Below are 72,089 nucleotides of genomic sequence, written 5' to 3' on the forward strand. Positions count from 1 at the left end.
TCATGCTCATGCGTTAATAGATGGGGCATACAAACTTTTGGGAGCAGTATATGCTTTGGACAGCTTAGTTATATAAAGCATAAGATAAATTGAAAGATCACAAAAAGATACAAATAATACATCTATTTGTTAGTTGTACAGCATTTTTCCTTCCAGAGTATCTCTGATCTTTTCAATACTATCAGACTTGACTTTTGGGCGAAAGAAGAACCTAGTAACCAAAGACACCAGAGAATTCTTACTTTCTGGGTACGCAGAGCCTCTATTTAAAGTCTCATACAAAAGGTTTCTATAGAAACCTGAAGGGCTCAGCCAACCAGTGCTAAAAAGCTGAACCCTGAGGCCTATACAAAACCCACAACAACATTTATCTGTCCTAATGGTTCCTGAAGTCACTGATCCCTATCATGCTTCAGCATACCTTCTTAATATACGATGTTATACCTTACATTAGCATACTCTATCTTTGAAAATAAAACATTCTGATAACTGTTAAAAATATGGCTTTAACTCAGGTCCTTAACTGATCCCAAAGCTAGTAAATTGAAAATTAACTCTGATCTCCTTTTTGGCATATACTATCTCCTAGGACACGTAATATGAGTTTTGCTTTTTTTTAAGGAGCCGTTTGTCCTATATATAGTTATGTTTCAAATTGCTACTCACTAAAAGAGCAAGTATTTTTGGTTCCTTCTGAAAGTCATATTTCCATAGTGATGCCGAGCTGACAAAAATATGCAATACATCATGATAACTGAAAATTTAACTCTCTATCACAGATACTGCTCCCAGATACTATTTTAAACTCAGTCTGGAATACTATATTGGTGCAAAATTCAGTTTTTCCTGAACCTTATTTTAATAGATATTCAGCATAAAGCATTCACTCTTCTTAAATTTTCAGCTTGTTCCCTGTTTCTGTTTGGGTTTGTTTCAATTTGTTATTCAAGGCTGAAATAGAGGTAATGTCTCATTTCAGGGTCCACTCCTAAACAGCAGATTGGATGAGGCTGCACTAGGTTCGGCTTCCTCTTCCCTGTGCAGGGACACACTCTCCTAACAGTGCTGCAGCACTGCACAGTCCTCCAGCAGTCCTCGCAGGAGACTTCCATCCCTAATCTCCACAGCATGTCTTGCTATCATGCTCATTTTCATACTATACAACCACCAGGGTCATCATTCCTGAGACACTATTTTTCCATGTTTGTCTCCCAGAATGTTCACAAATGTTCATGTTCTGTTGGTTGTCAGGGCTATGCAGAAATCCAGAGAGAAATACACATGTGTTGGGTCACCAAAGATGAAAACTTTCACTTAGCAGAGGGTGTATAGCACAAGAAAGATGGAAGGCAACTTAACTCTATTGCTTACTTCGGGCAGTGCTTTCGATGTGCCAGAAAGGACAGACCACGTATTTCTCATATCTGTTAGTGGGAGGCTTTTCTTGTACAGAATCTTTTTGTTTTCTTGACAATAGTCTTAGAAATGCAGATTCCTTCATTTTACTACTTCTGATATTTCTTTATGGCTCAATTTCTGTTTAAAATACCATTTCAAATAGAATTTCAGTCCATAAATACAGTAGTATTTCCTTTCTGCTACACCAAGAAGAACCTGCAAGAATGACAGAACTCCAAAGCTCAACAGCATGCCAGTGCTTAATAAAGAAATGGCTCTCCAAGAGAAATGGAGCATTCATCTTTCTCTGAGTTTGCAGAGCTATGATAATAGAACATACCACAGATACTAATTCCAAAGATAATTATTCATACCACCTATAAACAACTCTCACAAATGTTACGGAGTTTGGGGCAAGTTTATCTTTATAAAGAATTCATGACATACCTCCTTTCAATCATCTCACATCCACCCACACTGACATTTCACAAACCAAACTTATCCGTAATACCTCTCAGCGCAAGGCATTTTCTACACATTTGTTCAGGTCAGCACGCAAATGTTCTCGCTTTCCAGCCTTAAAAAAAAAAAAAAAAAGAAAAAAAAGAAAAGAAAAGAAAAAAGCAAAGAAAAGGAAAAAAACCACATACTCCCACATCCTTGTACAAAAGACTACTCAAGGTCAAGATCATGAAAAGAGACTTTTGTCCTCCCCTTAGTTTGTGCAGTACCTTCTTTCACACAGTACATAATAAATTTCCAATCAGAACTTTGCAACTCTTGCAACTTCTTTCTCCTAGAGATAACAAGATCAGACAGAATCAAAATGACAAATATTAAACATCTTGTCTACTTTCCATTGCAAAAACAAGGAGCTACTGTCATAAAAATTAACTCTAAAAAATTAAGTTACAGAAAACAAAACACAGTTGTCTATTTCTCAGTAAAATCCTCACTGCACCTTATTTATGCCAAGAACTATATCATGATTTCTTCTTCTATCGTTATTGGAAATATTTGTTGAGGTACTTTACAACAGATTTTCTTCCTATATCTTAATCACCTACTAAGTTGTCTAGACCAGGTTGTGTTTCTTTCAAAGATGTAAAAACTGCTGAACAGTCCTTTTTCTAATTCTGACACAACAGTTGTGTTTTTCTCTTGGATGGACCTCAATGACATACTTCACTTACCAAAAAAATTACAAGAAAACCAATCAGAGAGTTCTTTCTAGGTAAGGCAAGATATGTCTCAGCTGAAGACAAACTTCTGTGTATTATAGTTATTATATTTGATGAAGCGCATTAAAAGTTGGAAAACCACTCATAGAAAGTAGTGTGACATTTGTGCAAAGGAATAATGCAAAATCATTACACATACAAAAATAGATCTATACTCTGTATGACTTAACATGATATAAAGGCAGAAAATGCCAACTCACATTTACTGGTTCACCAAGACAATTATTATATGAAATTCTTTAAATACTACATGTTGTTATTCTCTGGTTTACAGATTTTTGTTGTGGAAGTAAAGTCACTTGCTGACAGCTTGCTAGCCTGTCATGGCACCGACTGTATTAAAATGTATCCATTTCTGACCTCAAATAGCAAAAATGAACTATTACATCTGAATGAAGTAAGGATCCATTACTGCAGTTTCAGAGAAAAGTCCTCATCAGCTTCTGAATTTTATTACTGTAACACTTCAGTGCCATGCAGACTCATTCATGAAAATAGTTTTCAAAACCCCATGTCAAAGGATGCTGAACAGAGTTTTCAGAGGCTTTTAATTCATTTTTAAACTTTGTTCCTAAGTATGGAGCTGATGCCAATAAAATGGCCAGAAGAACTCTATTTTATTTTAAGAAAAAATAGTAGGTTTTATGCCAGTATTTCTCTCAGGTATGGCTGAAATGTTTAATCTTAAAATCCCCAAAACCGTCAGCTTCAGGCAACTCATCTCAAGTTAAAAATACCAGCTTTAGGACTGAACTACAATAAAGCAAATGAAAAGGGCCTGGCAACTGCAACAGCTTTGCTGTCAGTAAAGCTTAACTATAGGTGCCACTGTCAGTTCCCTGTGCAGTACAGGGTATTATAATCCATGTAGACTAAATGGTGGGGTTTGTGATCTGGATCTACTTCTTAATGATTTCCACCACTTTGTAAATGTCAGACATGTGATGTGAATTTCTATTCTCTTTACCACTTTAGTGTATGATCTGAATAATCACTATCCTCTGTTCCTAGCGACTGTGGTCATGATAGGAGATGTACATCTACTTCCTTAACTTTCCCATCAGAAATTGTTGCCAGTTCTCCCAGTAAACTTCAGGGGACAAGAAAAAGAGACTGAAACAAAAGAAAAACCTTCATTCAAGATTCTACAATGCCAGTACGATTTGTGACCTATTCTCGCAAAGCCCTTGAACACATGTATAATTAAGAACTTAATTAATTCCACCGAAGGAAATAAAACTGCTTTATATGCATCACTGTTTTGAAGGAGTACAGTATTGTTCTCACAGCAGTAAGATTCCATGGAATACTCCTGAAAACGATGAATTATAAGTTTTTAATTACATGGAATAAGAACTACCACCCCCCAAAAAAAAACCCACCAAAAATTAAAATTAGCTAAACAGACACGAACAAAATGTATTCTTTTACAATTTAAAATACATTTGAGATCTAAATAAATGGACCCCGTTTAGATCTCAGTCAGAGAAACTACTCAGATTTAGTTAGAGATTCTAGTCAGATTGTTTTTAAAGTATCAGTATATACTTTGAGGGAAGGCACTTTGATGCATTCAGAGGAGATACTGCTCACATTTCTTTGCTAAATATCAGCACAAGTACTACAGACTGCAGAATGACTGCTGCTGCTGAAAAAAGATCTCAGAAAGGGGTCATATAAAGGGAACAGGCAACAGATTTGATTTCAGGACAAAATGGCCTAAAAATAACATGACTGCATACAATATAGCTGCAACACAGAAGAAGCAGAGTAGTATAATCAATGCAAACTGAGGTCCCCAAAAAGGAATATTAGTAAGCCAAATTTGATAAACTAGAAAAAAGAAAGAATAACAAACTCAGAAGTAACACATACCACCAATATATTAGACTTTTCTTCTGACTATTCCACTAGGGATAGTAGTATTTATTACTTTGCCTTATAAAGGAATGAATGAATGAATGGATTAATGACATTATTTGCAGAATTAATACATTTTAAATTTTAGAATTAATTTATTTGCTGAGCACAGGTTAGACTGAAGTTTAAAGCCTGTTAATTGTTCATAACAATCATAGTAATTGAATTAAATTGAAACTGGATCAATTTATTTAATATAAATCTTGATATTCTGTGGTCAAAATACTCTATCATAAAAACTAATATGGTCTTTAAAGTTCCATAAAATTGAATACTCTGGCAATGTTCTGATCTTTCTAATATTCAAAAGAAGGCTTCTCCTGAAGTCTGAAGTAGACTAGAACCAGTATTTCCATCTTGACTATCTTGGTAAAGGAGCTTAGCAGAACAGGATTCTCAAGAAGGAATAACAAACTCCAGCAAAGCAGGATTTCTACGGAGTCTTGCTGGGAAAAAAGTTATCATTCCTGACAGAGGAGCAGCAGATAGAAAGCTGTTACTAAGGACAACAAATTTTAGATGTGAAAAATTAATCTTGTAATTTTCTAATAGTCCTCTAGCAAGAGATCAAGTAACATTTGAAAGCATTACTAATAAGACTGTCTTAAGAGAGATTTTTAGGGAGGTAGGACTATAGACAAGAATTAATGAAGGTATAGGCTACAGAAGAAAACAAAATAAAACCCTTCATAGCACATCTGACTTTTGATACAAGAATGTAGGTGCAATTGAAAAAAATACCCATTTACGTATGAATGTATTCTAATGAGCAAAGACAAAACAAATCATAAAAAGAAGGAGGAAGCTGAGCTTTTTTGTTCTAAGTTGACAAAGAAAACATCACACAAACACCCAGAGTAAGGAAGGCCCAGGTGTTTGTTTTAATTTCTACGACTCAGCAGGCTATAAAAGTCAAGAATCTCATCTTAGGCTATGTCCAAAAAAAACCCTCTCACCTGAAGACAGGTACAGCTTCAGCAGTAATAAAATTACTTTCTTCGGGTGGTCTGATCCAGCCCAATAAGCTGTTCTCCTATGTCTTGCTGCAACGTGCAACAACCAAATCCCATTTTATGGGTTACAGACAGGACAGTGAGCAGATTACTGCCTGTGAACATCACTGACACAGAAGCCTTTCCTAAACTCTTTGCTGAACCTTCAATTTACTAGAAGTCAAACTAATCCTTTACCCAGTACGCATCCTGCAAAGCATCTACATTTTCACAAAGTTAATTTTTGCAAAATTAACATCTTCAAAACAATGTAATATCACACATACACCAGAATAACCATTTCCAAACAGAATATCAATATTCTAGATGTGGACTTCTGGATATCAGAGAAAAATCAGTATTCAAATAAATGAAATAAGCAAAGTCTGTGTTATTTTGTTGTTCTGTTCCCCAAGAAAGGAACCTCATGCTTTTCTGTCACGGAGCTTTTGTTTCTCTTTGTTTAAAGAACCGAAGTGTCAGACTATGCTCCTTTGAGCTAATATGTCCTTTTCACTGACCAGCTAATTTACTCCTTTCCTTTTTTTTTTTCTGTGGTTAGTATTTTAGACATGAAAAATTAATCTTATAATTTGTTAACTATCCTCTAACAAGAGATCAAATAATAGTTGAAAACAGTGCTAATAAGACTGCCTCAGGACACAGATTTCAGGAGGGTAGGACCCAACTCTTCCCACTGAGCACGGTGCACACTACGTATAGCAGGGTGCCTGCCTGTAGAAAGCTGTAACAATAAAACCTTCAGCGCCGGACTCAGAAGGACGTATCCTCAGAGTGTCTCCCCTCTCTTTTCCTTTCTGACCAACAGTTGCATAATCTCTTTTGCCAGCCAGCTGACACGTTTCAGTCACACTGCTATACCTTTCATAACAAAGACACTAAGGTAGTTGACCAGGTGAATTTACTTCCCGTTATGACAGAATGAAGTAGTTGTGTTACACCTATTCTTTGGGTGCCAATACATCTTTCATAGGTCTAATTGATATTCTTCTATTGAACAAGGACGGAGTAGGAGACCAAAATTATTCCAATATAGTTCTAAAAGTGTGTAATGAACTCCATGTCTTAATACTAACCAGGGAAAGTAGAAAGCAGAAACAGAACGCACAGGCAGGAAATACAGTGCAGCCTTCCAGTTTTCTCATGTGACTTCAGCCCATTACACGGGTAAAAACCTGTAAGTGATGTCTAACAGATAAAATTCATATTATAATAAAAAAATATTGACTTTTTCAATGGGACAGCATCACTAATGAAGGCACTATGATAAGAAGTTTGAAGGTGAACAGGATGGTACATTAAGCCACCAATATGGAATTTTATGATGGAAAATAACATGGTCCCCAGCTAACTCCTTTCAAGTATCGATGGCAACATCTTCTAAAAGCAATTGAGTATTGCAAATTAATTAGAAGAAAATTATTAATTTATTAAACTTACATTGCAAGAAAGACTAAATACTTTGTCAGTGAATGATACATACTGCATACAGACCTACACAAATGAAACAAAAGTGTATCAAATGAATAACTTTTGATTTGATGCTATACTAGCAATTAATTTTCTGCTTAATCCTTCAAAATTTACTTACATAAATAATCCATTCTCTTGACATTTGCTAAACAGAACTGCTCACAAGTGAAAACTGTTGTCCTTATGCTCCTCTGAGAAGCTGCATTCACTGTATGTCTGCACCAGTCTGTTCTTCATGTTTTTCTGCAGTTGACAGATCATATCCTCCAATGGTATCATAAAAGAGGGCTGAGCCAGCAGAGGTTTGCTAAGCCTATACAACTGAGGTGCTAGTCTTTTCCTTCGCTAGAATACATTATAACTAGATAGACATGAAAATATTACTACTTAGGCATATGACTTAAACCTGTATTTGTGGAAAGTCAGTTACTAAACTAAACTGTATTTGACTAGGTTTTAAGGAAGCTGTTGAAAGAACTGTTGATCCCAGAAACATCAAAGGCTTAACAATGCCCTCTCAGTCAGCAATGCTCTTCAAGGAAATTATAAAAACATTCTCCCTTAGCTAGTACATCTCAATAGATGACATAGGTGCATGAAATTCAGTCAGAATTTTTTCTATTTTTGATGAGCATCAGCTATAATGCAACTACAGTCTACTTTAGGAGTTCTCCTGGCATTGGTATCTAGAAAGGAGGAAGAACAATAATTAGAGCCAGGAATCAAAACCTTTTTAAACATCTTGAATTGCCCACTGTCAAACCATCAAATTTTGTCCTTTTTTATGTCATGAGTTAACTCCTTCTACACTTTTTGTAGATCAGACTCACCGTCCTCTTTCAGGCCATCCTGCTTTAACAATTACATAAGGTTCTGGTTACAGAATTTTATATACATACAGATATTATATTGAGAAACTCCATCATCCAACTTACTAGTATAAGATTCTTTCTTCCTTTATAAAATTCTTGTTGAGATGGACACTAACCAACAGACAATATCTGTGAGGCAAGCAAAACAATAGGGACATGACCTATGAAGATATTTTGAAGTTATGCTGTTAGGTCCGTAAAATAATTAGGGGGAAAATACAACTCACTAGAGTGAAACCTTCGGGAAGAGGGAGAAGCAAAGGAAGGAGATAAATTTTGTTCCCTAGAAACACACCAGAGAACAGAATACAGTCAGGAAAAAGGCTATGTGAAAGGTCAATGTGTCAACAGAACAAGTCCGTGTGAGCTGTCTATAAATAAGTTTGAAAGAAGGCTCCTATGCATCTAAAGAGTAAGGGTATGGAAAAGATCCTCAGTGGGAGCAAAAATACTTATTTTAAGATGGGTTTTCATTAACTTAGTGGAGCCAGATGATGTAAGCATCTACAGTAAGAAGGATTTGGATTTGATGGCCCAGGTCTTTCATAATACTATGTTCCAGTTCTGGCGTTGGCTTCACAGTTCCTTCCCTTTGTCCATCTCATGCAGGTTACCTTTGTTTAGGTGAGAAGCTGGTGTCTGACACAAAGATATTTCACTACAACACAGATATGGCATCAAAGCTTGGATTTAAATAAACGAAAGTCAAGTTGCAACAGATGTGATTCAGGAAAGAATTCACTTCCCCAGTTTCAGACTGACAATAGGTTGTAGAGTTTCATAATTTCCACTCATTTAGGAGGTGAAAGTGGGAAGAATTAATAGACCATAAAGCTTCCTTTATGTCTGCTTCCTTTTAGCTATATTTTCACCTCCCATCAGGAAAGAACAGAACAGTGAAGATCCCCAGGCATCAGTTCCCTGAGTTATGGAAACTGAGTTCTATTTCTTTTGGGATCCTCTGTGTCCAAGGATAGGATGGAGATTACTTCTATCTCTGGGAATGTCAAATATGAGATCACAATGACAAAAATTTCTTACATAAGGTACACCATACTGCTGTCTGCACAGGATGAATTCAAGCAATTTATTCTCTACAATTTCATCTAAGTTTATTTTGAAAACATTAACATGATAGGGAAGTAAGCAAACCACGTGAAGCACATCCAAACCTACCAAAATAAAATGTTTCCAGAGACAGCCAAATAAAGAATCTTTTGATATATGATAGTAATAGAAGGCCGAGAAAGAAACATTTACGATGCTTTATGCATAAAAGAATAAATTGTTTTGGCTGTACTTTCCCAACATTTCCTCTTCAGTTCCATTCAGCTTTCTGCCTGATCAACAAGTACAAGTCTTCTGGCTATAATGAAATCTATTAGGGCAAAAGACTGAAGCTGAGGTAGACCCAATGCACTTCATGTAGAACTCTTTCAGCTTACCCAATTCACCAAAATTGCTCATCGTAGAGCATACATCCCTGCTTACCCAACACCAGTGATCCTTTGTTTGTAAAAGCTCATGATTCAGACGTTGAAAAGAACAACTGCCTTTTTCATACAGCTAGATGAGAAACATTCTCAATGCAAAGAGCAATCAGTATGGTGAAGTATTGACAGAATAAGAGGAAAAATAAAATGTGTGTTGTTCTGCAACTTTGATGTTGTGAACTCAATTTCTTCAGGGTTTTTTTTTGATTATACTGGAAGATGGATAGGGGAAAACTGTCTCCCGTCTGTAAAATCCAGTTTATGCCCTTACAGTGGAATTACTGGGACAAAATAACTAAAGTTAGTGCAAAACTGAGTAAGACATCTATAATACTAACTGATAAACATAATTGGACTTAAAAGATAGAAGTAAATGGAAGGAGAAAAAAAAAAGAGAAATAGTTTCTTTTAGAATTGATAAAATATTCAAAACCCAAATAAACAGTTCAATATATTTGAATAGAATATTTAACCCCCAACCCCTCCCACCCCTCCCCAGGTAAATATTTTGCTCCACACCAAAATACGGGAAATTGCTATGGACTTAAAACGGAAGGAAGCCTTTCTGCATTATTTCTAGGCCTTTAGATTCGGAGAATTTTAATAACTTGGCTAAATCTTACTTCTCTTAATACAAGACAACAATTCTCCCGCCTATCACCAAATGGAAAGGATATTTCCCAGATGATACAGAGCCACAAAAGATAAGAATCAAATCTGCATTTCCATAACAAATACCTACATAATTATATTTTCTCTGTTTTTAATGTTGTGTAGTGCAATACAAACACGTACAACTGTAGGTGGCTTACTTTGGTTTTGGGATACAGAACTGAACTTTGCAATATAAACAAAATTTAATGAGTTCAATTTCACCTTTATTACAAGTGCTTCTATACATGACCAGAAGAGGTGGTTAACCATTTAATAACATTTTTCATACATTTATGTTTGAAATGCACTGGTTTATGCTTTTAAATTTTCTTTTATTACAATGAAAATGACTTAAGAGTGTGGGAGGCATAAAAAAAATCTACCCTAGCCAGTATCAAAAAGAATATCAAATTATTGATCTGTAGACAGGAGGAAATTAAATATGGGATCCCCTTCTCATTTAAAAGAAAATAACTGCAACAGCTCTGCAAAAGTTCACAGAAGAAACAGATTAAAAATGTAGGCAAAAAATCAACTACTGTCTTGAATGTATCTTCTGCGGGAGTTTTATTTACAGAACACCGCAGATATAAGGATTTATCAGAAAAGCATAGACTTAACTTTCTTTGCTGACCTTAAGTCTTGTGTGTACATAGCCACAGAAACATTTCATGGTTATGACAGCCAAAATTAGTACTTTATCTCTGAAAACAGAATTGTTTTCAGTGACATGTCATCTTAATATATTTTGCTTCTGGAATTTTTTTCTTCTTCTTGGATTTCTTGAAAACAGCTCTGTATTTTATCAGAAGTCAGTATAATAGATGGACAAAAATCAATCAATGCTTTTTCCATGGAGAGTTACAGAAATAATTTTTGCAACTCTGAGACCTGAGTTGTATTAATCCAGCACATTTTATCCCCATTAAATATTCATGAAGGGTCAGTCCAAACTTGTCACTTAACTGTAAACTATATATATCTGTGTAACTGTATCTTTACCTGCATTTAGTGTCATTCCACATACAGCTTGGTCTATAAAGAAAACAAAGAATGACCTAAAAGAGACAAGTGCCTTACAGGTGTCCAAGTATCAAGAAATTCAGAGATAGAGACTTGAGACCTAATCATAAAAACTAACTTTAGCTTAACACATCTAACTTCAGTACTCTCCACATACCAGTCTCTGCCAGAAAGCAGGATTCTTTCCTTTCATTGACAGTAGGTGGAACCAGAGATGACCATCCTTTAGCTGAAGTTTTCCTTTCTAAATATTTACTGTCCCTGTATGATTTAGGCAAGTAGCAACAGTACCGTGCACACGGATCACCATGCTCCCAGAACATAGGTTCAGGTATTCCATTCATTACTAAAACACACTACAGCGTGTGTTCTAAGACCTATATAAAACTCTGTTTCTTAGATAGCAGTCATTTCCATTCAGTTCTCCATTCTTGTGCATACACACTGTAAGTGGTGTATTTCTTGATAATTTGAGAGGGGGAAAAAAAAAAAAGAGTCTTAAAAGGATTGTGGATATTGAGGCAACAAAAGCTTGAGCACAGGATCTTAAAGACATGGAATAACCCTGTTTGGAAGGGATAATGGCAGTTCATCTAGTCCAAACTTTTGCTCAGAGCAGGGTCAGCCATAAGATTAGACACAGTTCCTCCAGACTTGAACCAGTCAGGTCTTGAAAAATTCCTAAAGACAGAGAACATAGAATTCTTCTGGACAACCTGTTCCACTATTCCAAAGCCCTAAGGTGAAAAAGGCTTTCCTTGAATCAAAGTTGGAACCTCTTATGTTTCAATTTATCTCTGTTGTCTTTTGCCCTCTCAGGGCATACATGGCTTCCTTCATACTCGACTATAGAAAAATATGAGGATACTGTTTTCCAGCTCTGACACAATAGTTGTACTGAAGTGAAATACTTCAAGTGAAAGTACAGAAAATATGGTTTTATTTTAAGTTGCAGATTCTTACAAGTAGTTTTATTAGCAGTTCATTTGATAAAAATAATAGAAAAATTAAACAACCCATTGTTCTCTGGTCACTGTTTCCATTCCCACCTCTCATATATGCTTTTCCAGCCTTATAACCCTCTCACTGAAAGAAAAGAAAACAATGGGCAGAGAAGAAAAATTAGAAATAAAAATTAAAAAACCCTCAAAAGTTTAGAATTTCCATTTGAAAAACTAAAATACAACTTCAAAACATTTTTCATATCTTCAACATTTTTCAATTCCAGTGTAGCTCAAACTTTTCACTACTACTAAATTTATTGAGAAGAAAAAGTTATAAGTTCCACTTTAACGTATTTACAAAGCCTGTGTCTTATCCAAGAAATTTCTTGCATGTGCAGAATTGCTTGGAACTCTTAGAACCCTTGCTGATTCGTTCGATCAGAAGTACTGGGAAAAAAGCTCTCGTACAGTTCTCCTACCCACCTTAATTACTGGCAAAGAAAATCAAAGCACAAAGAAATTCACAAAATATAAGAAATAATTTGAATATAAGACACTGCATCGATGTTGGTTCTGTTAACTATGACAGATATTTGGACAGAATATTTTTTTACTTGAACAGATTTATCATGGAATAATTTCTAGGCAAAGGCTAACATTTTCAAATGTCAGTACCCAAAAATCAATTTCCAGGCACTCAATTAAACCAGGCATAATTTTCAACTGTACATCTGTGTAATTTTAACTTTCCACTGAAAATCTCATGAGTCCCAAACAAGATTATCTTTATATTGTGTGTATATGTAGTGCCAAGGTCTGAGAGGCTTCAGGTTTTGAGGGAAAGATTTCCAAAAGAACCCTCCTTCTCCAAATAAATTCCCTGCTTGACCACAGACAGTAAATAACTCTCGACTAGCTTTGTACCAGTTTACATCCTTCTGTGCTTCACAAGGGAGGAGACAATAAATGGTTAAGAATTGCTGAGAAATAAATATATTAAAGAGATCATCAGAAAGTTAGGTTTTACGGATGGTGGCTAACATATTAGGGAAAGCAGGCTTAGCATATATAAACATATATATATAAAAAAAATTGTTTCAAACCATCTTTTCTTGCACAAAGTGCTAAGGGTATAAGAAAGTTTGTTCTTCCCTACTCCTACAGAAAGTAGACATTGCTGTTTTTCTATTTTGTTTCCATCCATGTGGAACCAGGTAGTATTAGAAATATCACCTAGACACTTGCAAGCAATGGTCTTGATTTTTTTTATATTAAGCTGTTTGACTTATATACAATGATGTTTTGGACAACAACATTAGAACACGTTTTAGTAGACATGCGCAAGTCCCCACTTTTACGAAAGTGAAAGAGAGATACTAAATGTACATCACAAATTTAGAAGTAAGCAGCTGGCTGACAAATCTTTCCTCTGCTGATGCTTGTCTTGTTAGCTTTTTTGTAAGTCTCCCAAGAGTTTCTTTAGCTGCACCATGTGATATTTCACCACTGCTATTTTCTACTCTTGCAGCAAAACCTAGTATTTCATCGTAAACAAATAGTGTTAACACTTGTGATGCTTAATGTTTTGTCAGTTTGCTCAGCAAGTGTGAAGAACATGCAAACACTTCCAAGCCTTTTTTCATGCTGTCAGACTTCACTAACTCGAGAAGATCTCCCAAATGGATGGTCTTGTATGCTGCATTTAGATCATTTGCTGAAAATTTAAGAGTTGAAACTCACGCGATTCTTAAAATGGGCAATACCTGGTTAGTAAAACCTTTTTTTTCCACCTGAAACTAGTAAACATTTTTCTTCACAAGAAGCTTATAGGTGTGCTGGTTTTGGCTGGGATAGAGTTAATTTTCTTCATAGTAGCTAGTATAGGGCTGTGTTTTGGATTTGTACTAAAAACAGTATTGATACACAGGGATGTTTTAGTTACTGCTGAGCAGTGCTTACCCAGAGTCAAGGCCTTTTCGGCTTCTCACACCGCCCCGCCAGCAAGTAGGCTGGGGGTGCACAAGAAGTTGGGAGGGGACACAGCCGGGACAGCTGAGCCCAACTGACCAAAGGGATATTCCATACCATATGATGTCATGCTCAGTATATAAACTAGGGGGAAAGCTGGCCGGGGGACTGCTGCTTGGGCTGGGCATCGGTCGGAGGGTGGTGAGCAATTGTTTTCATTTGCATCACTTGCCTTCCTTGTTTGTTGTTGTTTTCATTACAATTTTTATCATCATTATTATTATTATTATTTTACTTCATTTCACTTATTAAACTGTTTTTATCTCAACCCATGAGCTTTCTGGCTTTTACTTTTCCTATTCTCTCCCCCATCCCACTGGGGCAGGGCTGTGTGGTGCTTAGTTGCCAGCTGGGCTTAAACCATGACAATAGGCTATGGACATATTTCTTAGCTACAACAGGCTTGCCTCCCAGAATGGCTTGCCTTCCTTGCGTTTCTGTGAATGGCTCCCTAGATATTCCTATGCATAATTTCCTATACACATGCTTTATTTTATATTTTGATATAAAAATCTGCACATTATCTACCCAAGTAGATACACTTTTCAAAACCTAAATTTTTCATCAGTATTTATATCTTTCACCACTTCATATAATTAGTCCTTTTTCAGGAGGGGAATGAAAAACTACATCAGAATGAAATGTTTTACAAAATACGGATTTTTTTTTTTCTTTCTTTCTTCCATTGGTTCTATTCATACATCACTCTTAAAACAAGAAAGAGCTAGCCGTGTCAGATAAATCATTAATAACAGATACATTATCCAATTGCAATACCTTATATTAACTTTAACAAATGTGGGTGTCCTTAGGAAAAGTCCATATGCACAATTCCCACTATGCAGACTGACACAATGTATTTAACAGGCATCTAGTGCTTATTGACAAGGCCTATGATATTCACACTGGCTTCTAGCTGCTAATCCAGAAAGTCACAGGTTTCCATAGATCATAATCTGCAAGCCCCGTGCAGCTGCCTCAGATACTCCATTGCATCTTAAATGGCAAGAGATGGTTATTTTTAAGCAACTGAATCAGGCCAGTAATAACAATCTGATACATCTCTTGTCTTCTAATTAATTTAAAGCTGTAAATGAGATGCAAGATACCATGTTGCTCTATTTAGTATGATAGACAAAAGGAATGCTCATTCTTGGGGTTGTCCACCTGTGAATGGCTGAGAGTAGTGTTTGGGCCTTGGGGGGGTGTTACTGTCATTTGTTCTTTATTTTTAAAGTCTGTTTGTTTGGGTTTTTTGAACAATTCTTCACATATTGCACTGGTGTAGTCCAGTCAAAAGTACTGCAGATGTGGCCGGAATTGTACTTAAAAAAGGCACATATACAAACCTCTTCTCTGAACCGATCTGAAAATTTTCACCAGACGTCTACAACATCCTTCAGAACGCTATGCTAATATTCAAGGCAGCATAATCAGGACAATGGACTAATTGTAACAGCATGTTTATGTCAGAAGCAGGAGATGGGGCTTAAAGTCCTATATAATTCATTCTTTTTTAACTAGCTATTGATTTTCTTCTTACAAATACCTTAAATAAAAAAAAAAATTTAAGCTGTCTTCTATTTTAGCTATAGATCAACACTGTTTACATTCCACTTTATGAAATGAATTCACAACACATCACAAATGTTCTATTTTATCCTGTAACAGATAAAAGTGGGCTCGGAGGTGATGAGCAGCAGAGTGCTGGAGGGGACAGCACTCAATGCTCCATTATTGAGCTGCCAGCAAGAAGAGAGAGGGTGGAGAGGCAAGTAAGTTGTTGTTGGTATCAGTTAGCAACTAAACATTATTCTGTCCATGCAGAACAGGCAAAAGGTATGAAAAAAGTGAGGCAAAGAAAAGTTGTCTCCAGAAGCCACTTAATCTTATTTAGGATGTAAAAGGGACATGACTAGAAAATTAAGAAAGGGCCTCTTCTTAGGGACCACCTAATCCTGCATGCAGGTTTTATTACCTATGTTACTAAATTACATGTACAATACAGATTATTTTGACAAAAAATTTCCATATCTCCTTTGCTGTTTTGAACCATGGAGTAACACAGATTTTATCCCATGTGCCTATTAATCTAAAAACCAGAAATGAAGAGCATCTGGAACTTTAACTCACACTTTAGTGCATCACCCAGAAATCCCTTCCTGAGAAACAAGAACAGCTCTAGTGGATACACTCTGTTTAGCTCAGATTTGACACTTTTTGAATGCAGCAAAACAAACTTAAGAAAGGACTGACCTGTGAGGTTTAAAGAAAATCTCTCATCCTAGATACTTCATTTTTAAAACATTTCTACCATCGCCATGAATGTTTTATATGTGACTGTGGTTTATACATCAATTAATTTCTGGTTAAACTTTAATATTATTTGCATCACAAGAAATTAGTTTCACCAGACTAAAGACAACAAACATGATCTCTGCATGACAGAGAGAAAAACGAAGAAAACATATCCGAGAAAAGCAACAAATCAATGTTAGCTAAAACATTGGACGAAAACAGGCAATTGCAACATGTTCTAAAAAAAAAAAAATCAACTCTGATTAAAAAGTCTCAATTACTTAGGGACACACAGAATTTTGTTACTTGAACTATGGAATAAACGGCTCCTCATAACCTCCTTGACTTAACAGAGACTAACCCAACAGTATAAAAAACAGAAAATAAGGACGTGAATTAAAATCAAGCCTCCAAATTGCAAAGTATCTGAGGTAAGCACTAATTCAATCTTGGCTGAGGTCTCAGAACACTACTGTGACTTAGCGATAAATTTCTTTTCCTAAAGGAACTAATTCCGATGCCAAGAACCCACTACCATTCCTACAACTCATACGAAACCCTTCAAGCACATACTAGAATAACCTGGTGGGGAGAGAGAAATAAAAAAATATCTGTAGCAACCATTTACCAAGGTTGACGCAACTAAACTGGAAGCAGACTAGTAACTCCTGCAGGGTTTAGTACAGAGAGAGCATTCAGCAGCCTTTGATGCTACCAGAAGTTTCCAAACATCTATTTAAACTTATTAATGGACAGAATACATTGTAGGGAAAAAAAAGCAATTGTACTCTGTTTCTTCTAATTAAAAAACTTCTTTTCATATTTATAATAAATTGCTACAACAGGAGTTGCCCATTTGTGTCAGATATCTTGTTATGTAGAATATTTTTAAAATAAACACTAAAATTTTTACAAGAGAAACAACAACAAAAAAATAACGCACAGGCAAATTTAATTTCTTGCTTCCTCGTGGACTTTCGGTTTGTATGGTTTTGTTCTGCTTCAAAATGATTTTTAAACAGACTTGGACATCCCTTTGCATAACATTGTCAGTTTGAACCAGATTTATTTGTCCAATGAAGTATGTTTTATCAGAACATTCATTATCCTTTTTGAACATAGTGGAGTCAAGGATCAGAAAGCAATTTTCCATCTTTCCTGTTCTCAAAAGTATGATTTTTTTTTTTTTTTTTTAGTGAGGTTAAGCAGTGCTTTTTCAAATTCCCTGTGCTTGATGTGTCATCTGTCGATGAGTCAAGCCTGTTATGCTGGAACTCTGAATACAAGAATGGTCCCTCACTTTGAAAACTTTTAAAAGGAATGCTTTTTTGTTTCTATAGGGGAATTTCAAATATGCTGTCCTTTTATTTGTAGATGTCATGACCATACCCATTGATACAAGGTGTTGACTTTGTATACAGAGTCTTCCAGTATTCATACTTTCACCATGACTGCATTGCATAACTATTTCTGTTTTGAAAGACTAAAGCTTCATCAACATGAACAGACTGGAATTTCTTTGCATTTTTAGAAACATCTGCTCTACATGTCACTATGTAATATATCTATCTATTTACTGTAAAAGAAATTAAGGTGTTACTTTGCTGCCAAAAATTTAAGCATTTACAGGACATTACTATTTTTGACACATTGCAGACGGAGTGCTTTAAAAAGGACAGTTTAGCCTTTGCAGCCACATGTAATGGATGCATACCCATCCTCCAGATAAAAACAACTCTATGAAGTAAATGTTTAGTCTGCCCTTCTGCTTCTCACTGAATTTTACTTCTAAAAAAAGGCCATGGAAAATGCTCAAGCATTGGCATGCATCAGGAGACTTCAGTGGGGTAGAACAGCAGGAGGGGAAGATTTGTCAGTCTCCCAGGATACCCATTTCATTGCTACAGCTGAGGCAGCAATGAAAACGAGGTATTTTTATTTTTGCCTGATCCATCTTTTAATTTCTCAAACTCTGCCTCTTCTCAGTGAACAGTCTTTGCAGGACATTTTTGATCTTGGGATACTCCAATTGCAAAAGAAAATGCTGGTCCCATTTAAACTTTATGTTATTATTTTTAATTAATCTGTTAAAATAAATTGTCACTTAAAAGAACACATCTATTTTGTGTCATCTGAAAAGCTGAATTGATTCAGGAGACAGTCCACAATATCTAAAAAGAAAAAAAAAAATCTTAATCTCAAAGTTTCAGAATATATATATAGCCACCACTGTAAAGTATTTTACAGTAAGTAGATAAATACCTCCGTGACCATTATGTGGAGGGGAATTCGTAAAAAGGAAGGGGCAGTATCTCAGCATGGAGATTCTCCTGTGCTCCTTTATTTTCACAGCTACGTGTAAGAGCCAAAGAATAATCCAGTGTTAAACATTCTTTTCCTAAAGGCTTTTTCTGCAGTGTTCACGTATCGTGTCCAAAACAGAGAAAGTGAGAGTGAAGGTCTATCAGTGTTTCAGCACAGGTTAGAAAAATCCTTCTGAGGCAAGTCTCTGACCATTCCCTTTTACTGTGCTTTGGTTCGCACCGTGGAGCGGTCTCACTGACCGGGAACTGGATTCTGTCTGGAGGACAGACTGCAGGAGCTCACCTACCACACTCCAGCTGCAGAGGGGCAGGCTGCAGCCCATGGGACTAGACCAGAGCTAGGCTGAAGAAAAACCACTCCAACACAGACGTAATGGCGTTCTCAGGTCCTTAGCACCAGCTGGTTTACCCTGCACATCCATTCCTATTTATCCACCTGCTAAGGTAGAAGTAGCTCAACTGCCTGACAACTCTACGTTAAGCACCATGACTAGCATTTCTTGCATTTTGTCTTTCTCTCACAAAATCAGGCAGAGAGGTTGCTGCTAAATAGCACAAGACATTCTCTCTCTTCAGTGCCTGAGCAATCTGTCCCTGTGGTCTTCCCAGCCTTTATGAGCCCAAGGATTTGGAAAATAAAACTATGAACTAAACCCAACTAAATCGTACTGTACAGAACAAAGCAGAGACAGAACTCTGGCTCGCCCTCACAGTTCAGAAACACAGTACTGTGCTTATACCACTGATAGGTGGAAAAATAAATGCTTCTCAACTGACAATTTTTTACTTTCATTTTTCTTTCAATAAATAATACTGAGTTAGTATAGATGCTTTCTAAGGTGGAGAAGAATGAAGCAAAATTAAGTGGTATTGAACATCAAAACATCACTTTAGCTAAGCAGCAGGATGTTTGGACCCTTGCTGAAAGCTTATCTGAACTACTGGAAGCTCCTTGACTCTGCAAAATCATGCAATACATTTTAAAGCAGGTCAAATATTAGATACTTGAGCTGCCAGGAATTTCCCATCAGCAAGAAGAGAGGACGGGGAGGAAAGAAGCTCTTCCATCCTTTCAGAAGCTAGGAAAGGCTGGTGCTACAGCCAGGTGACAGTTAGTGGTATTGGATGTTTTATTATCTAAATTTTCCTTCTATCAAATTTGATTATATATCATTAATGTTTTTTAATATAACTAGCTTTGGTTCTTTGTTTTTTTAAGCAAGACTTGTGTCTATATTAAAAAGTATTCTGAAAATGCAATTTTAGGTATGCTGAGGAAAATCATTATGGACAATTATGTGTATAGAATATTTAATTGCATGTATGCACATGGATAATTTCCACCATTTGCATGTACACATCCCTAAGTGTTTGCAAGAACAATCATAATATTTGGACATAATTTATTAGGTGGACAATTACACAAATTATATATTTGTATTTTAAATTAGTCCCTTATTTTTTTCTACAATCTGTGTAAATTTGATCAACTCATTAAGAAACATGAAGATTAAAATTCAGGAGTGTCTGGATGCATGCCGGTTACACTTAATTAGTGATTGCTGAAATTTTCGTACTGCATAATGGCAAAGATGTACACAGCAATAAAAATATTCTGCACAATGTTTTAATTCGATCCTCTGTCTTTGGTAAACTTAAACAGGTGAGTAAAATGCAGTATTTTGCATTATGCCAGAGTTTAATTTTATAGTTTTAGTTACAAATGCTACAAGTCATTTAAAGAAAGGAGTAAGCGTCATAGTAGGAAGGTGTAGTATTACAGGGGTTTTTTTTACAGCCACGCTGTACTGGCTTCAGTGCATATTAAATATTTAAACATTTATACCATACATTAAAAAATTGACAGAGCAGCAGAGGATAAAAATGCAGCACTTTTGGTATAAAGATTTCAGATACAATACAGGGCATGAAAGCAAAGTAACTGAGTAAGTGTGAATCATCCTGCTAAGATGCTGAAAATGTTCAAAGGGTTAAGGATGGCAAATCACATTTTGTTGCTATGTGCAGCAAGGATAAAAATCTACTGGAACCCCCTTTAATAGGTGAAAGGTGGTCTGAGCCAAAACGCACATACTGACGTCCAACCCTTCCCCAGAGAATCAATGATGTTTTTTTGTGTGTGATCAATGTAATATTCCACAGCTAAATTTAGGGACTCTGCATCCTATGAAAATGGCACCTCTCTATGACTAATTAACAATAAAAAATTGTGGTTATCTACAGGTTTAATTATTTAATCTCCAAGGTTTTGATTAACCTAAATCTTTTTAGTAAGGACAAAAGAGTATATGGGAAAAAAAAATGCATTTCTAACGTTGTTTAGTCAAAAGGGATTCTGTAATTTTCCCTAGTCAGCTTGTAAGATTACACCATCTTTGCTGTTAACGCCCCTAACCCAAGCAACATACAGTGTGAGACAGACTGCTAATAAACCTCTTTCACTGTGTCTGTGTGTTATTTGGCTAAATCATAAACTATGCCTACGTAAGTTCTCCTTTTTATTTTGGAATGTTAAAGACTTTTAGTAATACAGAGATCATAAGATTCAGTGTTTGATTTTCATGTGTTAGAAGAAAGCTGAAAAGTTAAAAACAGATGTCTTTAACCACAGTGATGGTAACTGGTTTCAGGCATATTTTATAAAGCAAACAAATCTTTACACCCAGGTCTACTCTCTTTTCGGTACTGGCACTGCATCTGCGTGTTTACAGGCCATGGGGTGATACATGTTGCTTCCACCAAAGTCAAAGGGAGTTTTCTCTGATATCAGTGGGGCCTGATTTCACTTCTAATAATTCATTTGTCACACAGGCTGAAATATTTGCAGTCATGCAGTGGGTGGGTATTGTGCAAAGAATGAAATAGGAAAGAGACATTCACACCATCGAAACTCTTCCAGGAGCCAGCACCATTGTAAGCCCTATTTTCTGCAAGCACTCTGAAGATTCTTGCTTATATGCTATTGCTCTGCCCAAAAGTGCATAAAAAATTGTTTAAATGAAGATTTAAAGGAAGAAACAGACCTGAAACTCAGGGAGTAAGAGCTCAGTTCTCAGCTCTGACACCAGCTTGCTCTAAAACCATAAGCAAACACCTTACGGCTCAATTTAGAAACATCAATAAGAGAATTTAGCACATGAGGAATTTTTTGAGAGTCTTGCAATTCATATCACATCGGGAAAAACCCCATCAAAGTCTACTTTTGAAAATATACTCTGCACTCTTCCTCTTTTTTTTTCCCCTTAACCTTATCCCCCATTTGTAAAATGGAAAAATGAAGGTACACTATGAAAAAGAGTATTTTAATATCAAGTATTGTTCTTAGTACCATGAATATTTAATCTATTTCTGTAGGACTTAGCATATCAAGCAGAAGTCCATTAGGGATAAACTTCATATGATGTAGGCATTACTTTGAAATAGTTTTTATATTCAGCATATATTCAAATGCATTTTTGCAGGAAGAAGTATGCTAGCAAATAAAACAAATTTTCAAGAACCAATTAACCTATATATGGGAAAATAATGACACTTTATTCAAATACATGTGGAAAAATTCTATTTGTATGATTTCAGGGTGCCCTTGTGATTCATAGAATCATAGAATCATTTAGGTTGGAAAGGACATTTAAGATTATCAAGTCCAGCCATCAACCTAACACTGCCAAGTCCACCACTAAACTATGTCCCTATGTGCCACGTCTACACGTCTTTCAAATACCTCCAGGGATGGTGACTCAACCACCTCCCTGGGCAGCCTGTTCCAATGCTTGACAACCCTTTCAGTGAAGAAGTTTTTTCTAATATCCGATCTAAATCTCCCCTGGCACAACTTGAGGCTGTTTCCTCTCATCGTATCACCTGTTACCTGGGAAGAGACCAACACCTCTCTACAATCTCCTTTCCGGTAGTGGTAGAGAACAATATGGTCTCCCCCCTCAGCCTCCTTTTCCCCACACTGAACAACCCCAGCTCCCTCAGCCGCTCCTCATCAGACTTGTGCTCCAGACCCCTCACCAGCTTTGTCGCCCTTCTCTGGACACACTCCAGCACCTCAGTGTCCTTCTTGTAGTGAGGGGCCCAAAACTGAACACAGGATTCGAGGTGCGGCCTCACCGGTGCTGAGCCCAAAGGTACAATCACTTCCCTACTCCTCCTGGCCACACTGTTTCTGATACAGGCCAGGATACCATTGGCCTTCTTGGCCACCTGGGCACACTGCTGGCTCATATTCAGCTGGCTGTCAACCAGCACCCACAGGTCCTTTTCCGCCAGGCAGCTTTCCAGCCACTCTTCCCCAAGCCTGTAGTGTTGCATGGGATCATTGCGACCCAAGCGCAGGACCTGACACTTGGCCTTGTTGAACCTCATACAATTGGCTTTGGCCCATCAACCCAGCCTGTCCAGATCCCTCTGCAGAGCCTTCCGACCCTCAAGCAGATCAATGCTCCCGCCCAACTTGGCATCATCTGCAAACTTACTGAGGGTGCACTCGATCCCCTCATCCAGATCATTGATAAAGGTATTAAACAGAACTGGCCCCAATACTGAGCCCTGGGGAACACCACTTGTGACTGGCCGCCAACTGGATTTAACTCCATTCACCACAATCTTTTGGGCCCAGTCATCCAGCCAGTTTTTTACCCAGCAAAGAGTGCACCCATCCAAGCCATGAGCAGCCAGTTTCTCCAGGAGAATGCTGTGGGAACAGTGTCAAAGGCTTTACTAAAGTCTAGGCAGACAACATCCACTGCCTTTCCCTCATCCACTAAGTGGGTCACCTTGTCATAGAATGAGATCAGGTTAGTCAAGCAAGACCTGCCTTTCATAAACCCATGCTGACTCAGCCTGATCGCCTGGTTGTCCTGTACATGCCATGTGATGGCGCTCAAGATGATCGGCTCCCTAACATTCCCTGGCAATGAGGTCAGGCTGACAGGCCTGTAGTTCCCCAGATCCTCCTTCCGGCCCTTCCTGTAGATGGGCATCACATTTGCTAACCTCCAGTCAGCTGGGACCTCCCTGGTTAGGCAGGACTGCTGATAAATGATTGAAGGTGGCTTGGTGAGCACTTCTGCCAGCTCCCTCAGTATCCTTGGGTGGATCCCATCCGGTCCCATAGACTTGTGAGTGTCTAAGTGGTGTGGCAGATTGCTAACCATTTCCCCGTGGATTTTGGGGCCTTCATTCTGCTCCCCTTCCCCGTCTTCCAGCTCAGGGGGCTGGCTACCTGGAGAACAACTGGTCTTCCTATTAAAGACTGAGGCAAAGAAGGCCTTAAGTACTTCAGCCTTTTCCTCATCCTCTGTCACTATGTTTCCCCCTGCATCCAGTAAAGGATGAAGATTCTCCTTAGCCCTCCTTTTGTTGCTAATGTATTTATAGAAACTTTTTTTATTGTCTTTTACAGCACTAGCCAGATTAAGTTCTAGTTGGGCTTTGGCCCTTCTAATTTTCTCCCTGCATAACCTCATGACATCCTTATAGTCCTCCTGAGTTGTCTGCCCCTTCTTCCAAAGGTCATAAACTCTCTTTTCCTGAGTTCCAGTCAAAGCTATCTGTTCAGCCAGGCCAGTCTTCTTCCCCACCAGCTCGTCCTTCTGCACATGGGGATGGCCTGCTCTTGTGCCTTTAAGATTTCCTTCTTGAAGAAGGAAAGGCATACACGATCTCTGCAGACCAAGAAGTCACATAGCATTATCATTAAACCAACAAGACAGACAGACATAATAGTCAACAAAAGTCAGGCTTAAAGTTTTCACTATTGACAAGTTAGCAACACATGGACAACTCAGCTAGACTGTTTCATACTTTAAATTAGTTATTCAAAATAAATACAAAATTTTGACCAATGAGTAAAACAGCCTACATATGGGTTCCCAGACATACAGAATCGCAGCTCTCCAGTGATATTTTTATAGTTCCAGTGCTAACAATATTTTCTGGTTCATCTGCAATTATGGGCCAAGTCATTATACCATCATCCTACAGCATAATAGATACATACAGACCTCTCCAGCTGTTACATACACTCCTTTAGCCACCATGTTTTGTATCAAATATAGAGTTTTTGTAAATGTTTATATTGTCACAAAAATACGGATCTTGTGATCTTATCAGGCAAGTGTAAAGAAAAAACATTGAAAACGTTTTTCCTATTGCAATGGACATGTAAACAAACAAATCAGATCTCTTCTTAGACTATTCAGCTCTGCCTTGCCTAAAGAAGGCAAGAGACATAGCTGTCTGGATGATTGCAGTCCTATCTAATCTCTTCTGAAAAGTGTGAGGACTCTTTTTCACTAGCTTTCTCCACAGTCTCCCTTCACAGACAGACTCCAGATGCCAACATTTCTCTAGAAATAAAGTTTCAGGGCCATTTTATAACCACATGGCCTTCTGGTTGAAAAAAGAGAGCCATTCACATATTCCCTCTCATACAGATGAATAAAAAAGAATTCTGGTTTATTCCATGGAGAAAGAATATTCACAGAACTCTGTTCAGTCTTCCTCTCTATAGAGTGTTTTCTATTAAACACTAAAGGAAACTGTAGTGACTGAAAGGCATGGAAGCCTCAGTCCTTAGGGGGAGCAAACACCTGTGAATGCCACTACTTCCAAGGGGTTACTGATAATTATGAACTTTTGAGTATCACATGGTAAAATAAGGAAGCCATTTCTATTTCACTTGAATATGTACAGTTGTCTTGTATTTTTTACAATCCTGTAAATGATCTGCGCACAAATATGATAAAGCTGAGTTTTAGCAATGCTCAGGTATGTCTTAATTGGGAATGCCAGCCACTGCAATTTTACTTATTAAAGAGATGTATCCTATCAACGTGCCTGTCAAAAAAAAAAAAAAAAAAAAAAAACACCACAAACCACAAGCAAAACACCCAAACACAAGCCCCCCAAACTCCCAAACCATTAAAAATGTACTAAAAATCTTGCCAGGCCCATTATAATCCCAGGTCACAAGCTACAGAAGTTAGACACTTCTCTATCTCTAACAGAGTTAATATGACAGAAAGAATGAAGACCAGAAGGACAGATGGAAAACTCATTTGGGAGATACTCAAACATTTGAGAAACTAAGTAACAGATTCAGCTCCATTCCAACAAAACAAGAAGGATGCGTGTGGTAGACCTACCAGAACATCTACACCAGAAGGCAGCACATTCTTTTGATAATTTGCTGAAAGTTTCTGGCTGGCAGGATTTGTAGCTGTAGTTAGTCTGCTCTCAACTATAGTTCTTGCTATATGCAATGATAAAGGCTGACATAATGAAAGCAAAATTAAGTAAACTACAAATCTTGTGTGTAGTTTTTTTCAAGTGTTTACTCATTTAATACCCCTGCAGGCTCAAATGCTAGCTGATTATTCCCAATATTGCTCCATTTCAAATCAGTGACACAGAGACAGAGAAAGTTTGCTCAAACTATCCAGAACATGGTTTTGGAGCAAATTATTCTTACCTATGTTCAACATTTCTGGAAGAAAATAGTCCAGGCAGCCCTATTTGTTTATGTTTAACATTTTTGAAACAATTTTTAATCCAGCTGAAGTAACAGGTGACTGCACTAAAAGAAGAAAAAAAACCCCCACCACCTAAGCATGACCATAAGCTATTTTTCAATGACTCTGTCATGTTCCTGACAAAGAATAGGCAGCTTTCAGGGTATGTATTATGTCTGTACAGTGAACAAGGCTGTTGTCCATTGGTATCCTGCTTTATTTGAAGCAAAAAGAAAATATGCAGGCTGAAAACAGAAGAAATTGCAGAAGAGTGGAAAACTCAAGATAGCAGGATTAGGTAACTTCCAAGGTCACATACAACGAGCTTCTGGCACAGGCAGAAGACTCTCTTTTTGGTCTCTTCTAGTAACAGGCAGTATGGGAAAAAAATCTGTTCATGTAGTATGAGGAAATATTTGTTTTTCCCTTACAGCCCAGCTTTTTGTTTGTGCAGTGCTGTGGGCTCACTGCTCTGCCCCGGGCTTCCACACTGCTAGCGGGAAAAATCAGTCATGAAAACAGACAAGCTGTTGGAACAAAACTGATTATGCTTCCACCTTTTTCATGAGTGATACAATCCACTCTTCCCTTTCTCAGATTAGTTTCTCTAAATGCATTCCATTTCCATTTAACAGATTCAATGGAAAACTACGTAAGTCTTGCATAAACAATACTTTAAACAGTCACAGACATGTCACATTTATTTTTCCCTCAAGACAAATTCTTTCCCTATTGTGCATAAAGTTTCTAGAAGATGGACTTCGGACTTGCTTTTAGGATCTCTGAAAAAAGGTGAAAGGACACTCGAAACATCAGGTATGTTTAGTCGCATGATTAGAGCAGCCAGGCAAAGTTCATGATATGAACTGTTTCCTGACCCAGAGCTCAAATTAATGTGTCCATGGAAGGTGAGAGTACAACGCCACATTCAGAAATTAATACTGGCTCTGCAATTCTCAGGAATATCCTTACCCACTGTGATTTAGAGCAGTCACCAGGCAGCTAAGGTTTGGGGCACCTTACAGCATCCACACAGCACCTATGCAAATGCATGATGCATCTTTGCTCTGCCCTTTCCCACTCTACCTCAACATTTCCTCCCACAAAAGACTGAGAGGCAGAAGGAATTTTGCAGAATATTTTTGGCTGTGGGGTCACAGTGGATTTGGCCCTGTACCTGTGTCATTCTACTAACACATAAAACACTGTTACTGACCAAACGTCATTTGTGGCTTGCAGTGTGTAAACGCAATTCCATGTTAACAATACAGGACTACTTGTTCCTGGCTTCATTATCCGTTGAAGCTAATAATGTACAGATTGACCAGTGTATCACAGTTCTGCCCTCTAAGGGTATCTGTGCCTGTCCTGTAAATAGATTGAAATGCAAATAATAAAAACAACTAAACCAGTTTATGAAAGACTGCTTGCAAGTGTTCTGTTAGTACTTCTGTCACTGCAGGCAACCAGAGTGTGAAGCTGGTAAGATGTCAAGCAAGCTCTTGACGTCAGTTATTCCTCATTTGGAACAATTTTAAACAATTTTTGATTTATGTTCATGTGCTGATCATTGACTAAGCCACAGGGATGTTTCCTCTAGTGTTTCTTTGCCCTTATTACTATAAACAATGTAGTACTTTTCCAGACCACTTAGTTTCAGACTCTGTGTATGGTCTATTAATAAATGCACCCTTATACTTTTTGTTTTTCATTAATACCTAGAAGACAGCTGATTTTCTGACAAGCTCCGGATCTCTGACACACTCATGATTATCAGCAGTGTTATGTTTATTTCTTAGTTGCACTTGAACATTAGAATTTATGCACAAAAAATAAATCATTCCTCTAACAGAATGATCAATTTTTGTATTTCTCCATGTAGTTACACATTAGTCACTTGGCATTTTCAGTTAAATTAATATGTTCACTTAAATAGTAAGGAAAAAACAATAGCAGACATACAGACTTAATAGGCAAGCAGCATGCTTATTGCCGTAACCAAGGGACTTTTGATGTTATGAGAAGCCACTGATGCCTGCTTTCATTCACACAGCACACACAGTGATTTTAGACAGAATTAATTTCTTTCAGTGTCTTTTATTAAAAGCAAAGGAAGGCTGCAGTTCACAGATTAATAAACTGTGAGTTATTATTTCAGCTGTGTTCAATGAATATTGCATGTGTGTGCCTGGATTTCATGTTTCTTCATAGCACAGAACCCAGTAATATGGACTCCACAAGTTTTCTTTTCAGTCTTTCTCCATACCATTCTCAAAAGCCAATGTGATTTCTTGCTACCACCTATTAAAAGCCTTAAGTTGCTTCATGACAATTGTTTTTCAAGACAGAGTCACTGAAATAAGGTGCTGCAGCTCAACAGATGAAGTCTGAGAGCTTTTTCGGACAAGCTGTGGACACTTCAACTACTAAACATAAGAAGGTCTGGTAGGTCAGCTATGAATTGTACATGAGGTGTCTTGCACTGTGTGCTGAAGCTAAACCTGCAGGTGTCAGCTCAGCAAAGACAGGAAACTGGTGCAGTGACTGATATGAAAGAACAACATACCTAAAACTGCTGTTAAGAGGAAAATTGTTGCCTTCCTTTCCATCTCTGGTACAGTCAGGAATGGCTCATCTTTCAGGCTAGCACTACTCTAAAGAGCAGCAGAGCAGAGATGATTGGCCTCTGAGGGAAGGTAGGAAAAGGGGGTATTCCCAAAGCAGGAGGAGGAAGGAAGGGAGCAGGCCTGAAATAGCAGGTGTGCAAAAGTACAGGAGAATGGGTTTGCGCCTCTTTTTACAAGCTGCTAGAATCTATCAACCTCATTCTTCTGATTTCCAAATTATTGCTTATCTTCACAGGAAGCATGTAATATTTTTTTCTGGCTGATTATAAATTCAATGCCTCTTTAGCTGTGAACTGCCCAGCAGAATAAACCAATTATGAAAATCTTAAGATCAAATTCCTGGCTCTGCGATTTCCATCCATAGAAAAACCATTTGAACCCTCTCTCTCTTTTACGAGTATGTGAAATAACTCCCATTTTTTTATTCAGCTACTAATTCATGAGCTATCAGAAGCACCAACTGGGAGTGGTACAATGCAGAGCACTGCACAACTATGAGCCAGCAGACTAGTAGTTATGTGTTTCTGTGGTCAGGTCATATAGTAACATGATCAGCCTACTATCAGCTAGACCTAAACCTTTCAGCAGGATCATGAAGCACAACAATGTTTATATTGTCATTTTCTGCTATTGTTTCTTGCTTCTCACAGACACGTTCTAAACTATGACAAGAAGGAAACCCTTTAAGCTTCTTCACACATCTTTTTCTGTCTAAAAGGTGTTGAAGCGTGAAGTAACTACTACTAGGGTGGTTCAGGATAAGTATTTTTGTGTACATGATGACAGCAATTACTACTGGTTCTGAATATTGCATTCACAGTACTATGGCCTATTATTTTTTTCCCCTTCTGTTGGATATTTGGAAATTCTTGGATAGTTAAAACGATCATCGTATGGGGTTTGCATGGCAAGGTTTCGGTAGCAGGGGGGCTACTGGGGTGGCTTCTGTGAGAAGATGCCAGAAGCTTCCCCCATGTCTGACACTGCCAGCTCCAAAGACGGACCCACCCCTGGCCAAGGCTGAGGCCATCAACGATAGTGGTAGCACCTCTGTGATAACGTATTTAAGAAGGAGTACAAACTGCTGCAGAACAGCAGCTGGGAGACAGGAGTGAGACTATGTGAGGGAAACAACTCTGCAGACACCAAGGCCAGTGAAGAAGGAGGGGGAGGAGGTGCTCCAGGTGCCAGAGCAGAGATTCCCTTCCAGCCCATATTGAAGACCACGGTGAAGCAGGTTGTCCTCCTGCAGCCCATGGAGGTTAACTGTGGAGCAGATATCCACCTGCAGCCTGCATAGGATCCCACACCAGAGCAGGCGGGTGCGCCCAGAAGAGGCTGTGACCCCGTGGGAAGCCTGCGCTGGAGCAGGCTCCAGGCAGGACCTGTGGCCCCACGGAAAGAAGCCCACGCTGGAGCAGCTCTTCTGGCAGGACTTGTGACCCCATGGGGGACCCATACTGGAGCAGTCCATTCCTGAAGGACTGCACTCCATGGAAAAAAGACCCATGCTGGAGCAGTTCATGAACTGCAGCCTGTGGGAAGGACCCACGTTGGAGAAGTTCATGAAGGGGTGTCTCCTGTGGGTGGGACCCCACGCTGGAGCAGGGGAAGAGTGTGAGAAGGAAGGAGCAGCAGAGACAACGTCTGATGAACTGACCACAACCCCCATTCCCTGTCCCCCTGTGCCACTCAGGGGAAGGAAGTAGAGAAATTGGGATTGAAGTTGAGCCCAGGAAGAAGGGAAGGGTGAGGGGAAGGTGTTTTAAGATTTGTTCTTATTTCTTATTATCCTGCTCTGATGTGATTGGTAATAAATTAAATTCATTTCCCCCAGTCGAGTCTGTTTTGCCCGTGATGGTAATTGCTGAGGGATGTCCCTGTCCTTATCTCAACCCAGGAGCCTTTTGTCGTATTTTCTGCCCCCCTGTCCTGCTGACGAGGGGGAATGACAGAGTGGTTTGGTGGGCACCTGGAGGCTAGCCAAAGTCAACCCACCACATCATTTACTTATCAAGGTATCCTCAATTACAACAGCATAGCTTTGGAATAAATTCAGCTCCCCTTGATACTAGCAACAGCTTTGTCATTTTTCCCAAAGGTACAAAGTGCATGCTAGTCATATGCCAATGGCAGCTGCTATGAAGTTGAAGAGTTCAACATATTCAGAGTATACTGCATGATACTATAATCACTAAAAGCTTTCCTTTTGAACGTTTCTATGTCATCTCCCACTCACCCACCCTCCCCTTTAAGGGTGAAACAAACTCCATAAAAACAACAAAAAAGACCTGGAAGAACTGGGAGAATTAAAACATAACTACAAAGTATTTCCAGTAGAAAAGCTAACGTTTTGAATCACTCCTTTGATGAAGCCTGCTTCTCTCAACTCTTATTGCCATATTCCTAAGTAAGGCCCTTACAGTTCTTCCACTGGGCCTTGTTCAAATCATCATTCCTGCTGCAGGAAGGAGAGCAAAATTATTGCTGTAAAATAAAACACCAATCGACAAGGAATGGAAATAGACCTACAATGGAAATATCTCTGTTAACAGCCCCATCACTGTAGATGGAGGTCACTCTACAGAGAGCAGTTAGATGCCTTCTTTCATCACTTCTCCCCCTTTCTGTTCCTCACCTCCTGATAACTTATTCAAAATATTCTCCTCTGAACGCGCTGAATTTTGTCCTGTGATATATGGAGTGTAAATTCCAGCCTACCGAATAAAAACAGGATCAAACTCTAAACTGACTTATTAAGCCAACACATCTGGGGAGGTTTTTCCTGACAAACAAATTTTTGTTTTATTTTTTACTTCAGTGGACCCACAAAGTATGGAGGGCTAGCAGTTACTATTAAAACAAGTGCATTACAGTAACAAGTGCTTCTGAGGAAATTTGTGAGAGGACTAAATTCCTCTTCAACACCGTCTAAATTCAAAGTCGTCACAGTTTAGTGTTGGGTGTGCAGGTACCTGAAGGCTCTTCTCTCCCCCACCCTGCTGCGCAACACAATCTCTGAAAATACTGTTGTGTGTACAGCTTAGCAAACGTTCAGATTATACTCACTGAAGGCAGCAACAGAGGTTAAAAGAGAAATACTATTAACATGCAGTGCTACTCCTACACCAACAGCTGGTAAGCCCTCAGAAAAGCATAAATAAACTAATTAGACACAGAAAAATCTTCAGCATAATGATGTCCATCCACACATTGTACCATCATCTTTGATAAGCAAAGGGAAAAGGGAATCAACACAATTTCACTTGCAGGCATATGACTTATGCACCAGTGACCTTTATCTAAGTAGCAGGGTACCTTTACATATAGCTATGTGCCAATATACACAAGCATGTCTGGCTACCCCATTAACTGGATACAAATTCCACCAATTTCTCTGCACAGCCTTTCAAGAAAACCTTTTTCTTTTTTTTGCATTCATAAGAGCTGCAGCAGTCTAAAAAGTCCCAAAGGAATGTGTGGGAGCTCGTCCTACCTGTGTAATAATACTCTGATTGTGAAGTTTTCAATACCTATAATGGAATATTGAAGACAAGTCATTGTACAAAGTGAGAGCACCTATTAAAATTTAATTACAGTATTTCTACTGTTGTTTCCAAAAACCTGCAATGCTGTGTACATTTCCTGGTATGTATGCAAGACTACTATCAGACTTTTAGCTAGAAGAGTAAAAATTCTTACTTAATTTAATGCATCAGACTGGGGAGAAGAAGGTGAAAAGGGGAAAGAAGAATTATACAAGATCTGAGAAATTACTATTGCAAGATGGCCAACTTTGTCAGCAACTGTGCATATGGCTGTATGAACCTGCGTCTACTGATTTCTGGTTATTAGATTTAATTCTGTTCAGATGGAAGTCAACTTTGTTCACCTCAGTGTCTTCTTTTTATGGTTCAATGAACATACCACAACACAGGCATGGACCAAAGTTGGGCGTTTCATTAGATTTGGTGCTACATAAGGCTTTTCACGGAATAATTTTATTCCTCTCCAAATAAAATGTTATTTGCTTTTTGACTCAAAGGTACATGCATGAACTACACAATCATATCCACAGAAGATTTGGTTTGCAAAATAAGACACAATACCAAAACATGCAATAAATATGGCTGCTGGCTTCAGTAAAAGCAGAATCAGCACACAAGTGCTGCAGATTAGATCCTGTGCTGTTATACAGTGATGCAGTTCAGTTTTAATCATCTTATTAGTGGTGGTTTTAGTTTAGGTCAGGATGTCCTCTGACACAGATTTTAATGACATGTTAGAGGTATAGACAGTAGTATCAAGAACAGTTTTCCAAATTTTGCAAAAGTGACGAGAGTGAGAATCTAAAGCAAACAAGAAGTAGGTTTGGAGTGAATCTAGTGCTAATGAAATAGCCAAGATTTTCTCCCAGCCACAGGTTCTCCTAAACTTAGAGATCACAAAGTCATAATTGTATTTTCTTCTTGTTCACTGAAGAAATATCTTGTATGTTCTTAGAGATGTGTAAAAACTACTTATTAATAACCTGCAACTTTTCCATTGACTGTGGGACACTGCCATTTTGCCACAATGCCAAAACCTACTTCAAGCATTTTGCAGAGTCACTTACTGCTCAATGAAATTAAATCAAATGGAGGATTTTAAATTTCACAATACTTCATGCAGACAAGATTTCAAAACAGAACTGTGAAAGCCTTGGTGGATCACAGAAAAGAATACTACAGTCAGGGGCTCTTTTCTGTAAGCACCATTAATGGTTACACAACTGTGGAGTGAAATTAAGTATGCTAGCACTAATAATCTGCCTCCCATCAATGGCACAAATCAGCATAAATCTCCCTACAGCATAGGAATAGCACTGATTTTCATCAAATATCAGACCACTCATCCACTCTTGAGGTATAAGGTTAGGGTATGTATTCTACTATTTACTGGCAGCAGTTGGAACATTCCCTTCACCTTAAAAAGAGCTCTTAGGCACCCACTACTGTAATCTTTACATTTATAGTAACCCGCCAGCTTCTGCTTTTATTTAAAGTAAGTTCTAATTGTACATGGGATTTTAGGTCTCTGTTTATATTTGTAATATGAAACCGTATTCTCCTACAGATTTTTCAAGGAAAGCTGAGAGAACACTATTTTTCAAGAATGCAAGTGAAGAGGTAGAAAATATTATTATATTTTTTTTTTAAGTGCTGGGAGAAAAATAATTTAAAACAAATAGAGGCAGTGACGAGCAGTACTTGAAAAGAGACATTTTCATTCATATACTTGCTATTGTATTTCCACCAGAGTCAGAATTATAAAATTTGCCTCATGACCTCATAATTTAATTTTTATCATTCAATACTCTATTTTCATATAAAAGATTTTCACTAATACATAATTCCTGTAGGAATGTTATAGGATTTTTTGCAAAAGACTCTTTTTTTCTCTCCCCTTGAATTTTCCATTCTAAGTAGGAAATGATGCTGCTAGTATTTGGATTAGCTCCAGGAAGATGGGTAGACTAATAGCATATGTGCTGGATGAGAAAGGATTATAGACAATGGAATACACTATATGCATATGCTTACTTCAAAAAAGATATCCTGCTCTTGCAATACCCCCATTTGTACTGTTGCTCCCTGCTGCCCACTATAAAGAACAAGTTATGCTCTTCACCTTTATAGACCCTGCCTTAGAATTGTGTGGTGAAAATATTAATTGCAGCAACATGCCATTCTAACAGAAGGATTTATCCATACCCCTTACTTACACTGTTACTCAGTGATTTAGCATGCCAGCAAATTTGTAGATTTAACTTTCTGCAGATTTCATTTCTTGTAAAAGAGAACATCAGATGTTTTCCTCATTCTAGTAGCCTACACTTGTCCTGCTAACTCATGTGAGAACCTTATAAACAACACACAATACACCAGCAGGAGCTTATGTCTATAGAGATCCCATAAACAACCCCAACCAAACATAACTAAGAAATCCAGATTTTGACATTGCTGAAATACTCCAGTTTCAGGTAAATGAATGGTTCTCTCTCCTCTTTTCCATTTCCTGCTCTTTAACAAAATTAATCACCTTGCAGTGCATGGTCTACAAAATACATAAGGCAAATAATATATATGTTATACTGCATTATATGCCGAAGTTGCTCTTCCAGGCAATAGGCAAGTAAGCACTCACATGTACTTTACTATGTGGCTCATATCTATATTTTGGGTCAAATTTTGCTGAAGACTTTATGGTTATCAAATACCATATAGCATTATGGGTTTCTATACATTACGCTTCTTTGCTTGTCCAGCAAAATAAACGTAACATGTAAAACATTGCCAACTCTTTATCCTCATATTCCTAAATAAATTTTATCTATTTAGTTTCAGCATCATTTTTTTCAAGTTTCATCAGTGGAACTTACTAAAAAACCCACAATGTAGTACTCAAAACCAAAGAGGCTAAATCTCAATTTAAAGAACATGCAAAGATGCGGAAGAAAGATTGGGTAAAGTTTAAGCCAATGAAAGTATGAGTCATTGTTGTTATATAACAAGGAAGTTGAGTATGTTCTGATATTTTAAGCTGAAGAAGAGATAGGTTGAGAGGGGAAGAGAGCACAGAAGTGGGAGTCAACAGGGGAACTGAGGTAAAGTAGGTGGGTATATAAAAGTTTAGGAGCACTAACAGGAACTTAGATGTTCCCTTAATTCTTGTTTTCCTACAGTTTTTTAAATCTCAGGTAGAGCTCTTAAAAAAATGTTAACTCTGTTTTCATCCCAAGGGGTGAAGTATCCATTTAAACCATATCAATGTAATTAATTTTCACTAGGTAGCTATTAGGCAACTTCTAGGTAACTTTGACAAACTTCTTCCATTCATAGAAGACACAGCTGGGTAGAAATTAGTCTCTAAAAATACTTTCACACAACCTGCTTGTTTTCTAGTCACTGTCTTCTTATGTTATGCTCATTCCATCTGTCAATAGATATGAGTCACACATTCGACCTTTCAGTTTCACTTGCGCACATAAATTTCTTCCAATTTCCTGTGAAACAAACACTTTTAACTCTTTATGGGCTAGTAATTTGCACATACAGCGTGCTAGAATGGTTAAGGTAGAAGCAAGCTCTTGTGCTGATATTCTTAGCTCTCCAGTCTGCACCTTTTGAAAGCAGATTGCCTCTTTTGCCAACCACCCTTCTGCCCACCCTACCACTAACTTTCACTGAAAAACTAGCAAATATGTGGAGCTCCAGTTTAAAAACCACAGTCTAACTATATTTTCAAAGAAAGCTAAACAGCAGAGCAGCAGATACAAGTCACTCCTGACATTACCAGCCATAATCAGCAGATTCACTGAAGGAAAGCTATCATTTTACCATTTTTAAATCTGCAGCAGGCAACATTTGGTTCAAAGCTAACTTAAAAATAAAGACTCATGCTTGCCCAAATGCTACCCACTGACATAAATCATGATGCCTTTACCAACAGAACCTATTTTTTTTCCTCCCCAAACACAATAAACACCTCCAGTACGAACAAATGAGGAACATCACCACAAAGAACACAGCAAAATGTGAAAGCTAGAGCATTATTCTGGGATTTGGGCGTACATTGCCATACTCTTTCTTTCAGGCATAGTGCACAATTTAATTTAATCTTGCAGGGAGCTTTTGAGACAAAGGGAAAAAAATTATCAGTTTTAATAACAACCACAAAGCTGGACTGAAAGAGAGACCAAAGTCTGCACAGTGATCTGGTAAGGAAGGACAGAGACTTGACATGTCCAATTTGTTGTCAGGCCTCATTTGTGAGCTCACTTAAGTTATTATTGTTGAAACAGCAGCTTAGCAGCAAGATGCTTCACACAAACAGTAGACTCGCAGTCTGTTTCAATTAAGCATTACAATGGCATACAAGGGTCTGTGGTTTGGCTTTATGGTTCCCTTCCAAAATACACCAGACTTGGTCCAACTGTAATATTGTCCCATCAAAACTATTTTAACCATTTAAGCGAAGTCCCTTTTCCACTAGTGACTGAGATTTCTCCATCTATAGTAATAAGAGGGCACTTTTAACAGAGAAAATAGGATGTCAGGCCTGAAGTTCAAAGCCCATGGTTGCTGGAAGGGTTGATTGGATGAGCTATGGCTGAGATGACACTGGAACTGCTCAGGCTCCTATGCCTGTACACCAATGTGAAAACCTAAAGGGATCAGCGAGGTTTCAGCACTGTCATGTGCTTTAGATAACACTCTGAAATGCGGAAGCACCCAGAAAACCTGCTATTGACTTATGGATGAAGACAGTTTTTTGACCTTTGGTCTTTGGTACTTTAGCACTGAAAAGAATAAAACAGAATGCATGATCTGTGATATAATGGATATGTGCTCCCAGTCACCTTTAAGTACAGACTAGTCAAATTAATGAACCCAAGATGACATTGTAGATGCACATGTGGTCTTTGTGTTAAAAATCCTTCCTTACAGACAATACACACTCAAAGGATTAATTTTACTTTTAGTGACTTACCCTCACTGCCAACTTAAGCAAATCAACTAAAGAAAAAAAATAATTCAAGTAGTACTGAGGTCGCTGGCAGACAGCAGCTTGTACATTGGTTCCTGAACTGAAGAAAAAGACCACCATATACAGACAACACCAAAAACAGAGCCTAAAACTAGCAATAAGCAATATTACTCACTAGGGGCTTTTTGTTTGTTTTGTGAAGTGGGGGTGGGGTGGAGTCAGGGGGTTGTTGTGGTTTTGTTTGTGGTTTTTTGTTTGCTTTTTTATGGTGTCAAGAACCATACAAGCTGTACTTATATGCTGATATTTTGGTCATTAGGTGCCTTCAGGCTAAATTAAAATTATTGTTCTTCATATTCATTAGTTCAGATAAACACTTGCCATCAGCACACAGTTAGCTGATAGTATCACCTACAGTGTTAAAAAAAAGCAGGGAAAAAAATCTCTTGTCAAAATCAGTCTTTCAAAAAACATTATGATACGTGGTCCATTTGCAGATCTATAACACTGTCTACTATTGCTTTCTTAAGGCTTCAAATCTCTTAGCATTTTTCCTCAACTTCCAAAAGCATAAGTGTCCATTATTGCTCAAACCTCTTCCCACTGAAGTCAATTGAATTTAGATGACTGTCAGAACATGTGTGTGATGACAGAGCAACCTAGCCAGACTGTTCTGAAGTCAGTGTATATTTGCTTCTCCACAAAAAACTGATCTTATTTTTGGCAAGACCAGACTTTTATTTCACAAATCAGGCAGAGAAAAGAACAGAAGGACTTAAATACATTCACAGTATAGACTAACAAAGAAAAAGTTAATATGAAGGTTTCAAATAAATGTTTCACAGGAGACTATTGTTGTCAGAATTTATCGAGTGTTAATTATGAAACTATGACCTAAAATATGGACTCTGATTTAAGGCTAATTTAAAATATAGAGAAGTACTTTACCTGTTTTAACCTGACCCCAAATTAGCTGAAGTCAGCGGGCTTTAGATTAAAATCATTTAAGAGTAAATATGTATTTTAAGAGCCTGATTCAATAATTTTCTTCAGTTATCAGTAAAACCCAAGACGAGCAGTACAACTAGAATGAATGAAAGAGTCAAAGATAGTCTGCATTATGTTTCTCTTTTAAGAGTCCTTCACAAAAACCAAGCAAGTGGTCCATATTTTGATAACAGTGACATTAAAAATGAGAAATCTATATTTTTAGATTCTTTACCAGATATACATTTGCATGAGGTGACTCACCAAATAATACAAATCTTGCAGCAAATCTGTAGAGGTCCAGTGACTATGGTGGTCTTTTATTCATATCTGGTAATTCCTAACTAGAGAAGGTAAAATTTGCCAGTGGTCTTTTGGGTTGAAATTCTTATCTGAGGCAGTTAATAACACAAGCCTTTAACTCCATGATAGGGAGTTAGAAAACTATTTTGCTATTAAAAGAAGCAGCATCCTACATTATTGTCATTTTTCATGAAGTTTCTAAAAAGGTTAAAGTTTAAAAACAAAACAAAAAAAATGCAGGACTGTGTGTTCATTCTTTCCTGATAGTTGCTTAACAGATAGAACTGGTCCAAAACAATCAATAATTGACCAAGTGTTATTTTCAGTAATATTTTCCAACCACAGCTATTAGGACATTTATTAACTGATTCAAACAGATAAGGAAGAACTTGATCAAAGTATCCAGACAGCAACAAATTTCACACATTGTTCACTTTCTGCAGGTTTTTGTGGAACCTTAAGTTTAACCAAATGATGCAGAATGGGAATAGACAGCTTATGATTTAGCATACTAATATGCCCAGACACCTTCATCTGTATGCTGGCAGAGTTTTACAGCTAGAAGCTGCATTAAAATTGATGAAAGACAGCATAACTTCTGTTGGATGATTCTGTGCATCTTTGAGTTGACAAAACAATGCAGCATTCCTAATTTTGCAAATCTTTTCTTTGTTTTATTTAATGAAATACCTTGCTCTAAGTAACTTGATTTCCTGTTTTGATGCTGTTTCACTATTTCCACTCTTAGCTCTTTGTATACTGCAACCAGAGATCTAGTGATTAAGCCACTGTTAATAGCAGGTTAGTGACACAAAATTGTTTGCTAAAATTAAAGGGCACGGGAAACATTTAAAATCCTTCAAGTCAGATCATTGTAGAAGTCCCAGAATCAGTGAAGGTTTAAAGAAAAAAACCTAACATTAAAATAAACAAGTACCTTTAGCGATTCATTATTACATATAAAAGACAATGTTAGACTTGTGTGCTTGATATATGCGTACAGGTGCACTGCAGAGTAGGAGGGTGAGATGTATGATTTCATGGGATGGTAGAAAGGTTTTGTTTTGGGTTGGTGGGGCTGTAACTGCCCTGGATGGCTTCATTACACAGCAAAGGCAGTTGTTCTGTTAGTGCTAATTAAGCCTCAGGGAACAATTTGTTGAGGTAGTTGGAGAAAATTTGGATGAGAGCAAAAAGAGGAATTTTAATGTTTTAATCCCAAGCAGAAACTTTCAAGTTCCCAATTTCTGGGACTCCAGCATAGGAGCTAAATGAGTGATCCTGCAAAGAGCGAGAACCCCCAGCTTTTCACTGATGCTTACCGATGTTTGCAGCACATTACATCATTGAGTCCTTTTAATGCAGGTCCATTACTACATTAAAATAATTTTAATTAACTGCATCCTTTTATATAGTTGTACTATCACAGAATACTCTTCTGTTTGTTGGGGTCACATTCAGGAGTTTACAGTTGTATAAGAGAAGTACCCCAGGTAGTGATTTTTAATCACTAAGGATTTTTCTGCTCATTTCTCAAATGCTTGTAAACAAATGAAGGAACCATCGGTCTTCCAGCAAAGAAGTTCCTGTAATGACTACTTGATTTCATTAACGACAACCCTCCCAGCAGCAGCACTGAAGGCTGTACCCTCATACTGTCACGTGAGCTTGTATCAAAGATGGACTGCTAGCACAGGTAATGTCTGATCTTTCACCTAAATGTGAATTTAGGTGTTGCCTGTTTTTTCTTCTATGTCATAACTTAGAGAACTGCGAACAGATAAAAGGCAAACAAGATAAAAGAGACTGCTTGTTTCTTTGCTGGCAGAAAAAGTGGGAACTGGGAGGCTGTCTAGGGATCAAGAAAAAAAAACTAGCAACAGTTCCCTTCCAAGGGAGGCAGAGGGTAAAAAAAGGGGGGGGGAAGGTGTTTTCTAGATTGACTACCTGATTTAGAGCTGAGAGAGAAACAGAACAAGCAGCTACGAGATGTAAACACTACCAACTTTGTTAAGGATTTGCAAGGGGTAAAAACAGAGGAGAAGTATAATGAATCATCTGAGGGCAGGCAAGACAGATGCAAGTATACACAGATTTGTGTATTTGGGGACAACTTTTTGCTCAGATAATATTTTAGAACACTGCAGATGAAAAGCATTCCCTTTTTTAGAGTCACAAATGTCTCAACACTTTATAATCCAGAGACAGACATACTTCAGAAAAATAATAAAGTTGCATTCTTTGCTGGGCAACACGATGGAAGGAGATAAAAAAAATATTTTCTTTTTTCAAATACAGATGTCCCTCCCCATTTTGACTTCTCAGATGCCTTTAGTTGCAAAAGAACAGTTCAACACAGATACACATATTTTACCAAATCCCATTCTTCTGTTAAAGTATCCTCTCCCAAGGTTCCATGAGTTTTCCATCAGTTATAATTTTGCAAGCTTCCCACAAATCTCTGTTCCTCTTCATTACTTTCTTTCCTGCATTCCCCTATCTTACTTCACTCCCATCCAACCAAGGTCTCTGCTTCTATGTGTCTCTGCAATTCTGTCATTCCTTGACCTTGCTTACAGTCACTGATGTTCTTTGCTCTCAATTTGCATTCCTACACACATCTGTGCATTAACCTTCTCCCTCCAGCTTCCTCCTGCTATCACAAATTGCAACTATCTTTCCTTGAACCAGCTTCTCTTTGTTCCTTCAGGGAACAATGCAAGAGAGTGACCATCTTGTCTAAGGACAACCTAAGCCTCTCTTCTCACAGGATGAAGGGCCATAGTAATAATTTTAAAAGCATGTTGGAAAAGGTAGTGTCCAAGTTTGCTACTGAAATAAGACCTTTCTGTCCTAACCCACAGCATGTAGATTTGGAATTAAGAAGAAATTTTTAAATAATGGATGCACATGTTTAAATAATGCATACAATTTGCTTTATTTGTTTTGAGGAGAAAAAAACCCAAAGCCCAAACACAAAAAAACCCAAACCCAGTCTTAAATAAGTGATGTTCAACACCGAAATCGTCAGGAGCTTAGTGGCTACTTAATGGTTGGATCCAAAAAATACTTTTCTTTATGCAAAAGGAAACCACCTAACCCTAAATATTTTTCCTTTAATGTGTCTGAAAAGTACTCAAATACATTTGGGGATTCTGCTGTTAGCACCTAGAGGCCACAGTCTGTCTAGGCACCAGGCAGAACAAAACAGCAGCTTTTGTTTCAGGGAACAAAAGGCTGTCAGACTAACGGGTACCTCTGAAGTCTAGAGTTTTAGCAAAAACAACTGCTGTCCCCCCTCTCCGAGAACCCCCCAAAACCTCCTCAGTCCCTCAAGAATGTAAGATGTGACTCACTGAAATGCCTAGACAATCTACTTTCAAATAATTTCAACTCATAGCAAGTCCTGGGATAATTGATTATTAAATTTATTTTTAAACACAGATTCTGCTCTAAGTTTGGGAAGCATGATACCTGTTATGCAGAAGAGAAGCTGAATCCTTTTGTCAAAGGAAGGGATTGGTGCACTCTTGGCCATGAAGTTGTCTTCTGAACTTCCAGGATGTGAACTGCCTTTTAGTTGTCATCTTCCGTACAGCCCAGAAAACCCAAAGGCAAAAATGGTAATAAAAGTAAATTATCAGCTGCCTCAGAAAGCAACAAAGAGCTAGTTTAGAACTTCAGCATTAAGACAGCAGTAGTGTTATTCCTCTAAGCTGAAAATATATAGCCAATAGATAAAAAAAAGCTGTTTCCTTACAAATTAATTTCATACTGTGTCAAAGTTTTGCATATGACTTTTTTTGCCATGTAAGTCTTTCTTTGAAGGTTCAAATGACCCATAATTATTCACAGCCTTCTACACAAAGAGAAACAGTAACTCAGACACAGTCTGAGGGATAAAGTCTTTTAAACCAATGTTTAAGATCTAACTAATACACATGGAAATCATGTATCTGTTTTCCAACAGATCAAGGTTAACAAAAGAATATGTAACAAATTAACAGCCCAACAGACAACTGAAGAACATCAGTAAAGCTGGACAAGTTATGAAAGTTTACCCAAAAGAAGTTTGGCAAAAATGCCCATTCTGTTCCCAAAGTTAGAATTCAATAGTTCAAGCCCATATCAAGTCCAACACTATCCTATCATGCATGTTTTGTTTGTGTAACTAAAGAGGTGAAGTAACTTGAAAAGTATTAAATATCTTTGTACATCTTGCTTTGGGTCTGTAATTCTCTTTCATAAGACTTTCTACCTTAACTACCTTGTAATAGCCTTCTTCGAGCAATAGATCATTTTTTCTTTAAAAGTCAATGTTACACATATGATTTGGGTAAAAGTCCAAGGATTAGCTCTGCGCTTTAATTTCATGGTGTTTATATATATATAGCTGAACAGTTTTCCACTTGCTTAGAGCAAGAAAGTCTGAAAGAAGAGTTGGTAAAGATGAAAATGAACGATCGATGATTAAGCCTGGTGTAAGGGTTAGAGCACTGGCTGGGTTCAAGGCAGCAGAGATTCGGAATCTGATGCACTGAAGATGTACCAGGGCCTGGAAAACCTAGAGTGAGGGATAGGTGAACCAGAATACAATTGCATATCTTACACCGGTTAGATTTACCTTGTCACTTTAAATTTAGAGGTCTTAAAAAGGAAAAGCTGGTACCATCAGAAGTTAAAGCTAGAGGTAAGGGCAGGGTTAGGATCAGTTGAAGGACTGTGTTTATAGCAAAGCCTTTTGAATCACTGCAAACACCATGTGCAGTAGACAAGTGAGTTAAGACATAATATAGAAACAGGCAAGAAGTATGGATTTGCTGTTTAGGAGAGCACAGGCTGAGAATAGAGATGAGTTGCTTGGAGGCCCTGGGCAGCTTAGGTAGATACTAGAAATAGAACATGGTTCATGGTATAGTCTGGCATTTGGAGATGTTAAAACCAGATTCAGGCTGACTTAGAGTTAGAGCATAAAGCACCTTGATCCCCAAACTGAAGTAATTATTTCATCCTACAGGGATCTTAAAGGAGATTGAAGACTAAAACCGATGCAGGCTTTAGGGTTAGGCTTGGAGTCTGGAAGCTTAAAATTAACAAAAATCAAAATGCATGGACAAGGGCAATGCTTGCTACTCAATCCCACAGGATAAGCAAGGGTAATAAGGAAGTATTTAGAATGAAAGCTCAGTTCAGACATAGCTGCAAAAGCGTCAAGAGATTAGGATGAAGGCTGTGAATCACTTGGGATTTGGATTATGTCCCATGCAGGCAGAAGTTCCTAGGTTACCAGGCTGTACATTTTAGCGTGGGAGTAGAGACAAGGTTGTGAAATTCAGTGATTAAGAGCTAGATTTATATGACAGTCCTGAAAAGGCCACAGGTGTAGGACAAGAATTTATACTGGCAGAGTCCAGGATTAAGTTTGAGATAGGCAGAAATCACTGAGTTTGGCTAAGAAAAAAGTGGCAGCTTCCTTAAGAGATTTAAGGCACATACAAGGCTGTAAACTGGTAAAATAATAGCGTAATAGAGATTTGAAAGTGTCACAAGGATTAAACGTTTTGGTGGAAGACTTAACAACAGTGTGGTACATCTCATTAGCCAGGGAAAAAGATCAGTCAACATTGAAGACAATTATGTGAGCACCTAAAAGAATGGGAGTAAAAACATTCTTACTACCTCCATTTAACAGTACTTATTCTGTAGATAGCCTAATTCCCCAAGATAACAATTTGTAAGTGGAAAACAAATACAGAAGTTGTAACAGCACTGTACAACTCATGACCCAGAGCTCAGCAAGACTGTTGTAATTAAATCCCAAGTCTTGATTTCTGCATTCTCATGTCCCAGCCAATGACTTAGAAGCACTAAGATATGTAAAAGACTCTTTTCACCTTTTCAGGAAACATTTATATTAAAATAAACATGGAAAAGTAAATAGCATTATAGCCAAAAGTAACAAGACCAGATCTCCCCCTGTCTAGCTTAGGGGACTGGAAATAATACAACTAAAAATGGTAAAAGGAAGCACTGCAGGCAAAATTATCTGTTCATTTTAAGATTTGGTTTGTTTTTGGTTTGTTTGTTTTTAACTTGGGGAAATGAAAACAATATGCATCATATTTTCTTTCTCCTGAAAGAAGTTATGGATTCTTCCCACTGCTTTTATGCATTTTTTCCATATTTTATAACTCAATTTCATATGAGGATAAGCAAACGTCATTATCTAAATCCTGTTAAAAACTAAACCACAAACTTGACTTTCTATTTAAGTCAACCCTAACAGAAAGGAAGCATTTAGAAATTATTCCCAGTTAAAAAAAAAAGTTAATTTTATTCAAATGCCTTAACATGCAGAAAAGATGTTATTAGTGTTCCAATTGTTTGTGTTCTCTGTATCATTTAGAAATTGTTTATTGAGGAATGTTACTGTTGAGAACTTTCAAAGGCATAGTTCTTGATCTGGCAAGTTCTAGAATAAGCACCAAAGAAAAGATTTGCACCATCTGAAGTTTACTAAGACTATAAAACTAGATAACTAAACTATTAATCTTTTAAAGACTGTATAATCAGCAAGATTAATTATTTTAAAGAAAGTAGGAATTAAAATAACGTGAAGTTTCCCACAACCATGGTAGGATACTTTTTCCATTTAAAGACCTAGTCCAAAAGTAAAGCATTTCGAATTTGTCATATATCAGCAGTCAGATATTAAGTGGTTTACTTCAACTGGATGATAGCATAAAGCGCTACATTTTCTGTTTCTTCTGTTCAGGCAGCCTTTCTCTGAGAATTCATTTTGTTTACCTACACCACACAGGTGGCTGAAGGCTGTTTCAGTTACATAGGCTGCATGCAGCAATCATACCAGGTCTCCGCACAAGGACAGGCTAGTTTTAGATGAAATGTGAAATGTTTTTGTCCCAGAAATCTGCTGTCTTAGAGCTTTGTCCCCCACATCACTGTTTCTCCACCTACATAACATTCAGACAACTGATGAATCACTAGATCTCGTCACCCTATGGTTGGCAGCATCCCCCAGCCCTTTGGGCTAGGTTACAAGCCACAGAGACCACAAAAAATTCTTCAGGTGAGTGGGGATCTATAACCACTCAAGCAGCAGCAGACATAGGACGTCCCAGATGGTACTTTTTGGAAGAAAAAGTGAAATGGCTTCACTTTCTTCCAGGCATCTACTTAGGAGGTTGTTAGAAAAACCAGCAGTGCTGAAGACCACATTTCCCCTTGCATACTCTTATAATGAAACAGGAAGCTGGGGTGGAGGAAGGAGTAAGGGAAGGAAATGCAGAGAAAGTCCCATTTTGTCTTTTTTATGAACTGTTTTACAACATTGAGGTGGGGGGGGGCAGGGGGGAAGAGTTAAAAATATCAAGCTCACAGCTCTGCCTTTATACAATACATGAAGTTGCAGAAACACCATGCTGCTTCTGTCAAGAGCTTTCGTGGGTACATTGGGCAATCTTGTTTTTCAATGTCCATGATAGAGCCTGGGCAGTTCATGGCATTGCTCCATTAACATCTGGCTAGTGGATAGTCTGTGCAATGAAAGGCAAACTGACTGACATCCCTCATTGATATTCATTGACTGCAGTCGGTATAGGACACCATTCCTGGTCAAATAAAGGTTAAGTCACAGAAGACGGCTGATTTCTCCTTGTTTTCCCCTTCCCCAGTCAACCATAGCCTTCTCTAAGTAGCAATTCAGAGGAGTGTTTTGTTGTTTGAGGAAATGAGACTTTATAGTCTGTGGCTATTCAACAAACAATAGACACCCCAAGAACTTTTGAACAACATGCCACTTTCCAGCTGTGCTAGAAATAAGCATATGAGCACTAGCGTAGGTGCTTAAAGCATGGTTTGTGTATGTCTGTGGTGAAACATTGTTACTGCTAGAGCTGATTAAAAGGGAACAAACTAGGTATAAGAGGGTCAATAGCTAAACAAGTTCTCCAAGACTGACTCATTTACACAGAGGGGTTTTTTGCTACCCTGCAGTCAGTGCAGAAAATTGAGAAGTAGTTATGACCATACACTACGCATACAGCTGCATGAAAAATAATTCTTTCTTTAAAATGGGGAGATTAATAGGACAGCTTGGATACTAAGGGTAAGGTGTGGGCTTCCGAGGATCAGGTTTAAGCCAGCTTGGCATCTGCCTCCCTTCAGAGGCAGATTTCCGTATGTTTTAAGAGAGAGGTAGTTTATGCTTTACAATTTTTCTCTTTTGACAGAGATAAATACAACTGACATCATCTACTGGCTCACTAGCAAGTCCATGAACCTCTTAAACTAGCACTGCATAGTCCTATTCATAAGCACAGGGACTTGTTTCTGCATAGAACTGAATTTCACTCCAGTTGACTATAAGAAATACCTGTTGATTACTTGACTAAGATCTCAGACAAGACACCAGCTAGATCTTGGAAGATCTCCAGAGCATCCCTTCAAGTAACAAATTGTTTGGCTGTTTACCTTCCATGGTTTTGTCTCTATTTTCAAAGTGGGGCCCCCAAATTTGAAGGTGCTGCCAGTCAAGTGAATTCTCAGAGCCAGAACTCCAATATTTATAACCTGCAAATATCCTCTTATCTGGAAACAGAAGGAGAAACAGTAAGGTCATGTATTGCCACAAAGGCGCACAGAAAATGTATCAAATCTGAAAAGACAGCCTAAGCCATCTGACCCTTTCTTGTCCCAGTGCCAAACATCTCCCTCATTACTCTGTCTCTGAAGGAAGCATTGCTGGAGAAGCCACTTCACACCTGCAGAAATATCTTTGTTGAATAATGGGGTGGATAAAAGCAGAGAATATTTTTATTGCTCAAGTTTTCTCACAGAACCAGTATCTGGCTGCAGGGCACTTCCACCTACAGATCAACATAAAAAAGTTCCTGCTGTATATATGCTGTCCTCCCCCACTGGGCAGGAGTAATGGGAGAGGGGAATTCTTTAGTTACTACTCTGCCTAACTGGAAGACAGACATTCCCGTAAAACTGTGTGTGGGAGCATCTCACAGTGAAACCAAAACAGTTAAAAGTAAATTCAGTGAGCTACTTCTCATGCAGTGCTGCTATATGAAAAGACAAGGATATTTTGTTATACACACACAAACTGCCAGACACCAACACTACTACAGTGCCAGCTTGCCACCAGGGAGCTAGCACACTTTTTGTCCACAGGATCCTGTTATTAAGGCTGTGGACTAACTCATACCTTCACGCATCAGTCCCAGTCTACTCCTTATCGACCCGAGGAGCTGAGGGCAGTATGTATCTTGTTGCTTCAGATTCTATGTAACTGTTTTAGTCCAACTAAATTCTTGTTTGGAGATTACACAATCAGCTAGCATAAGTCAATGTGGCACCCTTGACTTTCAAATTATACCAGATTTATGCTGCTAAAAGAACGAACATAGGCCGACCTTACAACATTGCCATACAGCTGATGAACTTCAGTGCCAAATCTGTTTCATGAGAAAAATTCTTTGCACCAAGTTACTTCATGCAGCATCAGTCCAAGGACATACCGAAGTGAAAAAGGTCTTACTACAACTACGAGGCAAGGCATTTTTAATAGAGCCATATTGTTACGATGGTTAGGTACCCGAATGACACCAAGAGTAACATGGTACTGGTTTATTTTGCAAGTTTTATCCTCAATATGACAAAATAATGAAGGTTTACTCTCTGTCTTATACTCAGACCAAGTTGACAAAATTGAAATGCTTGATGTTTAATATAATTGATTTTCCACCCACCAGGAGCAATAGTTAAACACTAAAAATCAATGTCGATCTCTAAACTCCAACTTTTTTTGATCACATTTGACTGTCATATAGCAAGTTACATTGAAAAGTGTCAAAGTGAAGGGAAAAAGATAGCAAAGGAAATAATGTGGTCAAGACCATCACACCCTTCATAACAAGTGCTTAGAGCATCAAAATATTAATGACAAAATAATGCTGCTTGGCAGTAAAACTATGTTGGCTGTTTAGGACACCGGTATCCTAGAGCTGGCCTGTATTCCCAGTTCACACCCAAGGGAAACAAAAATTTACAACATTGCAATTCTGTGAATGACAATGGAGTAGAATTGAAGCTTCATACTCAGCCTGAGCAAGTCCAGCTACTGCTTATCTGTAATTTCTGGAAGAGCCACCCCAAAAAACATACTCCTCCATTAAGCCTCAGTGTGACTTCATGCCTCAAATATTTGCAGCTACTCCCACTCAGATTTCTGTGTCCTTGAAGGCATACAGATTAATATTTGCAGAAAATATTTAAAGAAATGTTGATTTTTAAACTCTAGTACCATTACCGCACTACATTCTTAGGGCAATCTAAGGGAATGACAACTATGTGCATTATGTGTGCACTCAGGTATCATTTATAAGGGATGCTCACTTGTTGGGAGCCAGTTTCACAAGTGACATTCAATATGCCATTACAAAGGTAAAAATACTAAAGAAATGACAAATAGGTATTAGCAGTTAACATTACAGTCATCCTTTAAAAATATTAGGTCACATACAAGGTAAGAAAATGCCACACACTCTACCTGAGCGCATGCCACTGTTTCATCTAGCCAAACCAAGAGAAGCTTCGGCTTCTAGTATTTCACATTTTTTCAGTGTTATTTCTGTGTGGAGATATTCACTGTTTCCATAAAGAATGCTAATGCTCTCATCACACACCGGACACATTGGCCAAGAAGTATTCCTGGAGCCAGCACAACAAGTAGAAAATGTCAGGCTTTTTCATTATCAGCATTGCATAAAGATGCTTTTCATTTATATCACATGATTGAGACTTCTTTATTAATTCATAACTGGATACAGTTGATTGTCTACTAACTGATTGTTCTTTGTTGACCTGTGTATTAACTAACCATAAGGAGCTTTTGTCTAGCAGAAAACCACCCAAATTCTCTCTCTTTAATCCTCATCTAGAATGCAGTAAAGCTTTCTTTGCCCCTCAGGAAGACTTCTCCCTTAAAGCAGGAAGTGCAGTTCTGACGAGACCACATTTAATCAGACATTATGCTGTCTGATATACAGGGCCCAACTCTTCCAGTTTCTTACCGATAAATAAATAAATTGCCCCTTAAAGCTGAATGAAAACTATTGATGGACTATGAAGCAGAACTTTCACACTCTTCAGTTTTACAGAGTGGAGTTCAGCTCAATTTTATGGAAACCACCACACTGTTGGTGTTTTGCACAGTGCGTTACATTGCGGCAATTGCACTAGTGATTAGGCTGTGGGCACACAGTCACTTTTTAACTGGCTACAAGGATGCTATAGGCTGTCTAGCCTGTCAGAGCTTGAGAAGCTGCACTAGCTATGTTTTTCTCTGTGAAACTGCAGTTAGATTGATACTTGAGTTTAACTGTGAGTTCAGTTTAAACTAGTTAAGAACACAGTAATGAGCTTTTCTTCACTAAGGCAGACTCCTCCAAGTGCTGAGTAGACCTTAAGGAGTCAGTGGTTGGAGCAGGATCAGTGGAACTGAAAACTGGCTTTGCTCTACACTTTCTATTCTGAGCCACCTTCACTTTACCACTAAAACAAACCTACAAAGCTAATATTTACATCCAGCAGAACGAAGACATCACCTTTATGCTGCTACCTTGCCAGGAGTTAATAAATTTTTTGTGCATGAGGTACACTAGAGTTTTTAATCATGAAATTATATTATAAATTATAAAATTTAGACATAATACTGTATTCTGTGATCCACACTGAACTTAGTGTATGTAACACTGAAATAGAGGCAATTCATGTTGATCAGTTATTAGATTATATATATATCTGAAAAATGCTGCTCAGAATAACTATTGTGTTATCTGAATTGACATAGGAAAAAAAAAAAAAAAAAGAGTTTAGTGCTGTAGAAATCCTGCTATTCTATACCACGTTAAATAGATTTAGCTGATGCCATATTGAAACTTGTGCGATCATCTGCAGTATTAAGTGCTTCCATCCTAAAGGTCTTACCACTGAGAGCAAGAGGATGGTCCGATCTGTCATTTTCTCCATGCCAATATCACCAAAGTCAGATCTCTCCACTACGCTAGTGAAAACTATAAACAAAGGCACTCTTTGAGCCTGAGAGCAGTACTCCCATTAATCTATACAGGGAACTAGGTCAAAGAAGCCCCAAGGCCTCTCTGAACTACATAAGCAAGCAGAGGCCCATAAAAGGATATTTCTGCAGCTGACAATCCCTTGTGCAAAATAAGAGCCAATTAATAGTCTCTTTTCAAGACACACCCATGAGCTGGATGACAGGAGAAAGGACAGTGTCCAAGTTACTCCTTAGTTCAAGAAACATCCTGTTGGCTTGCTAAGCTAGTTTAGGGAGGAGGGGGAAGTCTATACAAAAAGAGATCCCAATGGATGCAAGAAGAGAGCCCCAGGCTACCCTTTACCGCCAACTGAAGCAATAGCCAAGCATTTTACCCACTGGGGACTGGAAGGAGACCAAACTAATCTCTCCGAATTGTTACAGTCCAATTACTGTTTGGTTGCAATGTACTACATCAAATTTTAAACAGCAGCTTACAGTTAGAAGGTTCTATAACCCTCTGTCAAAGTCATGGGCCAGCCAGTAATCTCCAACTGTGCTTTCTTACAGCAGGTTATAACGAATTAGGAATTTTATCAGAGGGACAGAGGATGAAATTTATTTTAGATGCAACATAGAATCCACTTGCTTAAATACTATTAACGGTAAGAGGGAATATATACAGGAAAACAAGTAAGAAAGAAAATTAAATACAACCCGGCAAAAAGGAAGAAACACTTGTCTCAGAGCTCAGCATCCAGGAATGCTACAACCTGAATAAATGTTTAAGAAAACAAGACTGCAACTTGGCTATCAGACTACATTTACGGAAATGATATAGAGGTGCTCAAATACCTAACCATTTTCTCTAGGAGCACTGCCTCTTACATGCTAGAAAGTTGTATCAGTAAACAAATCCTTTCCAGCCTCTGCTGACATATTTAGGAAATATTAGCACCAGGACCAATTCTGCATTCTTAATTACTATCAAATGTATTATTCCCAAAATGAGTTATTTCAGCTTTCCCGTTTCCCCAATTTTGAAAGGCTTGCCTTTAAAAGACTTCTTGTTCACAATTTTATGTCCAAGTTAATTTACAAGAGCATAGCAGGGTGTTAAGAGAACCAATCCTCAAAACAATGGGGTTTCTTCAAAAAGGAATGGTTTTGCTTTATATAAGAAAGAAACTTTCACATACATCGTAGAACATATAGGCATAAGTACTTGATTCTGCATTTCTATAAAAATGAAGAACGTACTTTGAGAAGTTTATTTTCAGGGATGGTGATAAATAGTGATTTCAATATCAGCATAACTCATGCAAACATTTGCTGATAGCATTAATTTTTTCATAAACTAGCCTTGTGAAGTACCCCTTCCCACATTCCAGAACAGAAAACTACCATAAGAACCTATCTTTCATAATTTTGGAGAGCACATAATTGCAAATCAGAGAGGAAGATGTAGCAATGAAAAAGCTCGTGTCAGGCTTGTACCCAGATCCATCCAGCCCACATGCCTTCTTGATACAATTCACATCCCTCTGCTGCATCTTCTCCCCGGGAGTTCTAGGTAGCACAACTACTTTCTCTGCCAGGCCAGTAGCTATCTGCTCCCTCTGAGAAACCCTGATGGCTCTCTCTAGAGGCATCCAAGATAAGTCAGTTTTTAAACATGAATCTTTCCCCATCTATTTCTGCTCCCCAATGCTGGAAAAACAAGAGACCAGCAATCTAGAGTGCATCTGGTAACGCCATCCTTACCTTTTAATAGGCATACCACTCTAGAGGTTACACACCTAAAGCTGGTATCTTTCCTTCATGCTAGTTTCTGAGTATCTCAGCTATTTAACTTCAGGCAACATAGACTCACATTGAACATAACAGTAGCACTTCTTGGTTTTACAATCATCTTAGTACCAAAATATTGCATAGTAAACAGATCAGCCCTCTATTCTTAGCACAAAACATGCTGTTTTATAGGAGTACCTATTGCTTTGCACCAATACTACATTCTGCAAGTATTAAAGCTAGCTTTACATCTTTAGAGTAGTTTTAAAAAGAGCCTAGAGGAAAACGTATTTCCCTCAAAATAGTACAAAGAACCAGTTTAATAATCATGCCTTAGAGTTTCATCATTTTTCCAAAAAAAACTTAATCCGTACCTTAAAACGTCATATCATGCTACGTTCAGCAATCATACACCAAGCCCAAACAGGTACAGGGACTCCCTACGCTTTCTCACATGATTATTAGTTAGCATACAAAATTGGCCTCAGTCTGGGGTTAGAAAGAAATCAGGTAGTAGGAATAAGCACAAATCAAGGACCCTGGCTGTTCTGAAAACTCTACATATTTTTTAAACTGAATTTCAGCAATACTTGAATGTGTAGGAAATAAACAGCCAGCTTGTTCTCTTCAGCTTCCCTTCCCTTCAGCCTAACACATTCCCTTTTCCCCTCTATTTATCTTTCTGGAACGCTTGTCCCCTATTACCTCAGCCCATCCTAAAATGCTGTGGCACTATCTCTACTTGCAGCAGTTACATATTTTACCTAGTTTTTGGTGGGAGTTGTACGTGAATTTTTTTTTTTCGTGTTAATCTCTTCAAGGAAGATATTTTCTCCTATTCTTCATATGAACAGGGCATAGCACAGGGGACTCTAGTCTGGGATAATCCCTGTGTTCTACTAAATAGCACATTTTAAATGGGTTAAATCAATGGGAAAACTTCCTTATGGAATAATAGCTCAATATAGTAAAAGGAGCAAGAGGAATGCTAGTTAAATAGTTCTAGTCTGATCACATAGAGGAATATACTGGTGGTCAATTGAGATTATTTCCTTACACATGAGGTTGGGTGTGGGAAGAGAGGAATAACACATTTATGCAGTTTTGATAGGCAATTTCTAGAATTAAGTGATATTTGCAGGCTACTCACCAAGAAGAAAGCGAGATATTCTAAATGAAGGTTATTACAGACGTGAGATGATTAAGGGTAAACCAAAATGAACGTTTGTCCAACTCTATAGGAATTACATAATCAGTAAACTCCATAGACACTAAAGATACTAGGACTTCTATTAGTAGGAGCAGTCCTATGTGGACACAGAAATGAGTGAGTTATCACAATAAACTTTTAGTGTTTTATTTTTAGGTAGAGCTTGATCAGTAACTCCAAACATATGGGAATGTAACATGCAACAATAAGTTCCTACGTACCTGCAGAGTGTAAACCATGAGGGCAAGCATACCTAGCATGTTACTTTTAGTAGCAAGTAGAAAAGATGCATTATAAGAAGATACATTAGACATGGTACATCTTAACAATGAACCATATGGGAACAAGAGTAATAATCCCTAGGATCAGAGAAATAGAAACTTCAACTACAATAAGCAAAGGATTACTCACTCTGGTATTATAGCTGCTTCAGTTCCCATTTTTTTAGCTTCATATCTGCAGGCACATGTCACACAACAGTTCTCCAGACATATCGTGAAGTCCAAGTTTTTCAGGAAACAAAGCTACACGAGTAAAACAGCACTGCCCCAAGTCCTCATTTATACAACATCAAGGAGAAGAAAGGAAAAATCACATCTGTTAAGACTGAACTCAGAGTTACAAAAAACAAGGAAAAATAAAGAGGGCTGCCTGTGCTCACATGTTCTGTAACCTGATCCAGGAGGTAAATTGGTCACAGGTGACACTCATCTGAGACCCTAATCAAAGGGACCTGCTGAGCTTTACAGATGCCTCTTATTTTCTGCATTTGTGCTGAACTGAATATCTGTTCCTAGTTCCATATTTTTGCTGTTGAAAACAGAAAGTTCTGCTATTGTCTTTTTCTGATCTAATCTTGGCATCAAAAAAGTTTGAGGTTTAAAATTGTCTGCTAGACTTTTAAATTACAGTACACAGAAAATTAAAAAAAATAGCATGTGCTTACAGATATGTCAAAGCTCAGAAAAAGAAGTGTTTCGGTTTGGTTTTGCTTTTTTTTTTTCTTTTTAACATTATAACCTTTATCTGTGACTACTGGCAATGCTCTCTGATTCCACCCAGTAAACACATGCAGACCCCCCACATGCTCAAACTCCCTTGATTCAACTTACAAATAGATGAAGAGCTTACCAAATTCAATAGATTTTGTTCCTGGTCATAATTGTTCTGAAATAATGCCTAAACTTTTTTGCAGCCAGTATCTCAATAGTCTGTCTGTTTAGACTTTCTGTACTCTTACCACAGATTAAACACTCAGCAGCTAGCTGTCCATACAGCCTCAGAACTCCAGCTCTGCACTTGCAAAACTGATGCCAGGGAGTGGTAATTATACTTCAATGACTTTATTGACTGAAAATGATTAAGCCAAGCATGACTGACAAAGCTTTACTGACCACTTCTATTTATAGCACAGCACCGTTCCACACCCATTCAGAGTTAGCGACATGTGGTACTTGCATGAAGCAGTGCTTTACTGCCTCTTAAGTCTTGGGGGCTTTTACAGTAAGGGGGAGTTATCTTTTCATAACCGGTCATAATGCCTTTTGGAAACTTCTCATAGCTTCTCCCATTTTTTGGGGGTGCAACAGAACTCTATTGTTGAAAAGCTATAAATTTTTTTTATTATTATTATTTTCTTGGTTTGGATTAACGTATACTGCCATCATGTGGGCAGAAATAATAAGAAAAAATAATTATTCAGTGAAAGCCTCTCACCTTGAAAGCCTTACCTTCGTTTTAAAACATTCTTCTTACTACCAGTATGAGCACTAACTCAAGATTATTGAAACAGAAGGAAGAAAAACCTGATTTTTTGTTTGTTTTTGTTGTCACACCACAGAAAAATGTGCCAGTGCTTGAGGACTTAGTGGAAGGACCATAAAACCATATTGCAGCTGGACAGTAAACTGACTAGCAAAAGTGGTAATACCCTACCTTCAGCACAGTGCTTTAGCTACTCTTTCTCTTACTCCTTGACTGCTCATTTAGGCACAAAGCATACAGTGCCAGAGATCAGAGTGACTAGAAAAAGACAGCACAAGCAAAAGATAGGCCATGATGCAGCAGTGTATATCCACAGTTTTTATGGGAGTGCAAATATTGCCAGTCTTCCAACGCATGCATGAGACTCAAGAAATCCATCAGGCGCATCACCAGTTACTTTCTACTTGTCACTCCAACTCTCTGTGAGTTCACTATCTTCCCTGGTGCATTGCAAGAATGTGCTTACCTCTTTCAGCATTAGAAACTTCAGCTGCAGTACTGTTGCAAGAGATGCGGCGAATAAAGGATGGAAAGAAAAAGAATGACCCACAAGCATAAATGTTCTGATTTCTACAAACATATCTTGAAAGAAAATTACTACAGAATTTAAATATATAATAAATTTCTTATTATTTTGAAGAGCCTTATCATTAGAAAAAATGTTCATTTGTCAAATTGTGTGTATTTGTACGGACTGATGCTATTTAAAAAAATATTTTATATGACCTGTACAGTTTTAAAGAAGTAATATAAGCATCTGATATTGCCAAGAACCCAGACACCACACTGAAATAAGAATATCCTTAAATTCTAGAAATTACTTTTGAAATACCAGCAGCTTTCAAGTTTAACTACACAGTAGAAAAATAGGGGGCATGGGATGTTTAAATCTGTATATTAAATACAGCTTATCAAAAACTAATACATAAGTCTTCACCAAAGTACTAAAATGTCGAAGTTAAGACTGAATTTGCCAGCTTCATGGTCTCTTTTTGCATAGCCATTATAAGATGCTTTTCAAGGGCCATCACATGGAACCAATTAGTGGCATCCGCCTTCACAGTGAGTACCACTGTATTCCAGAAGGGTCCACTGAGTAACTTGCTACTCATATTGAGCTCAGTACATCAGGATTTAACAATTAGATACTAAAATATAAATAATACATTGATTCCCCTAGTGTAGCAGCTTGTCAAGAAGAATGCCTCAAAATCCATGAAATATGATTATTATTCAAGAATCTTAGCTATTGCAGAAAATAACCTTTAACTCAGGAAAACTACATCCAAACTGCATAGGATCTGAGTCTATACTATAACCACTGTATAAACAAACTTATATTGTCTAATGTAAGCAACTTACACAAAAACATGTATATACTGCCACAAAGGTGTTACCTGAGAAATTAATATTCACCAAATAAGACTGAAAGAATATTTCCCCCCACATTTAGGTACAATGGTTACCATAGGTTTTTTGCTTTATAATAGCTATCAATAACTTTTTTGTTAGGAAATATGGATTCTAAAATCTTTGTCAGTATAACTGCTTCAGTATTAAGCTTTTTAATTATTTAGTATAAAGAACTAACTTTTCATTCAGTCATTTTCTGGGTGCCATTTTCCTGTTGTGATAAAATCAGATCTGTTCCTACAGCAACCTTTCAATACAGTTATTTAGGTGCTTCAGAACTTGTCATGTCATTGCTTGCTATTTTACAAGTTATAGCTAGAGGTGATAGATAATTGAATTTATACCAGGTGTAATGGTTAACGTAACAAAAAATTCTTTCAATTTAATAGCACTAATTTAGATTAAGATGAGGCTACTTCTTTTCATTAAAAGTAACAGCATTGTTCTCTCACTTGCCTTTAGACACAAGCTTGACAAACTAGACTAATGGAAAAGAAATTTTAAACAGATTCGCATTAAAACAGAAAGATGGGAGAGTTGCAAAAGCGTAAGAGAATAAAGAAAAAAGGGAGAGGTACAAACTCTAAAGCAAGAGTTCCATTAAATAAACTGACAAATTAGCTATGTCCAATACATAGCAATGTTTTATGACATTTCTGTCACTAAGACCGAGGTTCAAGCTTGACAGAAAATTCATGACTCCTAACTCATGGTTCAAGCCTATGTACAATACAATAAAAACGAACGGGGAAAAAAGAGAGCAAGCAGCATTTATTTCTGCTGTTCACTTCAGAGTCACTCAGTGTTAATACACTTCATCAACATCCTCGTACTCTCCAACAGAAAATATCTTGATAAAAAGTAGTTTGAACACTGGTGCTGGAGGGAGTCCAACATATGTTGCTCGTTTACCAGTAAAAAGTTCACCAGCTTCACTTGTAGCTCCTCAACTTTCTCACCATTTCCCCTGTAAGCAGAAATAATTCTCACGAAATCATGTATGAAGTTCAAGGAAAACACGTACTAAGCCATATGTATCATATCCCTCTCCTCATATAATTTCTATAATACAGAAAGTTAAGAAACTCCTCTGACTTGGGTTGGACGGAGCCCTATAGATAAAAACATACTTCATTTTCACATCAACAAATATACTATTATCCAGCTTAAGAGGGATTTATTATTTATTAAAGACAGGACAGAAAGGGTGTTTCTAAAATATTTAAAATTGCTAACTGGAGTTCTGGGTTTACAGTTGAAAGACTACAGAAATTATTTCGCAGTATCAGTGAGAATCATTCTTTCCAGTTACTTCCAAGAAGAATATACAACAGGATAGCTTGTTAATTATCTAGCAATTCCATCACAAAAGCTGATAGAATATCATATCTTGGATACACAATTTCATACCATTTATGTCCCTATGTCTTGGACCTACACTGAAATACAAGCCCTCCAGTGAGCTACAGACACTGCAACCTCAAAACAAAAGAACAACTTTACCAAAATGCACAGAAGCAGCGAGTGTTCAGTATTTCTAAGCAAACTGCTACCTAGATAAAACATATAACAAAGAAAATATAACTCTGCAGACCTTTTTTCTACATTTCATTACAAGACAGCAGTCTGCATGGGTCTAAAGAGGTCTGGGGTCAGTATCTTCTAACCTTGTCTTAACTTGTAATAATGCTTGTAATAACCATTCAAAGCATTCTTTTTTTCCCCTCAGTCTAACCACAACATGCAACAATGGTGGGATAAACATATGACATTGGCTAATCAAATCTAACAAAGTATTTCCCCTTCTTTCCATAAGGAAATAGATACATTTCCGTTATTGTTCCCTAACCCCCCTAGATGTGAGCCCATACTTCATACAGGGTTGCTTGGGGCTGTCTGGCCAGTTCCAGTTAATGATCAGAGCTGGCTGAAAAACAGGCAAACACTCAACAAATCCAAGAGGATTCACTGCAGCCCTGGGAACTACAACAACGTTTGAGCTGAAGCACCAGCCACAGGGCCTGTTTGCATTGGGCTGTGGCCACAGCTGCTCTGTGGCCTACAGCTGAATCCCTCAGCAGGAAATTTCTCCACAGTTACAGGAAAGCAAGGAGTTAATATTTTATAATCTTTACATACCTTAACTCTGACCCACAGAGTCTGGCTGCTTGCCAACTGACCACTGACAAAAACTGGGAGAGCTCCAGGCAATGTGTTGTGCTCCCACTCAAGCCATCTATGTTGCTGCATATAGGGCCCGCTGCAGGGTGGAACTTAGACCAAAAGCTGAGATAAGCAAAGTTTGCCAAACTCAGACTGGGATTAGCATTATGATAAAGACAGGTAGATTTGACAAGCTAGCTGTTCAAAAAGCACAGAGTTAGACACTGCTGTTTTAGCATACATTTGAGGGATGTTTCAAGGATCAGGAGCTATATCCAGGTCTGAAACTTTCTACAGTAAAACTAATCCTCTGAAACCTTAGTTAGACAAACAAATCCTGGGGCAGATGGTACATTCCTACAAATACATGAAGAGTTGCAAAGGTACAGAAAATACGGTTGTTAATAAAAATACGAGTCTATTCTCTACTCTTGCTTTCTCCTGAATCCTGTACCTAACTCCCTCTCGCTCTCAAAAAACTTGGGTCTAACTGATTATCTGTTTCCCAGGGTGATGGAAGAGAATCACAGGTGCTTATGTTATAAACAATTAAGAACTATATTGAGTTGCATACACGAGGCTAAAACTGAAAAGACTGATGAAGAAAACAGTTTTTTCAAGGTTTCTGAAATTCCTACCTGGAGGATAAGGTTAATTCTAAGAGGACATGCCATACCAGGTCTTCTTTATTTAAACCATATTTACCCAATTGTAGCCAATAATTAAGTTTTGAAAATCTGTTGTTTAGTTGTTATTATTTATCTTGCTATTGATCTCCAGAATAATAACATAATAATTAATAATCTCTAGATTAATAACATCATTAATCTCTAGATTAATATTATCTCTCCTAGAAGTCAAGATCGAAAGACAGTTAACAAACATGAGCCAAAATCTATTGTCTACACTTGAATACGTAGAATATACACACTCACCCATAGAAACGCTATTTAAAAGCCAGAGAGCGGAACCAAACCTTAAATTCCGTAGCACACCACTAGAGGGTACACAAGGCTACGCCATTGTAACCACTCTGTCTTACATACAAATAGTTATTCTCACGAGGCTCCAAGCAGACTTCTAAGCACCGTTACTCACGTTTCAAAGGGTGTGAGCCTGGACCCCAGAGAAATTACATTGTTCACATGAGTAAGGACAGTGCTAGTTCAGAATCAGGCACAAAGTCAAATTTGGCTTTCTGATCTGAATATCCAGCTCCTCCGATGCACTATGAGATAAGTTTTGGCTGCAGCCGCTGTTTTGTGGAAGTTTTGGCTTTTATACTGTTTCTCCACATCCAGTAAAGAAGTCATCCTTAGCAAAACTTTTTAATGTAAAATAAAAACTCTAAGCTCTGCTCTGCTCCCGTTGAAGACTTAGCCCCTTCGGAGGAAACAACACAGCCACAAGCAAATTACTGCAAATAGCTTGTCTTTCAAAAACACATCAGGATTCATTTGCTCATTCTCTTGGAGCCACTGGGACAAAAATGTAAGCTGAATCAGTCTGCAAGTTTCTCCCTGTGGCCTATGCTTTATTTTAGTCTTTGCAGATTTAGCTTAATGGAAGTCTTTATGAGGGATGGAAAGGGTTCTGCGCTATTATTTCTAGTGCGACTGGAATGGAATATGGAAGTCATGGTAAGAGGGGGTGAGGAAACTCCAGTTGCATAAAAACATTTGACATGGGACTTCCCTTATTGTCCATTTCCTGCTTTGAATTGCGTTACGTACTGCTGGGTTTATCCTGCTTTCTTGCACAGGTTATAAAGAAAAGAGACTCTACCCCAGTGAAAGTAAGAGGATAAAACTGTGGATCTATGATTATTTTTCATTACTCTGGAAAAGTCCTTTCTACTCTTCTGCCCTAGCCTAGCCAAACTATTAAGTCCCCCTGCTAGACAGGTGGTGTCACGAAACACTGGAAATTAAAAAAGCATCAGAACTAAGGGTGTCTAGGTCATGGTCTGGGCTGAGAACCACATGTTGCTGGCTTGGGACCAGACCTAAGGCTAGAATAGGTTAGCGGCACGAGGCTATCATAGATCCTATAGAGAACATGAGACTGGAGTACATGACAGAGACAGCATTAGCAGCCAAACTGGGTTAGGTTTTGGAAGATGTTATATTCTTCGTTTTGTAGATTCTGTAGGAATCTTCTTTGTAGATTACTGTAGGAAAAGGCACACCAGGGCAAATGAAACAGAAATTAGCAGATCGTATATGGACAAATAATAGTTTCTATTTGCTATTTTATTCAATTATTAATTTCATTTACAAAACAGAACCACCTAAGACTTAAAGGCCATTAAATTGTCTGACAATAGGCAACAGTTTTCTGAGGACAGATAAAAGAACAGGGAAGATGCAGAATAAAATAAACCCATCCTTACTGTTCTAGAAGATGGAAGGGTAAATTGTTGTTAAGGGAATTTGCAAATGAAGATTTCATATGAGCTACTGCATTTAGTAGTCCTTTGAAAGAGATCTCTTCTGTCCCCTTTTTCATCCTTTATACTTTAGGCCTGCCTACTTCCCTATCTACTGTTGTTTTTTAAGACAAAGTTTTATTTAACTTCTTCTTTAAGAACCCTTTCCAAGACTATCTTTATTGTCTTGCTCTGTTATTTTTACTTCCCCTAGGAGTGTGGGAGTTATCAGTGACCACACTTGGGACTTTATAAAGTAGCACAGTAATGTTTTCCACTTTTCACAATTCATTTCCTAAAATTCCTACCCTTTTAAATATTTTGATTACCACTAAGTATTGAGCTTATGATTCCTGAGAACTATGAGAATTACTTCAACACTTTCTTCATATGGTAAAAGAGAGCCCAACACTTTGTTAGCGTTTGTATCACCAGAAGTCTCTCATCTTACTATTCATCTGTTTTTATAGTTTATTTATGTGTAATGGGCATTTTTGTTCAACATTCTCGAAGGCGAAAACTATTTATTACTATGCTTCATATGCTATTGTTTAAGCTTAATGTTTTTCACTCTACAGCAAGAGAGAGGATCTCTTTGGTTAGGAACTTTATCAAACATCCATGAGGTATTTAAAGATACTGTTAACTATCCCTATTCACATGGCCACTGATTTTTTCGAAGAATTCTAATAGATTTTGAAGGTAAGATTTCCCTCTGCAGAATTTGAGTTTTGTTTTTCCTATATCACTGTTATCTAGGTATCTACTAATTAATTCCATTTCATTATAGTTTCCTATCTTTTCACACTTATAGATCTGTAGTTCCTTAGACCCACTGTCTTCCTCCTGTTCTTCAAATACTTGTTAAAAGTTAGCATAATCACTTTACTAATCTGTTAATACCGACTCCTTTAAGCAACCTCAGAGAGAAGTGACCACACAAATGGAAGCAGAAATTTCATATTTGACTGCCTTGGAAGTCTTGGGTGTACATCACTGGTCCTACCAATTTGTTAGCAGTCATTTTATCAGTTTGTCCTGGCACATCTCCAACTGATTCTTCAAATGAAGACTATTCCTTCAGACCCACGCTTATAAGGCGATTCTAAAGAGAATATCCTTATATCTCTAACTGCTTACAGCTGTGAAGTTTTGCAGAAAAGCTACATTAATTTTTCCAACGCAGTAATCTAGTAATCTTCTTTGAGTTGTCCCTTTGCACTTCCTTGCAAATAAAGCAACTCATCCTCACTAAATGCAATGGATTTGTGCCCAGCTTCAGACAAAAGCAGATTTAAGACTGTGTTCAATGACCTTCTGCAATCAAATCTACAATGTGAGGGTTTTTCATGCAGTTAAGGATCACAACCATCCAAAAATCACATTTTTCCTGGCTGGCTGACTTATTGCATAACCCTACTATCACCATCCTCTTTATTATTCCTGGGGGAAACAACAGTTTACCACAAGAGCAGATGTTCTAACCTTTTCTTTTGCAGCCTGTTATAGATGCTTTTAAGTCAACAGTCGGGTCCTTCAGCTTTTTTTTTTTTAGTAGATGCATCTCCTGGGCAATTAATTTCTCTAATCACACTCATGTTTTGATCCAGCTGTAAGTAGAGCTCTGCTCAGTTATAACATGTATTTATTGTTTGTACAGTAAAACATTGCTCTCACTGCAACTCCTTTGTTTTGCTGGGCATCATTATATGACATAAACACTAAAAAGAGGAACAAGTTTTTTATTAGACACTTAAAAACACAGTTGAATAGTTATGTCTTCTCAGAATACAAAATTGTTTTCCATCTCAGTTTTTTCTTTTCTTTTCCTGGACCAAGAATCACTTGGACCTCTTCCAAATACTTAAACCAATATCTTATGACATCCCAGCTGTTGTTATCTCTAGAAACAAAGTAATTGTTGCTATCAGTTATGATCACAGAACTTATAAATAACTACTGATGGCAGTCTAGATGCTTAGGGGACTTCCACTTGGGCACTTCTGTCTCAAGTGACCTTTTCCTTCCATACTGCTTGCAAATTCATTTATCCTGGGAATGAGTTTGGATATAGCATCTCAAATTATTGTCAACAATTCTTAATTTGTCTACTTTTTTGGCAATCATTTACTGAGATAGTGTATCTGATGTAAAGGAAATGTTTTCATCAGTCTGCCTTTTGAGATTTCTCTTGCAATAAAAATTGGGAGAAATGCACCCATCCTTTTAAGTGACTAAGATGTGATTTGGGTTATAATTGCCACTCTTACAGTGCAGTCTGAGAAGGATGAGAGGCAAAGCAGTAAGTACACATCAACAGATGAAACATGAGATTCCCAAAGTAAAATATACTATGCTTTCAGGTTTTAAAAAGGAACATTTCCTATCCTAATTCCTGTCCTTAATACTGGATACAGTTACCCCTTAGGCAGAGAGAAAGAGGTAAGTACTTAACATGACAGAATGGCACAATGAGCTCCAGAAAGGCATACACATGCCTAAATGCTGTTTCCAGAGAAATGAGAATGTAAGATTTTATGCATGTTGAAGGACATTATCTAATACATTGCATATAGAAAAGAACAAATTGCTTGCCATTAAGTATATTTTCATTCTACTAGGACTATTTAAACTAAAGGATGAATTTTTATTTTCTTCATGATATGCATCTGGAGTAACTTTACCAAAGGCTGTAATTCCATGCCAAAATGAAGTCTTCATGAAGTATGAGTCAATTATGCCTACTTAGAGCAGAAGTTTGGCTCTTTGTGTCTGTATTTAGAAAAAACAGGCAGAAGGTAAAATCTGATCTTTTGAAGATACACTGAAATAATGATTCACACTGAACTAGTTCAAACTTTTCAAGTACTGTGATGAATTGAGATCTCAAAAGAATTGTCAGGTAAATTAAGGCAATTATTTCAGTTTGGTCGAGAATGCAGACTAGATAGTGACAGGTCAACAGAAAAACAATAATGTAAGAGACCCTGTGACAAATCCTCAGGGAGACAGAAGCATTAAATTTAGATGGTGGACAAAAGATTTAGTTACATGACAGTAATTGAGATCAATTGGAACACCATGTCCTTGCTTGAGTCACAGTTTCCCTTGTAGTCTCTCAGAACAATTACTGTTTTATCACCACAGGGATTAAGATAAGAGCCTCAGAGCTGTATGTGCTTAATTGAGCTTATATACAGCTTGTACTGTAATGTTTCTTCATGGGAAAAACCTGAGTTTTGTGATGCATCACTTTAACTGGTCATGAAAGAAAAAACTTGTTTAAAAACTAAGGCTCTATTCAAAATCATATAAAAGAACAGCAGGCATGCTAAAGTTTAGTTAAGAATAGAAATACTTCAAAACTTGGTTTTACATCATGATGCTTTCCCCTCACACAATCCCAATAAAATATTCTCAGCCCCACAGTCCAAATAAAGTATTTTCAGATTTAATTCATTGCATTTTTTATATCTGTGACGTTCTCCATGGAACTGGCCAGAGACCAAATTCACCAAAATAAGTTTTCAAGGAAAATTGAAGGTTTTGGTCAATCTTAGACAAAAAAAGTAGAATGAAGTAGAAAGAAGTTTTGAAACTGTTGAGCAAATTCACCTCGTTGAGTGTGTGTGGGGGGGGTTTATTTCCCCTAAATAAATGTTTTATGTAACACAACTTCTTTTAAAAAAGTGCCTATATTATTTATCTGATCTAAACCACAATTTTATGGGTTTTATTTAATTCAATAGTTCTATTTCAATGAGAAAATACAAAGTTTTCTTTCCTTTATTTCTCAGCATGTGTGTATGTCTATTGGAAGCACAAAAAGTCTCATGCATAGATAAGTTTTCTAAACTGTCTTATTTTTAATGACTTGTACTTTGTTCGACATTGTCTGAACCATGACTGTAACCCCCAGAATGTAGGAGACTTGTTTGTATCTTCCACTGCTTTGTGGGCATTAGCAATGAGAAAAAAGCATCAGCAGAGAAAAAGCTGAGATGCAGGGAAAAAGAGCTTCAGCAGATACAATTTGGGAGATATTGAGGCAAATGAGGAAGACAAGGAGAAGTGAAGGGGAGTAGAAGAGTGGCTGATGGGAGAGGACAACTGCAAAAGAGCTAGGAGCAAGAGAAAAACATCTGAGCAGCATAAGACATGCAGGAAATTGGAGGATGCAGTTAGCAGAAACAAAGCAGGCATGTAACAGAGTTAAAAAATAAGAGAAGCTGGAAGTGGTGAGAGGGAAGCAGGGAAGGAAGGGTGTATAACCTTTTCCCTACTCCCACATGCTGTTAATTCAGGGTAAGAGGTGAAACATGGACTGTGGCACAGCCAACTTTATGATGACAAGAGGCTTTCTCTCTGCCTGTCTCCTTGAGTCACCTGCTGTACAAGTAAACACAACCTTCAGAAACTTGATGCTGCTTTGATAAGAGACAATCAAAAAAAAAAAAAAAGGCCAAGAAGTATGGTCAGGCCAATGAGGAAGAAAAAACATTTATCTGCCCTTGCTTGTCACTCCTTATTCACTGAAATACCTCATCCAGGAAAAGGCATAGGGCAGTATCTCTGCCTGGATTGAAAGAGACAGATCAGCTCTCTAGAAAAGCAGAAATTGGTGGAGAAAGGTCGAGTATAGTTGATATAGAGAAGAAAATATGGGAAAAGTGAAGAAAAAAAGAAATAAACCTAGTTCAAAAGAACATGCACTTTACAAAATCAAATAAAAGTAAGGAAATGTCAGGTGTAAACTTTCTTATGTGATCTTAATTTGACTTCGACACATACAGGCCAAAATTACTTTTAAATTTAGTTTATTTTCAAATTTGTGTTCATGAGTAAAATTAGAGTTCAAGCCCTTCTTTGCTATCATTTGTATAATTAATTAAATCCACATTAACAAGCCAGCAGTGAACAACATTTCAAAATTTACTATTCTGGAGTAACTGAAGCCGGAATATGATTTTGTTGCCTCTAGACTAGTGAATGACAAATAGTTGTTCCCAATCAATGAGACTCATTTGAATGTGGAGTAAATATTTATATCTGAATGATGAATCTCTGAAAAACAGATTTATCATGGAAAGTATTATAGACAGTTAATTGCAGCACTATTCAAGTTGAAACAGAAGTAACATAAACTACCAAATGTAAATTACTACTTTCAAAATGAAAGGACAGCCATTTTTTGATGATTCTTTCAGATTAATTTACTATAAATATCAACATTTTCTGACAGTAAAGTAACATGGAAGAAGAAATGTGATGGATGCGATTAATTATCATAAAATTACTGGTGGACAGTACCTCACACAAAATAAACTTCTTTCCTTGCTGATGAAATGAAGTCAAACTGTTAGCATTTGTAAACAAACCTATTTCTTTACTCCTAGAATGGAGACAGATAGGCTGAAAATGATGAAGACACATTGCAGGTTGTTTAGTGCTTCAGAACAGAAATATTGAAGTCCTTTTATTTTCCAAATACTTTTGCCATTTTATATAAAGAACACAGATGAAGAAAATCATATTATTCATCTACTTAAAGTAAAATAAAATCTAAAGGTTCCTGCCCCTTATATTAATCATGCTTTCCCTAACCACGTATTAGGGACTTTCCCTTCCTGAATACCTTGTATCCTTGGCTGCATTCATTGGAGACAACCTTTCACTGGTAAAACACTCTACATTTTATACCTCACTTCTTTGCTGGGATCCCTAAAGCTTCTACTTAGAATCAATATTTTCCAGATCACAGTAATTTAGCAAGGACTCAGCGCACACCTAACACTCACTTGGGAAGACAAACTCCATAACCGTGAATGTCCCCACTTTATTCTCCTTTCCCTGAACTTTCATTGCTGAGCACCATGTCATATGGCCTGGAATATTCCTTTGGCCAATTTGGGTCGGTTTTCCTGGCTGTGTCCCCTCCCTCCCAAAAAGCCAACAAAACAAAACCTACCTGCATTGCTCTTCTCCAGCCTATTAGACCCTCGTGAACGTCAATAAGTTCTTAATGAAAATTATTAGCATTCCTGGGATTTCAGCAGCCATTTTTTAAAGTACCCTAGAGTGAAGGTCATTCTAAATAATTATTCCACAAATATATTCCTGCCAATAACATGCAGTTATTCAGATGAAAGTAAGAAAGACTTGGCTGCACAGAAATTATTACTCTAGAATTTCTAATGCATGAAGGCTCACAGAGAAACAAACTATCCTATCTGGACAATTCTTGATTTTTCTTGTCTGAGCGTCTCCTGTCAGTGTTTAAAGAGGCTGACACTGGAACGGCAAATGACACAAGCTCTCCATTCACTAAAAAGAACAGCTGCTTTTAATATCTTTGTGCTATGTTGGAATAACTTTCAACAGATATTGAAAGAGTTTTACAATATGAAATTAAGAATTTACCCTGACCAGTCAAAATGCTGGGTACCACCTGGCAGCACCAAACTGTACCACAGAGTTACAGCTGCTTCAGTTGGAAACAGGGCTGGTTTTGAATGCTAGTTCTGAACTGCATGCCAGGTCATTATAAATTCTAGAACTTCCATCCCAAATGCAAGTTATACTTTAAAAAATACCCTGTCACTTAAAAAGTAACTTAAAACAGAAAAAAAGGCACAAATGAAAATGTGCAATTTCTTTCTTTGATGGGAAAAAGGAACTACACTGCACTTGATATTTAATGCAGTCACTAATTACTTCAGTGAAAAATACTGGGGAATAAAAAAAAAAGAGCCTGCAGAGAACAGAACAGAGAAGAAGTCAGTTCAGTCAAATACCAGTAAAAATGAAAGGAGAAAGATACTCTGAAATCTATTCCATGGAACAGAGAGCTGGAAGACTAGGCAGGATAATAGCAAATATATTTGTACTCTAATGTGAGTACCAAAAGCATACATTTCTCATACACAGTTCAGCATCTCTTATAATTCTTATAAAGAATTAAAATAATTTTAGCTTTGATTTAATTTATTTCTCCAAGAATATTGATAAATTGTACCAAAAATTTTCCAACAGGGAAGTTAAAATGTGAATAAGCAATAAGCAATGTTAAGTAGCTTTTCAATCATTAGTAAATTCCATAAATAGGTTGTAGGATTCACGTCTTCTTAGTTATGCCTTTGGGCTAAAAACTGAACTGTAAAGTTGGGTGGATGCAGGGCTAGATCCAGGTACACTGTATGCGTGGGAGAAGGCAAAGAAAGGGAGAGGCGTTCTGTTCTGGTTAGTGAATTTCATGGTGACACCAAAGGCAGGTCTAAGTAGAGGATAAATGTGTTGGACCAGATTTCATTTACAGATGACTATGTATTGATTAACTGTTCAACACAGCACTAAATAAACAAATTATTTGGAAGAAAATATTTTAGGTCTCACTCTATTGTCTTTAACCCTGAGCTCAGCCTTCCGGGTTCTGGCTAGCGTATTTTCATCTGGTCTGAGAACTGCAAATCTTCAGCTCACTCACGTCAATGCAATTTTGAGGTTAGAAATGCTGTTATGAATTCTGGAAAAAATAATGGTGCCATGTTCAATTTTTTTTCCCTTTTTTTCAGCCAGATTATAAAAAGGCTGTGTCCAGTGAATACTATAAATATGTTACACATCCACTTCTAACTTGAATATTTTCTGAGTTTAAATCAATGGAAACAGTATCTGAGGACAAACAGAATCTCAAAGTCTCCAGAAACTTGTACAGAGCAGAAAATAGCAGTTCTGGAAAAATAGCTATCATCTGTTTGAAAGAAATATTCTGGCTAAGAGAGTATTACTGTTTCTAATAAAAAGATTAAGCTTTAAGTGAGGTCACTCACTGCCTTATGGGAAGAGAAGAGGAAAACACATGAGAAACCGTTAAAAATGGCCTGGATATACTGACCCTTGTTAGCTTTTCCTGATCTTGCCATGTGTGAGAGTAAATAATGCAACAGTTATTTCCCAAATATTGATTGCTCTTTATGTGAATAAATGCATAAAAATATTGTGTGAATGAGTGAATAAAAATGCTTCATTTTTCTCATTGCTTACAGTTTTGTACTGACACTCCACAAAGTCAGGCACTTTCAACAGCTACTACAAGAGTGAAGGGGTGAAAAATGTTTTGAAATTCTCTCCTGGCTAGGATACTGCCTTATCTTGGGCACTTGGGACCACAAGCTCCAGCTGATTTAATCTCTCTTGCATTTCAATGGATATGAAATCATTTAAACCAGGCTGGTAACAAATGAGATAAAAGAAGCAAAATCCTTTTCACTTTTAAGTCACACAAAGCACCTAGGCATTGACTCAAGAGTAACCAGAGATTTCCTTTATTATGTTTCTGACTGTAGCTGAAAAACAACAAAGCTGCTTATATTCTGTGAAAGCCAGAATTATTGGGACGCTAGCATTTGTTTAGTAGTTGCAGTGCAATAAAGCATACAAAGGCAATGCAATAAACTGTCAGAGATACACCGTCAGTGGATCAGAATGGAGCTGGGATTGTTCAGCTCTGACTACATCTGCAAATAGTGCGGGTCAATAGAAGTGGACAGACACAATGGAGCAGTGTTGAGGAGACTCCTCAATACATCCATCATATGCAGATTGGAGGGAGAGGGGAGATATTTCTGACCAGGCTTATTCAGGTACACTGAACCTCTTGGTACACATACGGTTCAAAGTTTTCCAAAGGAAAACTAGCCTGCAAACCTTTGCTTTCCAGGCTGCAGGCCCCTCCAGGAAGCGCGATGCTGTCCCTTCATCTCTCTCTCACAGATGACAGTAGAATATCAGCGCAACACTGCCCAAATAAGGCCTCACATGTGGAAACCTTATTTTTGTTCCTGTTCTTGCAGTCTTTTGGCCTGCTTCCTAATTCATCTCCCTAACTCTGGGTTTTGCACAATGTTCAAGACCAGCTTATGTTTGGGGTAAAGTAGGGTGGGAATATAAATTTGCAATGGCATCAAACCGCCATCCAGTCTCCTGGATCTCCTTTCAGACGCAGGACAAACTTTCAGATGAAGAAAGATACTGTTGAGTTCATGAGCTGAAGCTGAACTGCAGCCATGACTGATATCCTCATATGACGTTTTGGAGCCCATACTTGGGTCCAAGAGAGTGGCTATTACTTCATAGTGTCTCATGTCCCGCAACTCCTACTAGGCAGTGGCTATCCTCTTTGGTCTTGGCAAGTCTGCCAATGGCAAAATTGTCATTAAGGTCTCTGAGGCCATTCTTCAAATACGTCTCATTCAAACAGTACAAACTGAAAACAGTTAAGAGTTTGAACCGTGCCTGCTTCCCAGCTTAATGTGCCATGTAAGTATATTCATTACTGCACGAAGAAAGAAGGCAGACGTCACACTAGGGCAGAAAAATAGTCCACAGAACACTGTATACCAGCTATAAAAAACCACAGCCCAATCTTTCAGGAAATCATGAAAATTCTTCCTTATTCACATGTTCTATCATGCAATTTTATATCTTTGAGAAGAACAGGCTGTTGGAGGAGAGGAATGAAGGAGGCGCAGATATAGCATAGAAGATTTTTCCAGGGTCATCAAGTTGCTATTTAACTTACAGCACAAAGGTTACTAATGATGTTTGTAATTCTTCCTTTTATTTGAGCCATCTGTCCAGCCTTTTCTCATTTTGGTTTTTATTTCATATTTGTATACCACACAAAATGTAAATGAGAAAAAAAAGGTAGGTAAATATTAATTAAGAATTATACCTAAAAATGAAATTAGGACCACATTATTTTTGTCTAAATATAGAAATGCTATAGTTTTGGCTATTGGGAGCCTTCCCCAGCACATAGACAGTGTGAACTGCACGTTAGGGGTTCTCAGTAATCAACAGCCAAATTGTCAAAAAGTATGTAAGTGATAATTTGCCGTCTTTCTCTTCGAAAGCAAAGGATGAAACTACTACTATAATGTACCTGCACACTGAGATTAGAAAATAGCTCAAATATTGTTTGGAAAATGAAAAATGAGAGCAAAAATTAAATGCTGGAATAGAAAGATGAACAATTCTAAAGTCTCACGTTGTAAACTTTATCTTTTGTGTATAGTCTAGTAAATCACAGTGGGAGTCTTCTAATGAGAAAGAGCTGTCAGATCAAACCTACTGTGTTTCCAGAACTGTGTACCAACTGCCTAGAAAGGCCACCTTTGTTTTTTCAGTCTGAAAAGATATACTCATGTTGCTTTTTCCTAAACACAATTACTTAAGTTATGCCAATAAGCAATCACTGACTTACAAAAATGCAGGGTGATGATATGGTACCATTATACGGCAGTTTGAGTTCAAGCTCTTTTTTCCCTGCTATACCTAATAGTGCCAGAGGAAGGCAGAAGTTGAACATATTTTCTATACCAAATTGTAGTAAAAGCATACACAACTACTTCACAAACAAGTTGTGAATAATCAATAGATTGTATGGAGCTTTCTTAACACTAAAAACTAAATTTAAATTACAAATTTCATCCTTGAAAAGAAGTAAATGCTGCAAAATGATCAAGATTAAGAGAAGAAGAAAAAATCACAATAGGAAAACACA

The sequence above is a fragment of the Gavia stellata genome, chromosome 17 (assembly GCF_030936135.1).
Source record: "Gavia stellata isolate bGavSte3 chromosome 17, bGavSte3.hap2, whole genome shotgun sequence".
In the NCBI taxonomy this organism is placed as follows: domain Eukaryota; kingdom Metazoa; phylum Chordata; class Aves; order Gaviiformes; family Gaviidae; genus Gavia; species Gavia stellata.